Here is a 60948-nt window from a genome sequence, read left to right on the forward strand (position 1 = left end):
CTTTCTCTGATTTCCAGTTACCATTTGGAGGGATCATTTCTAGTTCTGCTGCCCAGCTGTGGCCTTGAAATTTTCCCCTTGGTCATTTACTCTTTTTCAGAATTCTCATGTTTTTTTCTTGCTTAGATTTCTTTTGCATTTTGTTGGAGAGCATCCTGAGAGAATGTTTTTCTGAAAGGAATAGCTGGGATGTCCATTTATAGTTGTTTTACACCTGATCGGTATTTATTTTGTTCTTACACGAGTTTAGTACATTATTATGGACAGGTTGGACTGCAAGTTTAGAATTTTATGTCTTTCAGGACTTTGGGGAAATGCTCTGCTGTTGTCCAGTTTCTGCAGTTGCCGATGGCAGGTCACGAGCCCAGGCTGTTGTGTTCCTTGGCATCTGCTTTTCTGCTTTGAAAGAGTTTAGAATCTCTTCCTCCTGCCTGGAGTCCCAATTTTCAGGGACTGTGTCTGAGAGTGGGTCTTTCCCCCCTCCCCGTCTCTCTTCCCGGTAGGTGGCGGGTCCTGCTCACCTGGAGCCTGATCTGTTCCCTCAGCATGAGGGACATTATTCCATCGCTTGTGTAATTGACACATTTTCTGCCTCTCCCCCATCATTCTTCGTAAATGGACCCAGGGCTTTGATTGATCTTGCACGTCTGACATCGTTCCCTTACATATTTCCTGTCTTCTTGATGTACATTCTGAGGGATTTCCTGCACTTAATTTAAAGTTTTTTTCTATAGCATTTTTATTTCAGCAACAGCACTTTGAGGGGCTCTTTCTCATTCTCTCATTGCTCCGGTTTGAGCCCAGTCTGTTCTGTTCCTAGGAACACTGTCTTCCTGCTGCCCCTGAATCTTCCAGCCGCGCCTTCCTGGTCCTTGGCTTTGCTGCCTGCGGCCCCTGTGTCCTTACCTGCGTGTTTGGCTCTTTTTTTTTTTTTTTTTTTTTTGATAGAGGCATGCTTTATTTATTTGTTTGCTGGTTTGTTTGTTTGTTTTGTTTATACATGCACTGGGTACAGTCAGAAGCGCGGGAGGGTGAGAGAATTCACCAGAGCCAGAGCGGGGAGCAGAGCAGGCAGAAGGACCGAAGTACACTGCTGAGGGGAGCAGCGGGCGGCAGGAGAGGTCTGCGCGCCATGTGGGACCCTCCTCCAGTGGCCGGGGAGCAGCCGGGGATCGAACCGGCGCCGCAGAGGCCGCGGGCAGCTTCGCAACCCAGCGCTCAACCGCTGCGCCACCGGGGAGGCCCCGTGTTTGGCTCTTGAAGGGAGTTGCAGGTGATGAGTGTTCGTGGCTGCTGAGGCAGCCCTGGGCAGATTCATCCTGTGTGGGTGTCAGTGTGGTCACTGGGTCCCCTCAAATGAAAACTCATACATACCTTTAGTGCTTGGGCATGTTCATTATTTATATAATTGATACCTTTCCTCCATTTTATTATTCCCCCCCCCCCCCGCCTGAACTGCCTCGGCACTTCTAGCATTCCCCGGAGACCTCTCCCCTGAGTGGGATCCCCAGAGTGGGAGTGCTCCTGGTGTCCCAGCACGCTGGCTGGTCGGGCCTGCACTGGGGGCTAGACCAGGGACAGTTAACCAGGGGACCCCTCAGGCAGGCCCTTATGCCCTGCCCCCCCATGTAAGGAACGTACAGCATCATCAGACTAGGAGCTAGGACTCAGGGTTGGGGGTACAAGGACTGACATGGAGTCAGGGGCTGCATGATTCCGAAGCCCAGGTGAAGGTATGTGAGGGAGAGGGACATGGCGGCTTGAGGGGCTCAGGATGGAAGAAGGGACAAGACTGGAGGGCAAAGGGCGAGGAAGGCAATGAAGCTGGCTGAGGGGCCACCAGAAAGAGAGGTCTGGGGGCAGGATGGGGGACAGCTGGGCAGGGCAGAGGGGAGGGTATGTGGTGGGAGGTGGAAACGCAGGCCTGGGCACTGTGAGGGGGGCTGGGGCACAGCGGGACCCCCCTCCTCCAGGGACAGGGTGGGAAGGAGGAGCAGAGGTGGAGCACCACCCCATGGGGGCTGGGGAGGAAGGAGGGCACAGAGGTGAGTCATTGGCTTGTTTATTCACCCCCTTGTTCACTCATTCATCATCCACCGACTCATTCATTCACTCACTCGCTCGCTCACCCACGCATTCTTCACATAACTGAGTGTCCCCGTGTCTTCGTCTGGGCTGGGCGCCAAGGGGCACTCGAGGTGGACGGGGTGATGCTCCTCACCACACAGCCCCTCTCTTCATGACACTGGCCCTTGAGACGTGCTGTGTTTATAGTGACCAGCAGCCACCCACACCGCTGTCCCCAGTGGAGGTCACGGTCCCCGTTACTGTGAGCTCATCTGTTCCCGACACTGCGTCCTGGCTTGGAGCATGGCCTTAGCCATGACCCAGACTTGGGTGTGACCTCGGCTCTGCTGGGTGACCTCAGGCGAGTTGCTGAGCCTCTCCAAGCCTCAATTTTGCCTGGTGCAAAGCTGGGTCAGTAACACTTGTCACCTGACTTGTAAGCCTTGGGGGCATTGGCATCATGGGGCGAGGACCCCACCTCACTGCCAGGAGTCTTGCTGTGTCCTCCCAGTTCACGGCTGAGAAAACCGGAGTTTGGCGGCCTCCCTCAGCGCCACCGAGGCACCCAGATTCCCTGGTGTTGGGTGGAAACCTCAGGTGGGGCCTTGGGCCGGCTGAACTGGACAGAGCCTCGGGGCTGCCCAGCTTCCCCTGGCCTGTGACCTGCACCCAGCTTCCCGGGAACAGAGGCGGGGCCGTGGCTTTCCCGGGGGGTTAGGTGAGCATCCCAGACTTGCAGCAGGCAGGGGCAGGCTCTGTCCGCCCACCTCGGGCGCCCTGAAGGGAGGAGACTGCTGCCTTTCAGAGGAGCGGCACGAAGGGAAAGAGCGTGGTTCAACCCCCCGGGGTCGGCGTGCTGGCCGCTGGCTCCAGGGGCGTGGGGGGTGTGCGGGGTCCGGCTGGGGTGGGGAGCTGTGCGCAGGACTCCAGGCCGCGAGCTTAGCTGGCTGACAGCGACGGCCATTTGACAGCCCAGCAGCTGCGTGGAGAAGCTGGTTACTGAACAAACTCGGACTCTGGAAAGAAAATGGATTTTGTGTCATTCAAGCTCATCTGGAATTAAAATCACTCTCTGCTGTCCTGGCCCTTTGGCTGGGCTGCCCCTACAGCTCCTTCCGGATGCTGGGGTGCCTGGGGGCCACTGCCATGGGGGACTCTCGTCTGTACAGGGCCCTCCACCTGCCTGTGAGGCAGCCACCCCGAATCCCATTCTGTCCACTTTTTACAGCAGAGCCAGCTCAGAAGGGCCCTCGCTGGGCTCAATGCTCTGCTGCTGCCAACTTCGCATTTCAATAATTTTACTTTTCTGTTTTTTTTAAAGACTTATTTTTATTTATACATACAAGAACTGGGGTGCAGGCCAGAGGTGTGGGGGGTGAGAGGATTCCCCAGAGACAGAGTAGGGAGCAGAACAGGCGGATCTACTGAAATACACTGCTGAGGGGATCAGCGGGGAGACAGGGACACGAGCGGGGGAAGCAGATGTGTTGGTTGTCCTCTCCCCCGCATCTGCCTGTCTTGTTCTCGAAACCTCTGGGCACAGAACCCCATGGTTTGAGATGCCCCCAGTTCCGCAAGACCCAGGGGAGTACAAGGGTGGGCGCTGCATCCAGCACAGTGGGGACAGTGCAGAGGAGACCTCACTCCAGCCAGACCTGCCAGGAAGGTGGGAGGCCGCCAGGACGTTCTAAGAGACACGTGGCCCAGGGCCCACTCTGGTCCTTCCAGGCTCGTGGCTCTGTGTTGGCCATCCCCTGGCCCTATAGGGGATGGTGCAGGCAGAGAGCCAGGACCAGCCGTGCCCCGCCCCCAGCCCCATGCCACGGGTGTGTGTGACGGCCAAGGAGTGGAGTAAGAACCTGGAGGGGTATAGTGGGTACAGACTACAGCCGATGTGGTTTCCAGGATTCCATGGGTTTCACCAAGACTCGTGCGGGCCTCTCAACCCACTGGGTTCCCAGATCTAAGCTCCTGAAAGTGGGGCACATTGTACCTGCAGGAGGATTCTGGGGCACCTTCTCTTCTTGGGCTCTGCCCTGATAGCCTGTGCTGCTGCTGTGGGGGCCAGCTTTGCTCTGATGGTGCATTCTGACCTGGGACCTGGACAGAGGGTTCCACAGACCAGGGTGGGTGGGGGGGTGGGGGCCCTCCTTGTAGCTTAAGACCAGCTTTCCTTTCCTGTGACTTCAAAGGGGACCAGGCCTCACAGCTCTGGTTTGTGGCTCAGACTCACTGGGGCCTTGAGGGGTGCAGAAATGGCATTGCCCTGGGGACCTCATTTTCCTTTTTCTGGAGAACAGGATGAGCTTGCTGGTTACCCAGACCTCGTGTCCATGTGACCCTCACAAAGCCATTTATGGCCGGCCAGGCTGAGAGGCTGGGTTTCTAGATTAATCCACACGAGAAGCTGTTCAGACAGCTCCACCAACATGCAAACCCGGCCCCTTTGGGGGTTGGACGATGAGGATCACCTCCACCCACCCCTGCTGCCTCCAGGGATGGGCTGCTGGGAGGGATGAGCCGGGGGAGACATCCTGAGTCTTCACCTGGGGCCAGGGCGGCCTCCACGCAGGACGGAGGACTCCACTCCCAAGAAACAACTTCCGGTTTATTGACTTTGCAGCTGTATCAGTCCACCAGATGGTGACTGATTTAAACATATCATTTTATTAAAACAAACTAAGATGTAATGAATTAAAATCTGCATGAATCTGAAGATCAAGTGAGAGATTCTGCAGAAATTCACATTGTGCAGGAGCTGCTGGGAGGTACTGCTCCCGAGACCCCAGCAGCCTCGCTTTCCTTCCTCTGCCGGGGGTCCCCAGGGCGAGATGGGGGGCTGGTCACCATCACTGGCCCTTGCCCCTCACACTGGATGCTGGACTTTGCAGAGCACAGGGACATCTTTACTCCAGCGCCTGTGGTGTCTGCTCGAATCCCCGTCACGGTATTTCACAGCACAGACGTGAAGCCATCGCCTGGAGGGTCGCCCTCGCCCGGGTGAGGCCAACATGTCTCCTCTGGTGCTCCTCTCAGGCCATGCCCTCGGGGGTGCTGCACGGCTAGGGGCGGCCTTGGCTGCTTTAGGGAAGGCGCGACTTGCTTTCCTGTGGACCTGATGGGGACGAAGACTGATTTCATCGGAGCCATAGACCTGAGAGGTGCCCCTCTGACCTGTGTCCGAGGACATCGCCCAAGGGCATCGCCCCGTGTGCAGGGGATGGTGGAGGATGCTTGCGGCTTCCCTGCCGAAGGCCTGTTCTGCCTCACTTCTCTGTCTGTCCCAGGGCTCTTGTGGTCTTTTGGAAGGAGTCCTGTGTCCAGCCAGGGCTGGAGCTGGCCTGGTCTATGTCGCTCTGACCCTTGGCCCACCTTGTTCACACTTGCTTCAGGGGCTGGAAGGAGAAGGCGGTGGCTGGGCTGGCTCCCGAAGAAGGCGGCCCTCGGACCCTCGCTCCCCCTCTGGGGAGGAGTATGTGGTGGGGGTTGTTGCTCGGGCTCTGGTTACAAGCGGGGAAAGGACCCTCATCCTGCCTGGGGACCTGGCTTTATTCTTCCTTCCGCCTCAATGTGGCAGATGGCAGATGCACGCCTCGATGCTCCCCCCACCCACCTTGTCCACCGACTTTTCCAATGAAAAGCAGACAATGGCAGCAGGGTCCTGGCTGGGCCAGGCTGGCGCTGGAGGCAGGAGGGCTGTTCCCAAGTCTCTGGTTGTCAGACACAAAGCGTGGCCACCCCCGTAATGGGAGGAGAGTCAGCTCCTTACTGTTAGGATAAGTGGCAGCTGTTAATAACCCAGACCCTGAAGTGAGAACTATGCAGGAGCCAACACTGAGTGCCCCGGGCAAGCTGGCCACGGTGACCGGTGCCAGCTCATGGCGACTCTCATTATGCACTCCCTCGTGGGCCAGATGTGGCTGGCTCCAGAGGGCACCATTTGCTACCTGGCAGCCCTGGAGTCTGAGGGCTAAACCTCAGGGTCATCACCTGCTAGACCCTGAGCCCCTTCCTGGACCAGACCTGGTGTCCAGACTCTGCGGCTTCTCTCCCCTTCAAGCCCTAACGACCTGGGGGGCGCCCCTGCATCCATGTGGTCTTGCTGGGGAGTAGCCTGCACTCAGAGAGCCTCAGTGCTTACCAGTCACATGGCTATGAGGCAGAGGGTGTGCACGAGGACCTGGTCCGTCTGACCCCGGAGCCCTGGCTCCGCTCCACCCGGCTGCCGGGGGCTCCAGGGACGGAGCGTTGCATGAAGATCTAGCTGAGGTCACAAGACAGGCTCCATGCATAGGCCACTGCGTGACCCTCCACCCGCAAGGGGCCTGGGCGCGGAGGCTGTGTGCCCCCCGAGAGCTGCTGAGAAGGACTGGGCACCGCATCGCGGGCAGCGCGGGCACCTCTCCGGGGAGTGGGTCTCTGCATGGCCGGGCCTGGCCTTCAGCCTTTGGATTCCTGCTGAGTTGAAAAATCACATCTGGGCTTCTCCCCTGGTTTCCAAAACAGACAACACCTCAGCAAGCTGATTTTCCACCATTAACTCATAACACTGTCATCCTTCCAGTGAAGGTGGCCTATTAGCATTTCCCTGCTCACCGAGAAACCCACTGCTCCCCACCACACACGGAGGACCTGGGCGGCCAGGGCTCCTGGCTCTGCGTTGCTTCCTGGGTTCATTGGTCAAATGCCCTGGCCCAGGGCCCGAGGCCCCAGGCCTGCGCTCAGGGAGCCTGGAGCCTGTGGGGAGATGTAGAAGGATTTTGGGGGAGCTCCACAACCAGGACGAGATTGATTGATTGACTGGTTAATTCACTCAATGAATATTTATTGGGCGTCTAATAGGTGCATGAAATTGATATTTAAATTTTCATGTGTCGCATTTGTGTATTGGATTAGAGGTGAAAAGTGCCTTGTGACGTGTTCTGTAAAACCCAACAAGCCTGGGACCCTGCTCACTTCTAGGCTGACATCGTCATCCACAAAAAGTAGGAGGAGGCCGTGGGCTTGTCCCGGTGATGTCACGCTTCTGGGTGACAGCTGGGGCCTGCTCTGGGTTTCTCCAGTCTGTGACACATCAGAACCGCCTGGGTAGGTTTTCTAAAGGATGCAGTTCACCCTCTGGCCCCACACCTCCCGATCCTGGTTTGACGGGTTTGAAGTGGGTACAGTCCGGGCCCACGGACCGAGAGGGAGAGCCGGACCCTTTCTCAGGCAGCTCTTTGCCGCTGAAACAACACCAGTTTCAAAAAAATCAGAGAGACAGGTTTATTTATTGCCAGAATCACTTTTTTTTTCTTAAAGGAGCAGGCCAGAGGGGTGTGTGTGTGTTGGGGGGGTGGGGGTGGGATGAGAGGATTCACCAGAGACAGAGCGGGGAGCAGAACAGGTGGATCCACTGAAATCCACTGCTGAGGGGAGCAGCGGGGAGACAGGAGAGGTCTGTGCGCCATGTGGATCAGCTCCCTGGCCTGCCCAGGATTGAACTTGTGCTGAAGAGGCTGCAGGTTGCTTCATAGTGCTGAGACTTAACCCCTGCGTCATCAGGGAGGCCCCAGAATCATTTTTAATAGAATCAGGCACTGAAATCAAATTACTACGATTTCCCTTCCAACCACCTCCAGAACATACATTTGCATAAACTCAGTGTCCATGCAGAGAACTCTCCAATAGAGAAAGCCGGACAGGGAGGGGTTCCGAGCCCCACGATGGTTCAGCCAGTTCATGTAGCGTCACTGGAGACGCCTGGACCTATGATGGGGCAGCAGGGCTTCACCCTGACTGGGGCCGTCCCAGTGCCAAGCCAGGCTGCCTCCCACCCCAGGGGGCCTGGGAGCAGCCAGGGAGGCTTAGTATCAGCTCCAAGCTGTAGGGAAGGAAACCAGGGTTCAGTCATGAAGGCAGTGGCCCCACAGCCATGGACAGGTCCCCTCCCGGGTCAGTTCCAGAACAAGGGCACATCTGCCAATCTAATGACGTCATTCAGGAAGCCTCGATTTTGATGACTGTTGAGCTCACTCGATGGGATTCAGTTCGGTCGCCAGGATCTGGAGTGGTGACAGGTGCGAGTGGGGCACCCAAATCACCTTCAATGTTACCAGCACTTCTGGGAGTAGTGGGGAACGAGGGGATGGGTCACCCACAAAAATAGAGGACACCTGTTAAACTTATATTTCAGAAAAACTGTGAATCTGTCTCAGAACATCCCTTCCCCCTGTAAAGACTCCACTTCCCGAGGCCTCTCCCCCGGGGGCAGGGGTGGGGGGTGGTCGGGGTGCCTGGTGTCTTTTGCGCATCTTGGGCGAGCTCTCGCTCCACTGTCAGAATCTGAGGCCTTGAAATGATTCAAATCGACTTCACCTTGAAGCTGAAATCAACAAGAACATGTGTCCTTCCAAGCCTGATGTGGTGGGTGATATGGGGGGACACATTTCAATTTCGAGAGGGATGATAATCCTGCAAATATTTGGGGAGCCTCCTTCTGTCTGTGGGGAGGGAGACTAGAGGCTGTGGAGTGCATCTCACGCTCTGACAGACGCCGTCCAAGCACTCGTGCATGCGATGGTTATTTGCTGAATGCCTGCTGTGCCGGGCTCTGTGCCAGCTGTGGGGTAGAGACAGCCGAGGTTGGTGCTGTCCTGGAGGCCCCAGCGGGCGACGAGCCTCTCGGGGAAGGCGGCCCTGGCGAGGGCTGGTGCCATAACGCAGGTGCCGCGGGCCATCTGGAGGAAATGATTCAGCCATGGCGTGTGGCTCTGAGCCCACGTCGTCCTGGAAGACTCCTCTCCCCCCAGGAAGAGGTTAAGAAAGGGGCTGGGATCCCTGCCCTGTCCTGACCACTTCCTGGCTGGGTGGCCTTGGGCAAGTTTCTCAACCTCTCAGAAGTCCAGCCTCTTTGAGAAAGCAGGGTCATTGTCACCCCACCCCGAGGGCATCGTGGGATAAAGTGAGCACACAATGACCCAGCGCTTGGCCCGCGCTGGCAGGCTGCGCACACGGTGGCTGGCACCGTTACTGTTCAGGGTTGTTTATGCCCTCGGCACGCGGGGCTGGAGGCGAGAGGGTCCACATGAGCACCGGGACGTGCTGCTGCTCATCCTGGAGGGCGGCCCTTGCTGCTGGCACGTTCCTCTCCAGCCCGCTGCCCGGCCCGGGGCTCACGGCGCGCTCAGGCATTGCCATGGCGCTCTCCCCTCAGAGGGCCGTGCTGCGGATCACATGAATCGCTTCAAATATTGCTCTTATCTCAGGGCTCCCCGCAGAGTGTGCATGCTGTAAATATTAGCTGTTATCATTCTTATCTTTTAAAAATCACCCGGGGCTCCGAGAGCAGACATGCCCCTTACTCGCGGGACAAGGCGCGCTCTCTCTTCCGGGGCCCGGAGCGCGGTACTTTGGGCCTGTGGGGTCTCCCCTGGCCCTGTGCCCACTGCTCTCCCAGGCCCATCCAGGCCACGCAGCCCCTCCAGTGCTCCCTGCTGCCTCCCTCACTGACTCCGGGCCCCGCGCAGTGTGATCCCCGCCTCCTCTGGCGCCAGCCAGGGGCAAATCTGTCCCGCAGTCGCCGCTGATGTGTTGGGTTGGCCAAGGCCCCGTCCCAGGGGCACCTTATTTTATTGTCGAAGTAAAGACTGGACGTTGTTTTCTGTTTTAAAAGTTCAAACAGCAGGAAAACGGGCTAGGCTCCCGCGTCCCTGCCGGGCTTCTGTGCCTGCACCACCCGCTGTCCCGCGGGGAGCAGCTTTTGCACAACCTGCCTACGAGCCCATAGACACCTGCCACATGCTGTGTGTGTGTGTGTGTGTGTGTGAAACTTTATAAAGGATGGTGGGAGAATACATATAACAAAATTTGCCATCCGGACAATTTTTTTAAAGATGTATTTATTTGTGCACACAAGAGCTGGGGTATAGGCCAGAGGTGTGGGGGGCGGTGGTGAGAGGATCCATCAGAGACAGAGTGGGGAACAGAACAGGCAGATTGGCTGAAGTACACTGCTGAGGGGAGCAGCGGGCGAGTCAGGAGAGGTCTGCTATGCCCTGTGGGTCACCTCCCTGCCTGGGGATCAAACTTGTGCTGCCGTGGCTGCGGACAGCTTCATAGGTTGTGTCCTAACCCCTTGCGCCACCAGGGAGGCCCCTGGACAAATTTTTTTTTAAAGTTTTTATTTTAATTTTTTTTAAGATTTATTAATTTATTTATGTAAGTACTGGGTACAGTCAGAAGCGTGGAGGGTGAGAGAATTCACCAGAGTGGGGAGCAGAACAGGCAGACTGATGAAGTGCACTGCTGAGGGGAGCAGCGGATGGCAGGAGAGGTCTGCACGCCATGTAGGACCCTCGCCCGGCGGCCGGGGATCGAACCAGCGCTGCAGAGGCTGCGGGCAGCTTCGCAACCCAGCGCTCAACCACTGCGCCACTGGGGAGGCCCCCCTGGACAATTTTTAATGCACAGACGAGTGTACTGAGTAGATACACATCTTCCCTGCTGGGCGTAAACCCAGACTTTGTCCCCATCAAACATCTCACGCCCCCCTCCAGCCCCTGGGACCCCCCTCTACTTCTGTCTCTGTGAACTTGATTTTTGTTCGTTTTTGGAGACAGGCCTGTTCCCTGGGCACTGTGTCCTGCGGGCCTGACCCTCGGGCAGGCGTCAGAAGGGCCTTCCCTTGTTTCAAGGCTGCGTCGGGCTGGCATATGGCTGTGGCACTTCCTGCTGACACTTGTTCTAAGGGCACGCCCGGAGGCCTCGCAGCCCAGCTCCTGCTCTCAGATCCTTAGGGGACGCTGAGGTGGAATGGGGGTCACGTGGTAATTCTATTATTACTATTCGGAGGAACCTCCACGCTGCTTTCCACAGCAGCCGTGCATCTTGCAGGCCCACCGGGTAGGGACGGGGTGCCCTTCCTCCGCATTCTTGTCAACACTTGCTGTTTTCTGTTTCTGTTTATTTTGGATGCTGCCCCTCCTGCTGGGTGTGAGCTGGAACTCAGCGTGGCTTTGACGGGCACTTCCTAATGTGCTGTTTTATGTCCGCTTTAGAACATATGAGAATTAATATTTTCAAACACACTCAAAAATAGAATAATGCAGTGAGCCCCATCGGCCACCGCGTGAGGTTTTTGCCCCATGTGCTTTCTCCCTCTCCCGAGGGACTTTACGGCAAGGCCAGGACCGTGTCCCCAAGCAGCCTACTTAGCCCAGCAGGCCCTTCTGGGACCCTGCAGAAACCAGTCACTGTGGCCTTGAAAGTTTCCCGGGTCTCAGCCGACATTCGGCTCATGTCAAACCTCCTGATGATTTAACCCGTTCGTCGCTCACACCTCAGAGCCTCAGCCTGCGCTGGGCAGGGGGCTCGTGGCTGCACCCCTTCCTGAAGGGCAGGTGGCCCCCAGGGGGTCCCTCGAGTCAGTGTCCAGGCTGCCCCTGACTGGCTGCGTGCTCTTGGCAAGTGACTCACCTGGCTGGGCCTCGGCTGCTCACCTGCACCCTGAGATCTTCAGCGCACCCCCCGACCCATGGAGCAGGCGTGGAGGGACAGCAGGGAAGCCCGAGGACGCGGTAGGGGCTCGAGAGACCAGTGGCTGTGGTTACACTTGCTCCAATGGAGGGTGGCTCAGTTCAGGGGTGCAGGAGGCTCGACAGGCTTCCGGTCAGGTCACGGCTCCCACCTCCAGGGCCTGACCAGGCAGCTGAGCTCCGGGGCAGGTCACCCAGCTCCTCTCTGTGCCTTAGTTCCCTCACTTATAAGTGGGAATAATAATAAACCTGCCAAGTTCCCAGGGCTCTTGTAGGATTTACCTCAACCCGACTGCAGTCCTGTCTCCCGGGCCCCGGCAAGCAGAGAGCTGGGCTCCCCAAGACGGAGGTTAGAGGTCACTGTGCTGGTGCCACTGCGCCCCGCCACAGCCCACGGCTTGGCCCGGGGCCGGCATGGACGTGTGAGCCAGGTGGAAGGACTTGTGTTCTGAAGGCAAGTCAGGTTTCACCAGATAAGGTTTGTCTCCTTAGCTGCTCCACCACGTCCTCAGAAACACAGAATTCCTGCGACGGGCAGCCCCCGGGCTCCGAGGAAACGGACTCAGACTCGCCTCTCCCACCTCCAGGGTGCGAGAGCGTCCGGGCTGGGGGGGCTGAAATTATGTGCCCAACAGCTGCTGTGGGGGTGGCTCCTTCTGCTACAGGCATTTTGGGGGGCTGCTCACTGCCCATAAGCCAACACTCAAGAGACAAGAGTTGGTTTACTGAGAAGCCGGCAAACCTGAGGGCCTGTGGACTGTTGTCGGAAAGGCCTCTCCCGTACTGGGGGGCAGCAGGGACCACTATGGGGAGGACCCAGAAGGGGAGCGGCTGATGGGCCTGCGGGATTCCAGAGAAACGGGCAGGGATTCCGGGACCTGCAGTCACGTCCGTTGCCTTCCCAGCGCGGTCCTGGCGGGTCCGTCCTGCGCGGGGGGCGTCTTCTCACCGTGGCGACGAGGCTGCGGCTTGGCCTTGTCTTACTTCTCCTCCGTCTTGGTCTCAGCTGGTTTTGCCTGGTTTTCTGGTTTTGTCAGCAAGAAAAGATGAGCAGGAGCAGAGCCAGGAGGAGCAGGGCAAGGGTGAGGGGCTTGTGGCTCACGGCTGCTGACATGTCCCTGACTCATTTCCTCAGTTGTAAAATGGGCTGGTGGCCAGGCCGGCGCCCTGCACCCAGCACCCTGTCCGCTGAGTCCCCGGAGGCCCCTTGGCTGCGGGTCTCGGGGCCAGTCACCTGGTGGTGGCCCGGGAGGGGGCCTTGGACAGGAAAGGGCTGAGATGTGGGGTCCGTGGGCTCCTGCTGGGCAGGTGAGGGCAGGTGGGGGCATATTTCAAGGCCAGGGTGGGCTCGACTTACTGGAAGATCCTCTGAGGGCAGAACGAGACAGGTTTCCCAGGGAATTTGGAAACTCCCTTAGGACCTGGTCTGGGCCACACATCTGCCGGGAAAACAGCCCCTCAGAGACCTGCGCTCGAGGGCGCTTCTCACTGGGACCTCCACTCTTCCTGCCTCAGAGTCGCAGCTGCCCTTGTAGAAAATGGGGAGGAGTCAGAGCTGCCTGCCAGGGCGCGGGGAGGGGCTGGGTTCCTGCAAGTGAAACGCCTCATGTGGTAAAATCTCCGCTTGTGCCCCTCACCTCCCAGCGGCTGGAGCTGGCATTCCCGGGCCCGGTGCGGGAGCCAAGATGGCGGCACCCACTGGGAGATCCCCTTAGCTGCGGCGGGAGGTAGCTGGCCCTCCTCTCACCATGCTGCAGCAGGTGCTGGTTGTTGCTCTGAAAGTGGGGTCCCTCTCTGTGCAGAGTGTCTACTGTCCATCTGCAGGTCGCCTGCTGGGAGCGGGGAGGCCTTGTGCTTCATCTGGGCTGCGGTCACCTCAGTACCCATTCTGCGCCCAGGAGGTTTAGAAGCTCTTCCTGTGACCAGGCCAGACCCAGGCTGCTCTGTGTCCCAAGAGCCACACTCACCATGGAGATGACCTTCCTGTCTCCCTTCCCCGACATCTGGGTCAGCTGGCCTGAGCTGACAGAGGGTCTGGGGGCAGTTTCTTGGCGGCCAGGGCAGGACCCAGCTCCGGGCTGGTGCCCTGTGAGTCAGGTTAGTCCCGTGATGCTCCCCTCCTTGGAAACGCAGCCGGTGGGACTTTCCAGCCCCAGGCTGGCTCCCGAGTTACCATGTCACCCACAAATCAAAGGGAATATGTGGGATTCTCCTTTTCTTCTCTGGGGACACGTGAAGAGGCATCAGGGACAAAGGCAGACGCAGTTCACACCGCGGCCTGCTTCTCCCTCCATGGCTGACAATCACCGCCTTCCCCGAGCCTCTGGTTTCTCACTGGCAGGGAGAAACGGTATTGAGGATGACCCTGAGTGAACCCGTGAGGAAGCTTCCCGCCGTACCACAGGGGAACCCAGGACGCGTGAGGCCCCCTCTGAACAGCTGACCTTGGCGACTAGACCTCTGCATGGCAGCGGGGAGAAGCAGGAGAGGAAAGGCCAGGGTAGGCGGGAAAGCCCCACAGACACAGGCATAGCTGTGAGCACAAGGCCGAGTGAGGAGCAGGAAGAGGGAGGTGGGCGGAGGTCAGGCCTGCCACTGAGGTCAGCCTGAGCCAGTTCAGAGTACAGAGACCATCAGCAGGCCAGTCTTCAAGTTCCCGCTCCTCTCCTTTCTCGCCTTTGGCCTTGAGGTGGTCATTCCCTGCCGTGCCCTGGCTATGAAGCGTTGGCATTTCTAACAGCGGCCTGCAGGGCAGAAGCAGGGGCACAGTGAGGGTGGGAAGGTGGGGTACTGCCAGTGCCCAGGAGGTTGGGTTTTGTCCACTGGCCCCTCACTTTCAGTGCCTGAGGCCTTCCAGGGTGGAGTCTCTCTGGGGTAGGTAAGTACCCACAGACAGAGCAAGGGGATGAAGAGGTAGCCTATAGCTTGCTGGCCACGCCATGCACCCTCAGCCTGTCTGTCCAGAGGGGAGGCACCTTTTTCTAAGAGGCCCCGGGCACGACTCCTCACTGAGCTGTGTGCTCATGGAGCAGCCCTTCCCAGGGAGTGCTTTTCTACATCTGCACAAACAATGGCCAGGTCTGGGCCAGCAGTGGCCAGAGACACAAGCCTCTTCCCTCTTGGCCGCTGCTGAGCTGCACGGTGCTCATCTGGGCTGTGAGATGCTCCGTCCTCCTCTGTCATGTAGGTGTGCAGAGGGAAGAAGGTGCGTCACCATCCAGCAAACATAAATCTCGAAAAATAAATTCTCTTTTCTGATGATGAAAGTAATACATTTATTGTAGACAATTATGGAACACAAGGAAATGTAAAGGAAATGAAAATCACACAAAGTCCTGTACCCAGAGACACTCCACCATGCTAGGAAGTAGGTGTTTCTTTCAATGTTTTCCCTCTACAGAGTTGTGCGTTGGAATCCTACTGCGTTTGATTTTGTGTTGTGCTTGTAGAGTTAACATCACAAATGTTCTCTCATGTACTTAAACCTTCTTCCAAGTCTTGTTTTAGGGACTGTGTGGTATTTATTCTGGCCTCGAACCTGCTGTCATCCATTCAGCCGGCCTGGGGGGTCTGAGCCACACACCATTTGAAGCAGCGGTGTTGGCTGTTTGTATTTGTCTGACTATTTCTCTTATGGTAACACCCATAAGTGGGGATACTGCGTTCAAGGGCATGTAGGCAGCCATAGTTGGCCCTCAATAACCCCCACCTCTTGGTATTTCTATGCCTGTGTAATTCTCTGCCCTTGCGTGTGGGCTGAGACCCAGTGGCCTGCTTCTAATGAAGCAGGGGGAGAGAGAGGACATCACTTTCCAGACAGGAGACCCGAGAACTGAGTTCCATCTCGCTCATGCCTCCTGCTGATTGCTATGAGCAGAGCAGGCAACCATGGGTAAGCAGCCCTGCGGTGAGGCCCACCCGTCAGGGAGCTGATGGACATCTGGCCAGCTAGGTAGGACCCCAGAGCAGGCCCAGTGTTTGGTGAGGAAATGACCTTCCAACCACCCTGCAAGGGATCTTGGATGAGGATTCTATCACAGATGACACTGTGACTTTGGCTGACATTGGATTTGGCCTCAGGTGAGACCTGGAGGCAGAAGCATCCAAGCCATGACTGGACAACTGAAAAGCAAGAGCAAGATGGTTTTCAGCTGCTACATTTAGGGCAAATAGTTTGCAGTGATAGAAAGTGTATATAAAGGGTAGCACATCCGTTTGGTGTTTATTGCCATTGTGCCTTCCGGAAAGTTTACCCCGTTTCCACTGCCTCCCCGGCAAAGGGGAAGCGGACAGATTAATTTTCATCAGGGGCACTGCTGATGGCCAGGGGCTCTGACTGTACCCCTTGTTGCCTCTGTCTCCAGGGAAGCCAGCCAGGGAGCCGCACATGCTCTGGCTCCCTGAGACTCAGCCTGCACCCAGGGCGTCAGCTCCGGGTACGCCCCCTGCCATCCTAGTGGAGACTCTGCCGGGCCTGTCAGGGTGAGGAGGTCGGTGTCAAGCTGGGCGTCGACTCCGGGACATCTGAGCACACCCAGTGGGTCGTCTGTCAGTCCTTGCGGCCCATGACTTTTAATTCCAAGAGAACACACTTTGGTTGTTCGGATTGAACGACGTGCTCACATTTTGAATTGCTTTCTGAGTCCAGTGTATTTCTTGCACTCTAAATCATTTTGGGATTTAATGGATTCACAGGAAATTCCATGGCCCTCCGGAAACAAACTGTCCCCTTGGTGATGAGCAGAGCTGAGGGGAGGCCCAGCCGCAGCCTCGTTCCTGTCCTTACTCCCCCTCCTCTGCGGTGACATCCCACGGCTTCCCTGCCTCCCAGCCCGCTCCAGGAAGGTGAGATCTGGGGAGCTGGTGTGCCCCCCAGGGGCCTCACGAGTGCCTCAGGGCGCAGTCCCTTCCTCTGGAGAGCCCTGCTGCCTCTCCTGGGCTGGGTTGTGGGAGGATTAATGTCCCTCCACAAGGCTCTAATGGATCCATAATTGGTTTGCTTCATTAGGGTCTGCTGCCTGGGGAAGTTAATTGTGCACTTGGAGATGCGATAAATGCAGCTCAGCTGTGGGGCTCAGAGGTCGGAAGTTCTCTGTGTAGACATCAGGGCTGTTCGTCGAGTCCAACCCAGCCTTAGACGCCAGGAACTTGGCCATGGGAAGCAAATTAATATTGTTTATACTCTTCCTTCACCAGTATGTCTGAGGTCTTAAGGAAATGGTTCTTAATCTTTTCTGGGTCATGGACCCCACTGAGAATTTAAAAGCTGTACGTGTCCATGTAGCCCCACTGTACCCTGCTCCTGGCTGGGAGGGGGTGGTGCTGTGGCATCCCAGAGCCTGTTCATGGCTCCCAGGGACGTGCAGGGCTGACCACCCCCCTGTGGGACATCTTCAAGACGACCCCTTTGTCCACTCCCTCTTTCTCCACTCCCCATTTTACTTAACAGGTAACTGTGGAGCACCTGCTGCCTGCCAGAGAGATCTCTTTCTTCTCCCATGTTTGGAACCAGCCCTGAAGCAAGAGGAGATTAGAAGAGTCTTTCGAGGAAATAACAACTGCAGCTGTACTTACTCAAGTGTTTATGTTCTCCCCCCTAGGAGAATCCAGGCAGTGAAGGAAGGGAGCAGATACTAATGGACTTTTTCATCCCTTCCAACGGTCATGCGTGTGGCTATGTGAGAGCAGACACTGATGGGTCAGGAGTTCACTCTCCGTGAGGCAGAGATCAGGGGACAGTGAGGTCATTTTAAAGTATCTTCTTTCTGTCCTGAAGCAATGTATGCATTTATGTATTTACTTCCCTCTAAATTCTAAGTCTCCAAATTCCGCCAGCCCATGAGAGTGTGAGAATAGCCCCCTGTGCTGGCCTGGAAGACAGGACCTCCAGCTTTCTCCAGCTGCACCAAAGGGATAAGCGAGAACAGTTCCTGACGACAGTTCTTCCAGGTTCAAGCTTTGCAAAACCAAGAGTCCTGACCAATGAAATTCTTGTAAAAGCTCAGTCTGTCGTGTCTCGGGAGGCTGTCTAACATCACCTTCCATTGACAATGTGGAACTTTAATGTAGAACTTGAACAAGAATGAGGGAATGAGTTAGAAGTAGAAGATCACCCCGGGAGAGGCAGAGAGAGGCAAGAAACCCCACTTCTGACCCCAATGGGGGTCAATAATTGTGCCAAATGAATCCCACCAATATTTAAGGAAAAGTTATACCAATTCCACAAACTTTCCAGAGAATTGGAGAGCATGCTTCCCAATCCAGTCTATGGGGCCAGTACTACCATTATGACACTGCTCCAAGAAAGATATGACAAGAAAACCACAGGCAATATTCTTCATACATGCAAAAACCATGAACAATATTTTATCAGATTGATTTCAAGTATGGATTAAAAAGATAATACATTATGACCTATAGTGGCTTATGCCAGGAATGCAAAGTTTTTAAAGTCAAAATCTATCATTGCAATTCACCCTACTAAGAAGTGAAATAAAACACAATCTTCTCAATGAAATAAATTGAGCATAACTCAAGATCCTATATCTACTCCTGATTAAAACTCCCAGAAGCTGAGAAAAAGAAGAAAACTTTCTCCCCCGATACACTTCTCTATTGAAAACCAACCGCTAAAATCGTACCTAATGTGGAAGAAAAATGCTTTCCTTTCAAATTCAAGAAACCAAAGCTGCTCACACTCACGCCTTCCATTCAACATTGTGGCCAGTTAAATAGTCAGTGTGAGGCCATGTAATATGGCAAGAAAAAGAATAAATGGCATGCTGCTTGGAAAAAAGAAGTGAAACTTTATTCTTAACATGCTTGAGTCTGTAGAAAATCTTAAGGAGTCTACCGAAAAATGACTAGAACTAACAGTTGAGTTTTGCAAGGTTACACATCACAAGACCAATATATAAGACAATTACAAAATCAATCTATAAAAATTTTACTTTTATTTATTAGAAATGAACACAAAGATATTGAAATTTAAAAGTTTCCTTCTACAATGGGATAAAAGTAAGAAATACTGAGGGAGGTCTTCCCTGGTGGCGCAAGGGGTTAAGCATCGCACTATGAAGCAATCTGAAACCTCTGAAGCATGAATTCAATCCTGGATGGCCAGGGAGCAACCCACATGGTGTAGCAGACCTCTCCTGTCTCCCCGCTGCTCCCCTCAGCAGTGTATTTCAGTGGATCTGCCTGTTCTGTTCCCCACTCTGTCTCTGGTGAATCCTTTCACCACCCTCATCTCTGGCCTGTACCCCAGCTCTTGTGTGCATAAATAAACAAATCTTAAAAAAAAAAAAAAAGAAATAGTGAGGGATTGCATTAATTATCTATTGATGTTGTAACAAGTTACCGCAAATGCAGTGCCTTAAGCAACACAAATTTGTTGTCCTGCAGTTATGGAAGTCAGAAGTTCAGAGCTGGTCTCAGTGGGCTGAAATCAAGGTCTGAGCAGGCCTGCATTTCTCCTGGAAGTGATGGGGGTCACCCATTGCTCTGCTTTTCTGGCTGCCCAACTGCTTGGTTGATAAACGCCCATAATTCTGACCTCTGCTCCCTTCAGCATGTTTCCATCTCTGCCTCCAATGGTCCAGCTTCCCCCTCATAAAGATCCTAGTGATTGGGTTGGGCCTATGTGGATAATCCACCTCAATCTCCCCATTGCAAAAATCACACCTGCACAGCCCCATTTACCTGCCAGGGACATCTTCACGGCTTCAGGGGTCAGGACATGGACATCTTTGGGGACTACAATTTTGCCGACCAAAGTCTGCTCTGTGACTCCCAAATATCCCCACCCATTCTCCACCCAGTTTCCATTCATCCCAACACCCCACCTCATTCATCACAAGACCCACTCACGGGCCCCAAAATCTCATCTTGTCTTGTCCGTCTTACTTCTGAGAGGTGTTCATAACGTTTTCTTTCAACACTTCTGTTATGTTTTCATTCCTGCTAGTCCATTTTTAAATTCCAAGAGCCTTTCGTTGTTGTTGTTTTTAAGTGTTCCCCTTCCCCTTTCTAAATTCTCTGCTCTTGCTTACGGATGAAATCCTTTCTCTTATTAAAAATTTCAAATCTTTCCTTGCTTAGTCTCTTCCCCCAAGTTGCTTTCCCCTCTTTGTTTTGGTCTTTGCCTTCTGCACTGAAGGTTTTGCTCAGATGTCTGGCAGCCCTGGGTCGTCTGCTTGTGATTAAGAGTTGGGGAATAAAAGCTGACTGGACGCTCTGAGCACCTGGGTGTGGCTTGTCCACGGCCGACGGATCTGGCCGGCCACTTTCTTTGGAAATCTCCAGATGTCCGGATCTTTAGGTCTTGGTTTTTGGGCACATTCAGTTTCCAGCTGATGGCTCCCCTGATCTGCTGGCCCGTGTGGGTCTGGTGCTCAGTGATCTTAGAACTGTGATGGGGTTTGCGAGGGGAGGGGTCGCAGCATCAGGCCTACTTACGTGCTCTCCAGGCCCCGTGCCTGGCCCCCCACGCAGGGATCACCTGCTTTCTTCCAGGGCAAGGGCAGGACAGAGCCTTAACTGGGGGGAGCGGAGGATGGGATGGGGGAGTCGAAGAGCCCTTGAAATGACCTTTTAATGAATTCTCCAGTTTTTAGCTCCATTTTCCTTTCTACTTCCAAAGGCAGCTGTTGCCACCACTTCAGAAGCCTTTTGAGGGTCCTGGTGGGTAATTTTTTTTTTTGTCTTTTCCCTGGGGGGGCTCTGGACCCAGACCTTTTGGACCTGCTCAGTTACTTACTAGTCCTCCACCTGTTTCACGTCCTCTAAGATTTTATAATTTTGTGTCAGTTTTCTAGTTTTTTCCGTTTTCTTTTGGTCCTTAAGTGTTTCTGCATTTAAAGAGTGAGGAAAAATAGGTGTAGTATGTGTATTTAGTTTTTTTTTTTTTAAAAACATTTATTTATTTATACAAGCACTGGGTACAGTCAGAAGTGCGGGAGGGTGAGAGAATTCACCGAGCCAGAGTGGGAAGCAGAGCAGGCAGACAGATGAAGTACACTGCTGAGGGGAGCAGCGGGCGGCAGGAGAGGTCTGCGCGCCATGTGGGACCCTCCTCCTGTGGCCAGGGAGCAGCTGGGGATCGAACCGGCGCTGCAGAGGCTGCGGGCAGCTTCACAACCGCTGCACCACCGGCAGGGCCGAGGAGGGGAGGCAGGGGTGGGAAGTAGGGGTCCTTGAGAGCTCAGGAGAGGCAGGTAGTAAGATCAGCGGAACGTGGGGAGGGAGCCGGGGGTCCCTGGGTTCTGATGCAGTTTTTCTGGGGGGCACTAGGCACAGCTGACGTTGCTCCCAGCTGCCTGGCAGAGAGGAGAAGTTATGGTTCTCATTCCCCAGGGCCTCCACTCACTCCTGGTCTTCAGCACCATGGGGCGACCGGAAAGAGGGAGCCCACCTTCCTGCTTCCCCCACAACGAAGTCTTCTCTGGAGGGGAGTCTGGGTGCTGTCACCCAGCCCGAGTGCTGCCATCCACAGCCAGAGAGATGCGCTCCTGCTGGTGGCCGTGTGCAGCCTCCGTGGGCCTGACGTGCTGTGTGTGCACAGGTGGAGCCTCCACGCACCTGTGCACCCTGAGAAGTGGCCAGGTCGCTCTCAGACACCAGAGACATGAGGCAGGAGCCTACTTATCTTTTTGCTTAAAGTTTGAGTCTCCTTGAGGCTCCTTGACACAGTTTATCTCCAGATGGCCCAGCCTGAACAGGCAGAGGAGACTAATCTTGAGCTGAGCCCCAGGCTGGCTGGAGCCAGGAGATGTGGCTGCGGAGGAGAGACCGACCCAGGGGCTCACCAAGGAAATCCAAGGACGGCAGACGTGGAGGCCGGCAGGAGCCGGGAGGACAGCTTCGGCAGGTGGTGGTCTTAGGTGGCACTGTCGTTAGCTTCAAAGGTCTAGGGTCCTCCTTGGGGTCAATGCAGGGAAACTTGGAGTTGCCTGTACAGGGTGGGTGACCTTGGACACAGGTGGCACCCCGTTCCTGCAGCTGAAGGACACCTGGGTGGGTGTTAGGGGAACCACAAGAGTGGAATTGATGGTCTGGACTGGACCAGTATCTTTACCTGCAGATGAGTGGGTCCCAGGATGAGGACAGCCTCTGGCCATGACCTTGCAGATGACCATGTCCACATAAAGAACATCTTCAGCAGGTGGGACCCTGTCCAAGCAGAAATAGCCTTAAGCAGTGACCTTGAAGGTGGCCATGATTGGTGGCCGTGGCCATGATTGGTGGCCGTGGCCATAGAGAACATCTTCTCCTGAAGGGCTGGGACAGGTGGGACAGGCTTGTGTGAACATGAGCAGATTGCAGAACCTGATGGGATGGTCCTTGACAGCCACCTCTGAACCCCTTTGTCAAAGCTGGTCCCAGAACCCTGCCCCAGGTGGCATCTGCCTGCAGAAGAGCAGGAAGAAACAGGCTAGATGAGCATCCTGTCACATTGACAGTAGCGGCGCCCTGGGGAGACAGGTTCTTCTTGGGGAGCTCCCCAGTGAGGCAGGAAGCAGGCCGGGGCCGGAAGGAGCAAGAGGGGAGAGAGGGAGAAATTCTTGCCCGGTGCTTTCCCAGAAAATGGCTTGTGGGGAATTTCTCTGCGGAATCAGCCTGTTTACTTAGCTCAGAGAAGTGGATGGGGCTGTGGCCGCCTCTGGGCCAGCGGTAATCCGGCAGCTTTTCCTAATTATCTGCTAGTAATTATCTGCTAAGACGTTGGTAAACAGCAGCCTGTTTAGCCATCCTTGAAGAATTAAATCATTATATTTATTGCTCTATCCACTTGCTATTAACCTCCTAAGTGGCTCTTCCACCTCGGAAGTGGCATTCACTTGATGAGCTCCCAGCGCACAGCAGAGTCGGGGGGCCGAGGGGTGGGCGCAGAGGCTGCCACGGGGCCGCTTTGGGTCATGCCTCCGAGCCTGGCATCCTCCACAACAGGACCCACTTCTCAGGGAAGGAGACACCCTAGGAGGAGGGTGTCTTCACAATCAGGGTGCCCAGCCTGAGGGGTCTGGAGGGTTCTGGGGAGACAGAGGCAGCAGGCTGAGTCTGGGGCATGCGGCTGGGGAGGCCTGGGTCATGGTCCTTGGTCCAGGAAGGGGATGCGAGTCTCTTCCACATGGGGTGTGCAGCGAGCTGGGTGGCAAGCAGAGAGGTCTGAGCATGTGCGTAACTTGCACCCAGGGCCCAGCAGGCAGGAGAGCAGGGGGTTCCCACTTTGGAATCATTACCTTCACGGCGAGGACAGGGACAGGGTTGGGCCAGGTCAGATGAAGATCAAGAACATGGGGTCGATGAGGACCTGCCCTGACTTTCCCTCTGGGATGCACTTTTTCCTGATGTTCCCGGGATAGCCTTGAGCCGTGACCCTGAGGATGAGCCCACAGCGGACTCTGACAAGCCTGTGGCCCCGGGACAGGCCACGAGGCCTCTGGTCCCAGGCTCTTGGTAGGGATGGAGAGCTCCCTGCAGGGCCCAGTGTGAGAAGCCACAGCTGTCACCGTGTCTTCGGTGACCCGGTGTTTGCCGGCCTGGACCCAAGGTGGGGGTTTGGGGTGGGCCTTGGCCGCCCCAGGGGATTTGGAGGGAATTAAGGTGGGGATGCCTTGAACTCTGAGATGCTTCTGGGGTGTAGCGGGACCATACTCTCTGGGATCGGGGGAGGCTACGCAGATGGGGTACAGCCAGCTCCAGGGCTCGTGGGGGTGGCCCCTTCCCTGAGGGGCTTCCCTGTCACACGGCAGGTGTGGGCAGGTGCCAGGGGCCCCAGGCAGGTTCAGCAGGGAGCTCACCCCTGCGTGCCAGGCTCTGCGCCAGCAGGAGGCACACAGCGGTCAGGAGCCTGACACCCGCCCGCACTCCTGCGAGGCCGGAGGGGAGGACACAAGTCTTGAGTCGTGACCAGGACCAGGCAGGACATGGGGTGTGGTTGGGCCTCCGGGCTGGGCTGCTCTTCTGAGATCAGCTGCTCAGACTGTTCCAGAGCTCATCCCCAAGGCCATTATGCAGGAGGAGAAATTAGTGAAGCCAAGGAGCAGAAGTGATGCAAATCCACTCCGGAGGAGGCCGTTAGATGGGCCAGTCTGGAAATCCTGTTGCAATCGACAGGAAATCCTGCAGGAAATCCTGTTGTCCTCATCTTTTTAGCAACCAAGAAGCCTCACACGAAAGGACATGCAGGGCCCAGGAGCGGCCAGCAGAGAGGTCTGAGCATGTGCGAAACTTGCACCCAGGGCCCAGCAGGCAGGAGAGCAGGGGGTTCCCACTTTGGAATCATTACCTTCACGGCGAGGTTTAGGGGATGGGGTTGTGCTAGGAGATTGGGGTCTGGGTGTTGCTTTACTTTAGAGGAGTTTTGTGTCAACTATGGGAGGGAGATGAAAACAAAAATGCCTTCTCCTAAGTCTCTGGGGGCTGTGCACCCTGGGGCCCCCTAATCACTCTGCAGGGTGTTCTGTAGGGAGCAGGAGGGGGTCCTGAAGCTCCAGCACCATGGAGGACTCAGGGGGCATAACACCTGTTGGGGAGCCAGGAGCGGGCCCTGAAAGGACTGCAGCCCCTGCAGTGCCCCCAGGCTCCAGCCCCACCTTGGGCATGAGGACTCTGAGCTCCCTTGGGCCCCACGTCTGGGGCAGCAGTTCAGACCAGTGTTTCCAGAGCAGCAAAGGAGCGTCATTTGCCACAGAGCAACGGAACTGTTAGGATGCACAGGTGCCTCGCCCCCTCCCAGGAGCCTCAGAGCCCAGCCTTGGCCACCCTAGCCTTACCCAGGGGCTCAGAGGCCATGAGACCATGAAGGGGGTGCTTTCTTCACCTGCTGCTTTCTGGAAAATCAAGCCAGGCCCTACCCTGCCTCATGTGACCATTCTGCAGTCAGAGGCCTCCCTGAGCTTCTGCTCCCAAGTGGCCCTCCTGGGCCAGTAGGGAAGCCACCAAGTGACGGAACTGGCCAGTCGGTCCCAGCCCGAGAGCTGCGGGCCAAGAGATGGGGTGTGAGGAGGGAGCTTGGCACCGAGCATGGTGAGTGCACGGGACAAATTTGACCCTGAAACAGCCATAACTCTAAGTGCCACATCTTCCGTGCAGCTGCCATTGCTGAGAAGCCCTCCCGGTGCCCGGTGCTGGGAGGATGTAGGGAGGTTGCCCAGTCTTCAAGGTCAGGGAAGTCTCAGCTGTGCCCGTGGCTTTGCTTGAGGCGTCCCAAGGGCCGTTCTACGTGAAGCCCCCACCTTGCTCAGTTAGTCTGAGCTGAGCTTCCGAGCCCCCGGTGCCTGGAACACCACCCCCTCCATGCAGCTCCCCGGAACTCCCTGCTCTTCCACCACCTGCGCCCGGGCTTCCAGCCTGGCTCGGGTGTTTATTTCTTGCTGCATGAAGCAATGATTTAATTCTTGCCTGGGAGATCATTCAGCCCAAGTTCCTGCTGAACTGAAACGTATTTCAGCCCCCACCAATTTCCATATAGATAAAAAAAAAAAAAAAAAAGGAAAAAAGAAAGAGAAAGAAAACAGCCTTAGCCAGTGTCTTCGCAAGCTGTGCATCCGAAACCTGTTCTTGAAGATGGATTGCTCCGTTAGGCTGCTAAGAGGTTTTTCTTGACTTGTCAACAGTTTTATCCCCCCACAAACATTCTTGCTATAAATTATTCATTGCCCAGTTAGTGGTTAAAAAAAATGCCTAGGGCTTCTGCGCTTTCTTCATTCTCCCTCTGCTTTTCAGATCCGAGCTGTTTTTTTCCTTCCGGCTGTTGGAAAAGGAGAAATCACTGGAAGTCCCTTGAGTTGGGGGTTCATCGCTGTAGCCTGATGAGAAAGCAGGGTTGAGTCTGGTGTGAGCTTGGCTGGGGTTTTGGGGTAAGGGCGGACCTGGGGTTATCAAATATTTGTTAATGCAGGAAAGGGGATGTGTCGGGGGGCTTCCTCCTCCTTCTTTTCAATTGGCAGGAATTCCTGGGTTTTCGAATTTGCAGCGAGGAGACTTGACTCTTCCCCAGCCATTTCAGAATCCACAGACCTGGCTCTCCTGGGCTCCTCCCCGGGGAGGTCCTGCCTGAGAGTGCAGCCAGCTTGCTTTGTCTCTCTCCCTTGAGACCACCCTCTCCCTCTCATGTCCTGGCCACCCTCTTCTGTCTGCCTGCCCTGGGCCGTACCCCTGCCCCAGCCTCCTCTCCAGGGGGGTCTGCAGGCCTGCCATCTCTGCACCTGTTGACAGAGGTTCTGGGGCTTCAGAGCTGGGGGCTGGTGTAAGACACAAAAAGGTTCTCTACACTGGGTGGCTTAAGGTAATGCCTTGTCTTGCCGTCCTGGTCTGAAATCAAGCTGTGAGCAGGTCCATTCTCCTGCAGGACCCGGCAGACCATCCCTCTTTGCCTCTCAGATCTGGGGATGGCTGATGATCCCTGGCCTGCAGCTGTGGTCTCTGTTTCCCTCACAGTGTGGCAGCTTCCGTGTGGCTGCCTTGTCCCTTGTGGCCAGGAGTCAGATAGGTCGAAGGCCCACCCCACACCTGTTCCCAAATAAGGTCACCATTGCAGGTACCAAGGGATAGGCCTTCATCACAGTTTTGGGGGAGATTTGCCAGAACATTTCTGGGTGGACTCTAGCAGCCTCTGAGCCCTGTGAGGAATGTAGAGAGCAGTGGCTGGTCCACTGAGCTGCCTCTGTCTGCCATGTCCTACCTTGGGTACTGGATCGTTTCCCCCAACCCTACCCGCTACCGTGGGGGAAAGGTTAATGATTTTATTTCCAAATATTTTGTGATTGGAATTGCTGCTGAAGAAGTGGCCAAGAGTTTTGGCTTTCAGAGAAGATTTGCAGATGCTGCATTTATAAATGTTACTGGACAATGGGCTGGCTACCCAGTGCGTAGATCAGATTATGATGTCAGACATTTAAAAGATATATCAGCTTTATTGCAAATTAAATAGCAAGGAGATAGGAGATAAACTCAAATCTACCTCCCCAATGAAGAAGGGGAATGAGGTTGTATAGGTTTTGGGGCCAGAGTTGAGATCAAAGGAGTTAAATTTTATTGGCTGAGGGGCATGTTAGGGGCAAAGAAACGCAGACTAGTGTAGGGTAAGTAAATTCTATCAGGCTTTTCTGCCCTCCCGCCATTAGGATAGATGACGGTATCTTGAGGTCCTGAATACATGCCTGATGGCGGCACCTGGAGTAGGGTGTGGGTGTAGGTAGATGGGATTCACCTGGGCTCATACCGCGCTCATAAGGGCGGTGTCACGGGGACACCAGAAGAACCACGAGAGCAGAGAAGCAGAGAGAACGAGAGCGAGAGAGCGAAAGAGAAGCAGAGACCACCAGAGAAGGCCGGAGAGCCCAGACAGAGTGAAGACTTGTTGGGGGCTGGGAGACCTGCCAGCCTCCCGGCCCCCCAGCACCCCTGCCTGCCGTGTACCCGGTAAATCCCAATAAAAGCCTGAAAAGCCACCGAGGGCTCCAGGACTCCTCCTTTACCCGGTCCGGTCTGCTGGGATCCTAGGAAACCTGCACAGGGCCATCCTGCCCTTACAACGAGGCTGGCTTATTGGCTAGTTACAGGACAGGACGATACTCCAGCAGACAGGAAAGGGTAGGAGGATGAACAGGAACTTGAGTTCCTGATGGTGGGCCCCTTGCCTCTGGGTAGCCCCTCCTGCGCAGTTGTGTCTGGCCTCGTTGCTCAGCTCAAGGTTAGTCTACAAACGGTCAGGCTCTGCTCTGTCTGTAAAGGCAAGTCTCAGAGAAAAGTTTACATAAGTAATTTTTTCTCTCTTTTGTGCTCCTAGGGCCCGAAGAGGTTGACTGTTGAACCTTGGCTTCCTAAGCACCAGGGAGTCCGCATTCTGTCAAGGTCAGTCCTGCTCGTCACTGGTCTGTGACTGCAGCTGTGACGGCAGACACACCCAGACGGCAGACCAAAGACGCAGGCCCTTGGCAGGCCCAGAACACCTCGCAGGGCCCTCTGTGGGCTTCTTTCCCAGATCTCTGTTGTGCTGTCTGCTTCCTTTGGAAATACACCCAGCCCAGTAGATGCCACTAATCACCTGCTGATTGCTTTTATTGTTTGCAAAAATGCTCTTGGGCGTAAAATGCTCCACTGCCTGATCCAACTGAATTCAGGCAGGATTAGGCCTAGAGGCCAGGCTTTGAGGTTTGTGTGGAGCCCAGAAGAGATTTTCTTGGCTGTCTCTTTCCCTGATTCTTGCTGGTAAATGAGCTAGTTTTGGTTTAGCTGTTGCTCTTAATTAAGAGGAGCTGTTGTTTTCCAGCACGCCTTAGGCTTGAGCTTCCCCAAATTCTCTTTAAATAGAGTTCTTTTGGGGAGAACTTCAAAGCTCTCCATTCTCATGACCTGACTCCCTCCTGCACAAACTTTGAGCTGCAACTCTGGGTGTCTCTGCCATACTCAGCTGCCCCTTTCTTGGGCCTTCGGACGGGACCAGGGGGTTGGGGCCTCAGTCATTTTGGTCTCTTGCGGTACAGCCTCTGTCCAGTGGGTCGTGGCTGGAGGGAGGTGACTGGACTCTTGCCCGCACTCCACAAGAATTTGGACCTTTGACATTGGACTTGGAGGGGTTGAGAAATGTCCTCTTGGGAGAGATAAGATAAGCCTTGACCTGGAGCTGGGGGTGAGGAAACTGACTCCCTGGAAGCTGAGCAGGGCTGGGAGGGAGAGGTGGTCTCCGCATGCCTGACTCTTGCTGTTTTTACTGAGTTTAGTGAATTTTCTTGAATAAATGCTTCTTCATTTTTCATTTTTCATATATCTTCAGCACAGTTCTCAGAGACTTGAAATGTTGCTGTTGGGTTGTTAATAGTTTTTTCCAGCCTTGCTTGTTTTCCTGGGGAGTGGCCCGGCCCCAGTGTCATGGCACGTGACAGGATTTGACGAGTCATATTCTGATTTTCTGTTGTAACTTATTTTCTGAGCTCCATTGCAAGACTGTTATAGTCTTCAAATCTATTTACTTTCAATTTTCAGACTTTTAGCTTTCTAGTTTAGCTTTTATTAAGAGTTTGTAGTTTGGACAATGATTTGTATAATTACTTCTTTGTAATTTGGAGAAGTTATATTTTTAGACACATAAGTACCTGATATATTTCTGCAAATGCTCTACCAATAATCCAAGGCACAAAGTAATCCAATAATCTGTGCCCTGGGGCACAAAATTCGGCATCTATCTATTAATTTAATTTATTATATTGTTTTGAGCCTCTTGGTCTATGAATAGATGGTATTCCAGCAGACAGAAATGGGTTAGAAGGAGGGCCTCCCCTGGTGGCACAGCGCTGGGCTGCGAAGCTGCCTGTAGCCTCTGCAGCACTAGATCCATCCCCGGCCTCTGGGCGGGGGTCCCACGTGGGCGCGACAGACCTCTCCTGCTGCACCCGCTGCTCCCCTCAGCAATGTATTTCGTCAGTCTGCCTGTTCTGTTCCCCGCTCTGACTCTGGTGAATTCTCTCACCCTCCCGCGCTTCTGACTGTGCCCAGTGCTTGTATAAATAAATAAATAAATCTTAAAAAAAAAAAAAAAGAGAAAAGAAAAAAAAATTAAAAAAAAATAAATAAATCTTAAAAAAAAAAAAAAAGAATGGGTCAGAAGGTACAGAGACTCTGTGAAGTGATTTTAGCGAGCTCCTCTGAGTGCAAGGGAAATCCTCCTGATGCATTTCCCCAGATGCTTACCCAGGAGGCACTGAGCGCAGATTCACAAAGTGGTTGGCTTAGAAGGAACCTTGGAGGTTTCTCACTTCCATGCTTTATAAACAAGCTGACAACTTGCTCAGGGTCACACAGCGAACCAGCACCATGCTGGAACTGAGCACAGGTCCTTGGGCTCTGCCAAGGGCCTGGGGTCTCCATTTTCTCCCTGTTTCTGGTGTATGGTTTTGTTTTTTGTTTCAGTTTTAATTGTTATATCTTAGAAATGGCAGAGAGGCCCTTCTTATGAAGAATTGGGCTGACATGTTCATTTGTAGGTACATTTTGTTTTGCAAAGCTTCCTTGACAGCCTCGTCTCATTCAAGCGCCGCAGACAAGGGAATTTTAAGGCAGGACTGGTGTTCCACGAGGGGAGCAAGTTTCAGGGACTTCACCTCACGTCAGCGCTGGGTCTTGCCCTCCCCCTGTCCAGGCCTCACCCTCATTTGCGGGCCTTGGAGGCCAGTCTCAGCCTGGCTCAACTCCAGCGCACTCTTTCACCTCCCGGCTCCTCTGGGAACTGTAATCCCTGCGGGCGTTTTCCCCTTCCGGGACAGTGCCCAGGACAGCGGCTGGGCTTCCCCAGGTGATAAACCTGGGGGCTTAGTCTACAGAAATGTCATTCCCCTGCCTGCACCTGCCCCACAGGCTGTGACTGGGCGTGCGAGCTGAAAGCACTTTCCTGGTCCCTTCCGGACAATCTCAGCTCCTCCACTGCTCCTTGCGCTTTGTCATGGGGGCACAGAAGCAGCCGCATGGGCCCTGATCTGCTCCGTCCTGCTCAGCGCCTGTCCTGCTCTCACTGGGAGGTCCAGGCGTGCCTAAATTGGCTGTGGGGAGTTCAGAGGCTCCTAACTGCCACTCCCCAAATAAATGGCCTCAAATAACAGTTGCTTTGTGGGGTCGCATGGGTTTTCTATTTCTGTATATCAAATTACCCCCAGATTTAGTGACTCAGCAGGAACAATACACATTTACTAACTGAAATGGTTTCTGAGGGTCAGTGGCTTGGGAGTGGCTTAGCCTTGTGGTTCTGGCCTGGGGCCTCGCGACGGGGAGGCCTGTGCTCTGAAGGTTTGCCTGCGAATGGAGGACTGACCTCCAGGGTGGCCTCCACGGGCCCCTCCGCAAAGCTGCTTGCGTGTCCTTACAGCATGGTGGCCGCTTCCCCGGGGCAAGTGATGCAGGGGCCAGTCAGAATTGAGCATATCCTTCTGACCTGGGCCTGGAGGTCATGCCTGGGAGGAGCCTGTGGCCACTCTGACCTCACTTCCACCTCCAAGGAGAGGTGCAGAAGGGTGGCATGCTTGGAGGGGTCCCGTCCCCCTGGACCCCTTCATCTGCTGACCTGCATCCTATGCACCTCCTTTATCAGATAATACCTGGCTGCCAACAGCAAGTGTTTCCCTAAGTTCTGTGAGCTCTCCTGGCAAATGATCAACTGGGAGGAGGGAGTCACTGGAACCCCGATTTATAGCTGGTAGGTCAGATGTACAGGTGACAACTTGGGGCTTATGATTAGGGTCTAAGCGGGGCTGTCTTGTGGGCCTGACCCTCACCTGTGGGTCTACACTGACCTGTGAGCGTCAGAACTGGATGGAGTTCCAGGATGCTGGCCGGCGTGGCAGGAGCTTTCTGGCGTGTGGGTCTCCACGCCTCTGGTGTCAGAAGTGCTGTGTCAGGAGAAGGAAGGCGTGTTTTCCTAATACCACTCCCCACCTGGCAGCCGGGTGGGGGGCACACCCTGTCAGCAAGCACAGGAAGCCCTCCCAGGTGTCCGGTTGGAAACCTCTGTCCTGTCCTGCAGCTGAGGCGGCTTCCTGGCAGCCACCCCGCAGGTGCACCCCTGGATCCATGAGGGAGGATGTCCTGGGGCTGGCTCTGGCTCTGCTGGTGTTGCAACCTGTAATTCTCTGGAGCTCAGCCGTGCTTCCTGTGGGAGGCCCCCAGCCCCCCAGTCCTGGCCCCCATCCACCCCCACCCTGAGAGCAGACAGGCGAAGGGGGGCTGGCGGCATGGCTTCCCTCTGGGAGGCAGCAGGGACCTGCCTGGCTCTGGGCCCAGAGTCTGCTCCTCCCTGCACCTGGTGGAGGTCCCACAGGAAGTGGGACACGCAGTCCGGGCAGCGCCGCCTTGTGCTTCCTCTGGGCTCTTCCCAAAGTGCCGTGGATGAGGCCTGACGACCCCACCCCAGGTTCCCGGGTCAGCTGGCCGCATTCTGCTGTGACCCTGGACAGTCCCCCGTCATGTGGCGCACAGGGGTCTATACCAGGAGCGCTGCCCCCAGCTTCACTTACTGAGCCCCCTGGCCGGGACACACAGACAGACCCCTTCCCCGTCCCCTGTGGGCTAGATGAAAAGTAACCAGTGTCCTTCAGAGAAAGAGCCTCTGAGAAAACAGTTGGTCAGGACCCGCCCTTCCCTGTCGGGCCCTGGCTCCATCTGGCCACAGAAGGCCAGGGTCTGCAGACCCCTAGTTGCCCCAAATCCCCTGCAGGGGGCCACGGTGGGGCCACTGTCTGCTCCTGCCCCCTGTGTGGCCACACCTCTTCTGTCCAAGCTCAGCGTGACGGTGAACAGGAGACACTAGATTTCTTCCCGACCTATGTCCCACCCATGTCACCCCCCCAGGCAAGCTCGAGTCAGGGAGGGCCACACGGCCCTAGCAGGAAGCACGGAGTCTGCTCAGTGGCTGCTTTCTGGGGGGTGACCCTGGGTGGTGGTGTGGTCGGGGCCCTGTCCTCACCATGCTCTCAGGCGGGCGAAAAGGACGAGGATGCTTGCTGCTTCCTGGGCATGTGCAGGGTGGGGCATGGGGGCTCCGAGATAAAGGGTCCAGGGCTAAGGGGGAGCTCTTGGGACGGGGAGGTCTGCAGGAGTGCGGGAGTGGGGTTCCCTGCAGTGGGAGCAGCACCTGGAGATTCACAGGCAAAGGCTGGTGCTGGACTTTGGGTGCAGGTGAGGCCAGATGGTACTGGGGCCAGATGGCTTTGAGGCCAGCGGGGCATGAGGGTGGCATGGCAGAGGGACTGTGGGGCCCCAGGGGATTTGGGTAGGGCAGTGCAGTGGCCTGACACCTGACGCAGGAGTCTCCCGGTGGCAGAGGTAGCAGGCGGGGGTGATGTGGCCAGAGGGAAGCCAGGCCAGGGAGGGGCGAGGCTTGAGAGACGCTGGTGCCATCAGAGCAGCAAGTCCCGAGCACCCAGTGCTCCTACCCACAGGCACACCCACCCCCGGCAGGCGCACAGGAGGGTGCTGGCGAGGTGTGCGGTGGAGGGAGCAGCCCACCTACTGGGCGCTTCGCCCGTGTGGGTCTTCTCTGGTCTGAGCACGGGCTTACTCTAGCTCGCTTCCCCCATCTTGCAGCGGCGCGCGCGAGGTTTAGGGAGCACTCGTGTTGCCTGGCGGTGGCTGGTGATGCCGAGCAGGGCCTGCAGCGGGCGGTCTGGGCCGGGGCCACCACGCCACGGGGCTGGCGTTTGGGCCTCCGCTTTCTAGCACACTCCAAGCTGCACACCCGACAAAGCTGCTCCTTGTTCTCCTAAGCCAGTGCAGACACCTCTCAGAGCCCCTCTCCCCTGCGTGTGGCAGGCCCCGAGGCCCCGGGTATGGAGCGGGATTATGCACAATCCTTGCTTGCGAGGCTCAGCTCTCCCCTGCAAGACCCCTTCCTCCGGGCCCCCCTCCCTCCGGCCCGGCTCTCCCGCCCTCCCTGTTCCTTCCGCTCCGTTGCCCCCCTCCCCTCTTCCTTTGTTTTAATCTCATAAACACCAGGTAGTCATCCTCCCATGAAAAAGCTGGAGCCCTGACAGCAACACCCCTGCGTTCCCCTGGGCACCCAAAGTCGCAGGTGTCCGTCCACCTGTGGTTTTTGTTCCCTTGTTTTTCACGTTGTCACATCTAAATGCATAGTTTAAATTTTTGGTCATTTTTAACCTTAAAAAAGGCATGATGCTGCTTAATTTTTTAAAAGGCTTTTTTTTGAAGGGCAGTTTTATATTTATAGAAAATTCGAGAAGATAGTAGCCGTACAAACTTTTTGGACTTTTTTTTTCCCTCAAAATGACATTGCTATTTTGGGAAGCAGCTTGGCACGTCTCCTAACGCTGAACCATCACAAACCCTCCATCCCAGCGCCTCTTCCCTGGACCTGCTCCAGAACACTCAGGCAGCGCTATTCCTGGTATCAAAATGGTGGGAACAGCCCACTTTCAACTGAAATGGAGAAATGGGTAAATAAATCGTGGATTTACACACGGGGATGTCGGAGCTCAGAACTGAGTAGCAGCGGGGGGCAAAAATAGGGAGGATTCTTAGCAATGGATTTGAATTAAACTAGAAGGAAGTCGGGGATTTCCCACCTCGTTGGCCTGGAGCGGACCTCAAAAGTGCGTTGCGAGTTAGGGGCAGGCTCGGCCCAAGGCAGAAGCTTTTGAGACCAGAACAGGCGTTCAACAGAACAGGCGATCTCGGTACCGAACCAGCCTCAGATGCTCCTTTGGGGCGCGGGGACTCACCCAGTGGCGTCAAAGTGACCAGAAAGTGGGGGTTGAGGGAGAGGAAGGGCAGCCCTGTGGAAAGTCATCATGCATCAGTGTTAAAACCTGGAAAACCAGTGTGTTGTGGGGGTGTTTGTGGGGGGGCTCTACCATGGCTGAAGAGAGAGGACCCCACTTCCAGGGAGAGGCCTGGAGAGAAAGACCTGTAACTGGCCGCACCTGCGCAGTGCTTGCCAGCACGGGGCCAGGGTGAGGAACTTTCCCAAATGCTGCCTCAGCTTCTGCAGTTCCTCAAGCCCAGCCGGTTTCCAGGCTCACCTAGCACTCTTGTATTTTTCTAATCTAATCTTTATTTTAAAAACAGTACATGCTTATAAAAGAAAAAGTTAAGAATGCATAAAAAAAGGAACAAAAATCAGCCCACCTCACCATGCATGGGTAAGTTTTGGATTATTTCTTTTGGTTGTACAGCCTTTTTCATATACCAGCCATCATACCTGGCCCATTATTTCCCCATGTCTTGGATCCAAATGCATTTTACTTTGTGCAGCCATCACTTTGAGTGAACATATATGGTTCATTGAGTGGAATCTGTCTAACAGTCCATCCACCCAGCATCCATCCGTCCACCATCCATACTGCACCTCCACTTCATAGAATAAATTCTATATTGGCTTCGTAGATATATAATTAAATACATATTCTATGTCAAATGTATGCTATTTAAATCTATGTTACACATATAACATATATTTACATGTTATAGCTAGTACATATTTAGACATATGTTGTGTATGATAATACCAGTGGCTATTCTCCAATGCCTGGCTATTTGGCTATTTCTAGATTTTCGCTATTATAAGTAATCCTGCCAGAAATACCTTGGTACAAAAAGCTTCTTCAGTAGTAGCTTCTTCAATAATTTTTAGTAATTTTCTTTCAATAATTTTGTACCAAATACCTTGGTACAAAAAGCTTCTGCAGTAGCTTCTTCAATAATTTTCAGTATGCAAATTATTTCCTTAGGAGAGATTCCCAGAAGTGGAATTATTCGATCAAAGGGTTTGAATATATTTGAGGTTTCTAATCCCTCCTGCCATATTGCTGTCCAAACACACGCAGCATTTGCCGTCCCGCAGACAGCCTGGGGCCTCACGCACTGATGGCGCCTTCACCAGACGGGGTTGGTCCAGTTGCTAACTAGCTCTGCCAGTTTCTGAGGGTCAGTTCATGGTGATCAGAGGTCTCCTAAAAAGGACCCCAGAGGGCCCTGGGAAAGCTGGAAGCTTCCGCGTGAATTACTGACCACTTACCTGCTACCTTACCTGGGAGTCAGTCCGCAGGGCAAGGTGATCAAATGGACTTCTGAGCAGAGCCAAACTGAAAGGATCCAGCTGGGCATCTCTTTGGTTGAGTTTTGCTACAACCAAGGGGTGTAACAGAAGGAGGAGAGACTTGGAGGGGGCCAGGCAAGAGAGAGTGGCAATGCTGACCGCCCAACGTCTATTTCACTCCTATCGTCCCACTAACAGAACTGCAGTCCTGCTCTCAGAGGCTGACTCCTACCCTAACCTGGGAGATGAATCAAGATTAGACTATAAAGAAGGCATAATAACATCATTCCCACGGCCAGTCATTGGTCCAAGCTTTGGTCAATAAAATGCAAGCGAAAGTTGGTTAGATAGGACAGACTTAATGGATGTGGTCCCTTAGCACTTTGCTCCATTCTTTTTCCCACTTGGGATGCAAATGGAATGTCGGAAGTACAGCAGCCACCTTGTGACTATGAGTTGATGAGCATGAGGACAAATGCCAACACACCAAGAACAGCTAAAAAGGAGAGAGCCTGCGTATGTGATCAATCTTGGGTTGCTTATTTTAAACTTCTTATTAAGCAGAAAAATTGCCTGATATTTATTTTGCCATATCTTGGTTAACTTTCCTTTTACTTGATTTGGATGCATGCCTAGCCTGCCATATGTTGGCATTCAGTATTAGTCAGTATAAATAATGCTAGCGGCTATAGCGATGAAGGCTCAGAGGCTAAACACAAATGACATTGTATTTCCCACTCCTATCACATTACAGTCTGCTATTAATTTGGCCATGTTCCTTGAAGCAGTGACGCGGGACTCTAGGATCCTTCCATCTGTGACATCACATTTTCCAGCACTTGATCTATGGAGTGTCGTGTAAAGGGGAGAACAGACCTCCTTGCAGACGATTTTTATGGTCATTCCTATCAAAAGTGTGAGTGACTTGCTGACATCTCTTTGGCCAGGAACCAGTCGGAGGGCCTTAACTTACTTCAAGACAGACAGGAGATATAGTGTTTCTGGAGCTCTAAAGGAAGAAAAGGGGCTAGTGGGTTACAAAAATGTTTCTACGACACACTGACCAAAGGAGACGCATCCCAAAGGACATGTCACATTACAGTTTGTCAGAGGCCCAACCTGGAAGTGTGCACTGCCCACTGTAACGACCCCGTCTGAAGATTGATAGGTTGGCCCCACCATCCAACAACCTGGTCCTCGCTGCAACCCTAGCCCCAGCCCTAACCCCAATTTTAATCCTATTCCTAGCCCTGTGAGCCCTAAATCTAACCCTACTCTTACCCAACCCTTGCCAATGCCCAATCTCTGCTTTTCTCATTTTTAATCCTGTAAAAAATGAAGTTGACATTTCCCAGGAGTGTATTTAGAAGAACATAAATTTGGGTGCTCTGAAGAGGTGGACACTCCTTGGTTCGCAATGGACTTGTCAGGCCCTGGGTCAAAAGTTCTTCTCTTTGATGCTTCTTGTATAAGTTCACTCGGTAACAGTGACGACTCTAAGTCTGAGCGAGACTCCAGCTTCCCTTAGGACCCAGGCAGTGATGAATCTGGGGCCTCACCCTCAAGGACCTGCCACTTGGCCAGCACACGCATCCACATCTGAGGGGGAGCCCAGGAGAGGGGCCCATGTGGAGGCACAGCGGAGCTCCTGGGCTTCCTGGAGGAGGTGGCATCTACCAGAGCCTAGAAGGATGAGCAGGAAGGAGCTGTCCTGGTGGTGAAGGTGGCAGAATGTGCAGCGCTCAATGAAAATGAAAATATGGGACACTTGTTCAAAACACAGGAGAAAAACATGTGGAAATGTTCTAGATATAATGCTTTTTGTTTCTTCCACACTCTCTTGACTTAGCATGGACTTTTAAATTTGCTACTTGATGATGTTCGAATAAAGAAAAATTAAAATTTAATTTACTAGGCTGCTTGTCACCATTCATCTTTATATTGTGTAAGGCCAGTTTTCAAGGGCACTTGAAGGGCGCTAGCGTGTGTGCAGAATTGCTGAAACACAGTCGCCTTCAGAGCTCTTGTGTGCGTGTGGAGATCATTCCGAAAAGTGGAAACGCTTCACTGTTCTTGTTTTGCTTCTTGATGAAATCACATTATGCAGAAGCTCTGCCCTTGTCTGATGAATGAGGAAGGAGGGGAGGAAGCTATGGTTACCCTGGCTTTCCCTTTCCGTCTCTGTCATCATTTTCAGCCTCTGCGGTTGGCCAGTGAGGGGTGGACATGGGTGGCGAGGACCAGAGAGGGCGCCGGCCCCACCTGGCTCCAGGGCGCGTGTGTGTGTGTGTGTGTGTGTGTGTGTGCAGGGCCAGCTGGGAGTCGTCGCGCCTGCAGATCTCACAGGCTCACCTGGTTCAGCCTCGAGTCCCACATACTCTGTGGGTTCCCCGGGGTTCCCAGCACACAGACACATATGTGGCATGTCCCTTCCCTTCTCAAGCGTAGCACCATGGTCCGGTGGGATTTCACGTTCACCTACATTCAAAGGTAAAATTAAGAATTTTAAGATAGAAACAGCAGAATCTTGAACGAGTCCCGGAGCCCTTCTGAGCATGGAGACAGGTGCAAGGTGCATGTGCTACAGGTGCCGCGACCGGGAGGTGTGGGTGGGTGTGGGTGGAGGGTGGGCACCTGGTGCACAGACCTGTGACTGTTGTCCCGTCCGACATCACTACAAAATGCAAGTTCAAAAATGAAATTGTTGACCACTTCAAGATGGCAGTGGAGAGCATTGGGTCAAGTGTCCCACCCTTGTGAGCTCGGGTCCTTCGGAGCTGGTGGCCTTAAGCGAGGTGGTGGCCAGGAGATGGGGGGCTGGGCAGGGAAGAGCTTCCAGGTACAGGGAAGAGGCCATGCAAAGGCCTAGCGCCTTCCCAGGCTGCTTCCCTTCTGTAATTTATGGGGGGGTGCGTCCTGAACACCTTCTCCTCCCCATTGCTTGTCTTGTCCCCACCCACTTTCCACCACCATCATCAGTGTCCCACATCTCCAAGGGCCTCCAGAACTGCACCTCTGGCCTGGATGACCAGTCAAGGCTTCGATGCTGGCAAATGTGGGTCTTTGAAAATGGGGGTGGCCTGCACAGGGTCCCCTGCCTCGTGGCTGCGCCCTACCTGTGGTCTGAGGAAGATGCGGCAGATGTGGACTTAGGAGAAGCCAGAGAGAGTGGGGGGGGGGGGTCTCTTCCTTTGACACCAAGTGGGAAGCCCAGCACAGCCCCTCATGCCCGCGCACAGCTTCCACTTCCCCACAGCCCCCAAGGCTCCCTCCACCCTGCAGCCACGCCCCCATTTTCAAAGACCCACATTTGCCAGCATCTAAGCCTTGACTGGTCATCCTGGGCTGCTGGCCCAGCGCCCCCAGGGTTAGTCCCCACCCGCTTGTCCGGCTCCTTTTCCCCTGGTCTCTTTCTTACTCTGACCCGGGAGAGTGGTCAGGAGCCTCGTCAGGTGGGCTGCGGGCCGTGGGTGGGCCCCACAGGTGAGAAGGTGTGTCTGGGCCGCGGGGAAGCCCAGTTACTTAAGTTCATGACCGCTGGGCCCTGACATCCTGTGCAGGGACCAGAAGTGGCTTCTGCTGGCAGCTGGCCAGGCCCAAGCGGGTCTGGTGAGGTGCACGCAAAACACCGGAAAGTCTGAGGGTCCAACCCTGAGGGTCACATGGGGGAGACACGGGGGACAGGGCTCCCTTCTGGCGGCCTCTTCAGTCTCGGTCTGCACTGCCTGTAACTAGCATCTGCAGTTCCCTTGGGTGGGGGTAGGGGAGCCGGGCAGTGCAGAGGTTCCAGAAGGCTTGGAGCACTTCTTGCCACTTCTGATCCAAGAAGATCTATTTCTGGCAGTTTAATTTTGGCTGCTCTGCCCCGGCGTGGGAAGGAAGGCAGGAAGGGCATTTAGGTGGCCGGGTGGGGGCGGAGAGGGGTGGGCAGGAACTGTGGCCCCAGACTTCACAAATCACGCTGTGAAGTTAGGACCAGGCTGCCCTTGGCAGCTAAGGTGCTGACCGCCCCCACCCACTGCCAGGTGGGCGGGCCAGGAGGGCAGGGGTCTGGCTTAGCAGCGGCCAGATCCAGCGGGAAGGGCAGCCTTTCCTGGCAGGAAGGAACTGAGGGGCATTTGCAGAATAATATCTCCTTCTGGGTAACTGGGGCCTCCGCATAAGAATGGGGGTGGGCCTGGAGTCGGAGAGGCTTGTGCCAATAGCACCCCCGACCAGGGCCACACGAGGATTTTGGAAATAGGCCTCTGCACATGGCAGCTGGTGGGCCTGGGTTGCTCACATCTGTCTCTTCCTCCCATTACGTAGGCACATCAGGGGGAAGAAGGCTGCATGGCCTGGTGAGCTCTCTGGGGGCTCCAGCCAGGGTGGAGGCCAGCAGGAGAGAATCTGGGTGGGCATCATCTCTAACAGTTGGGCAGCGCAGGAGCTGCAACCTTGAGCCTCCTGATGCTTCAGGGGACAGGGCGGACTTCCGGGTCTGGGGCTGCCGGGCTGGGGTTTGACTGCTCCTCCTGGGCGTCAGTCCCGGGACACATTATAAAACGCGTGAAAGTGGGGATCACAAAGCAGTTTGCTATTGTTTATTTGCCGGACAGGGCAGAGGCGGGTCCCTGCGCTGGAAAGTGAGCTGCCAGTGACCCAGAGTGATGCCACTTTCCTTTGTTCTTGGGGTCACACATGGGCTAGTGTGGAATTTTGCAGGCCATTGGGGCCCCTCCTGAGATCTTTGTGAACCCCAGAGGGAAACTGGACCTGAATGTTGACCAGCAGAGGTCGGGTTGAGTTTGGTTGTTCCACCAGCTGCAAAGCTGGCAAACCTGTGACATTGCCTATATTGGACTGTTTTGACCTAAAAAATAGCCACTTCACATGGCTCACCCACTAGTTATTGGACTAGGGTGCTGCCTATCTCCCTTTCAGCAGAAGGGAGGGCTCTGGATTGCTCTGAAAATCTGCCCGGACTCCTGGTACTCCTGGTACTGTGGGGTCGAGTGAGAAGGCCGGGCTCCGGGACCTCACGGCCTGGGCTCCAGGAGGGACCTGCTTTCTGCTGGGGGCCTTTGCGCCATTTCTTTGCCTGCTGGACCTTGTGTGAGGGGCTGAGCAGGAGGGACTCCAGGGGTGTGGGGTCAGAGTTCGAGGACCAGGATTGCATTGGGCCTGGAACACAAGGGAGGAAGCAGCTGAGGGAGAGTTTGGGCAGGCAGAGCCCAAAGATGGGGAGGCAGCCATGGGGGGCCTCCAGCCGAGCGTATGGTCTATAACCGGGGCTGGTGATAGAAACAGGACATGCAGTGTCTACTCTGAGTTTTTGTCACGGAGTGCTGGAGTCCGCTCCCCCAGCTTGCTCGCCTCCAAGTAGGCCGTGGCTGCATCTGTCCTGGGGCTCGGGAAGAAGAGCGCGCTGGCTGGGGGTGCTGTCCTCGGGGGAAGGAGGAAGACGCCACGGTCCTGAAGTGGGGCGCTGCCAGTTCCGCCAAAGCCCATCGGCCAAAGCCAAGCCGTTTGGCCAAGGCCAATGTGGATGGGGCAGGAGAGTGCAGATGTGCCATGGGGGTGCGAGGGGGAGCCCGGGATCCCCGAACAATAACCCATCTCACTGCCATGTTCAAGACCATGACAGTCAGCGGGTCCCCTGACTGCCCAGTGCCCAGCGCGTCTCTGTAAAGGTCAGGTACACACTTGCCACCTAGTCCCCCACAGGAGCTCCTGTGCCCTGAATTTCTAGCAACGGAAACAGCCCCTCCTGGGGCGCATCTTCTATGGGCCACGCACATATGTGCCCATCCTCAGCCAGTCCCGCCAGGCCGGCATCTCCATCTTCCTGTGGAGGAAACAGACATTGAGGGCTGGGCTGGCCCACCCTGGCCTGGGTGCCATTTTCAAGGCAGGTCATTCTTGCCCTTGGAGGCTTGGGACGGCGGGTACAGGAGAATCCAGCTTCAAGGGGTGTAAAGTGGCATGGAGGGGAAAGAGAGGGCCCTGGCAGTCCCACATGTGAGGCCAGAGCCCGTGCCCGCTGGGTCTGGCTGTGCACGATCCTCTTCCACGAGGCGGGATGAAGCTCATTCTCAGTCCCGAGCAGGGTCCGCTAACACGGGGGTTATTTGGGGTTCTTCACGGTGAGCCGTATGGTGCTGCAGACATCCCCGGCCACTGAGAAGATGACAGAGGCTCCACTGCTGGTCCTGGGCCCGCTGCCGTGAGCTCAGTGCTGCCTCTGACCCCGTGGCCTTGGAGACCCTCGAGAAGGTGTTGGGCTCTTAATGCCATGATGCCTTTGGGAGGACCCCCACTGTTCCCAGGCACAGAGGGCTGGCACGGGTGGCTTTGTGTCCCCAGCACTTCCCGTAGCCCCCCGAGTTTCTGGGCGGTCTGTTATGGGGTCACCCCCCACAATGACCTTGGCAAACCATGTCCCAGGGGCTCAGAGCAAGGGCATTTGTATTCATGAACAAACCGATGAGCCCACGTCTGTGGGCTGTGAAAGGGCCTTCATCAGGCTAATAAAATGCAGAAATCAGTATTTCGCGGGGCCCAGAGTGTCGGGAATGAGGAGCTGTTTGTTTCAGGTTTGCCTCCAAAATTGGATAAATTAACGTAATGAATTCTTGCAGCTCATTTGCATACATTGCTAATTTCATTTTAGAGGGAATCACTGCAAAGAGGCGCTTGTCTGGGTTTGACCTATTTTCCGAGCTGTTTGTGTCTGTGAAGTTTGCACATTTCTCCAAATGAAGCTGTTGACGCTGCGCTTTGGAACAAATAGTGTCCTCAGCCAGCAGAGGTGCCGCGGCCAGAGTGGGTACGGGGTGGCGTGTGGGCTTTGGCACACTCCAAGCTTCTGGCGACATCTGACTCCACCAGGACCTTGGGACCTTGGGAGGGAGCTTGACCTCCTAGAAATTCCATCCTTCATCCTTTCCAAGGCCACACCCACATGCGAGAGACTTGAATCGGGAGCCCTCTCGATCGGCACAGACTGGGAGAGCTCTGGGTGTGTCTGGCCACCCCCCTCCCCAGTCTGGGGCCCTCCGTCTGTGCCCATCCACCTTTTGTCTTTGTTGGAGCAGGTGCCTGACGCAGCAGGGAGAGGCAGGGCTGCACGCACCGTCTGCACGCTCCGTTGACCTGCATCCAGGCCCTGGCCACAGGCTGTGCGCATGGAGCTTGGCCCGGCTCTGACAGCAGCCCAGCCGCCGGGCCCAGGGGCCGCCTCCAGGTGGGAGGAACCAGGGCTGTGACTGCTCCCAAGGTACCCCATCTGCCCCCATTCACCATCGCTGCTGAGCCTCGGGGTAGGGGGCTGTCTCCCTGTGGCAGATTCTTGCTCTGAGGAGGGTGCTCTAACCTCCTTCTTCGGACCAAGACCCAGGAAATACCCACCTCTGGGAGACTGGCTCTCCACACACTCATTTCACTCGATATCACATTTCACTCGATGAGACTCTGGAAGCCTGGAGTGTGAGAGCGCGTCACCAACTCCTGCTCGCACATGCTCAGGGGCGGAGTGTGGCACCGTCAACAGTTCTTTCCACATCAGGTCTGCCGCTCACCTGCCTGCATCCCATGTGTACATTCTGGAACATTCTGGGCAGGGGCCTTAGCCAAACACAGAATTACTCCTTGCTCTTTGCAGGTGTGTTTTTAGCTGGCATGAAAAATGGGAATTTGTAGAAATGTGTCTTCTGTTTTGTCAACTGCAAAGTTATCTCAGTGTTAAATGTTCCCAAGGCAGGAAAGGCAGGAAGACGATCTCGCCCAAACTCTCGCCTTTTAAAGGCCTGGTTAGGGGTGTGCGTCTGGCCTGGCCCCGTGCAGCCCTCTGCAGCTTCCCGGGAAGGCTGGCAGGAGGCTGGGATGCAGTGTCCTGGGTGCAGCCTCGACCACCACATGACTAACAAGAACCCAAATCCCTCCCAGCTTCCCTTCTCTCAGCTATCTAGTGGGGAGAAGATGGCTCTCATCACAGGACTGAGGAGTAAATGTGAGTGCACTTCCAGAGTTCCAGGCACATCCTTAGCATTTCATTCCCGTCAGGCACCGGAGTGTTGCTGAAGGTGGCCCCGGCAATCTCCCAAATCCTCTCCCTTCATGGTCCGCCCTTCCTCGCTGGCGGGGATGGGATGGAGGGATGGACGCTCTGGCCTGAGGGCTGCACCTCCTGCAAGTTGCCCCCAGGTCCCTCCCTGGGGAAGGAGGAAGGTCAGGAGGGCCAGCACCCCACAGGGTGGCTCCTGCCAGTCAGACAGATATGGTTCTAGGGTAGTGGAGGGTCAGAAGGACAAGATGGGGGAGGTGGGGGCACTTTGGGGGGCCTCCAGCCCAAGAGCTGCAGGGAGACAGGCAGCTCTTGGGCTGCCTATCACAGAGACAAGACTCAGGACAGAATGTCACTGTTTCCACTGTTTTATCAGGCTGGTAAACAAGAGATAAATCTGACTCTGGACCCAAACACCTGCTGTCATAAATTTCCTTGGTCCATACTGCTGTTGTTTTTTCCTTTCTCAAATTTCCCCCTAGTCTGTGCATTCCTGAGTTATTTCTTTGCAGCTTATCAAATTATCCTGTTGAAGTAGAAATTACAGACCTTGAGAGCAGACTGGGTCAGACTGGAGCTGTGGACACACAGCCTCAGGGAAGTGCTCCCTGAGAAGTTGCTCCCCGAGGAGTGCTGCCCTGGGAGGTGCTCCCCCAGGAGATGCTCCCCAATAAGTGCTCCCCCAGAAGGTGCTCCATCAGGAGGTTGTTCCCTAGGAGGTGGTCCCCCAGGAGGTGCTCCCCAGTGAGCTGCTTCTCACTGGTGCTCACAGCTGGGAACAAGAGGATCACGCTGGTCTCCAACTCCCCCCTAAGACCTGCACAGACCCCTGCCCTGGTGCCTCGGGGAGCTTCTCTTTGTTTAAGGAGGCCTCTCTGGAGCTCTATTTCTTGCTCTATCACTTTGCAATAATTTTTCCTTTAACCTGCACCTCAGTTCCTCATTCTCTGAGTCTTGAGTTACTCAAGGGCCTGACACTCCCTTTCCAGTTGCACCGATAACCAGCCCGGTTGTGCCGGTTATTGGTGCCAGTCCTGGAACTGAGGTGCCAGGCGGGGGGAGCACTGCCCTCCTCCGTTGCCAATGCCCCCTGGGGCTGACACCTGCCCAGTGGCAAGGCTGTGTCAGGAGCCCCTCTGCGGGCAGTGGCTCCTTGAGACCTGGAGCTGAAGCCCAGAAGCCCAGGAGGAGCCTGGTCACTGACCGCTCGGCTGTGGGGTGAGGGCCCCGGCTGCAGACGGCAGACGTGCCTGTGGATGGGGAGAGCACTGCTGAGGGGCCCACCGGGCAACCTGGGCTCATTTGTGTGCCCCCTGAAGACTGGCTTCTCTGTGTCTTTGCACCCCAAATCTTGTGGCAAGAAGTGAGGGTTGGGTGATGTGGATGAAAATGGGCTCAAAAAGGCCAGATGTCCCTGCAGCAAGGGCGTGCCTGCGGCAAGAGGAGCGGGAGGGAGGAGGACCCCACCACTCCAGCGGCCTGACCAGAGGCTGTGTGCCCAGGACACCCCCAGAAACCTCATCGCCAGGAGGCTTCGGGCTGGAATTCCTGAAGGAAACCAGAGATTGTTCTATAAAAATATCCTTTCAAGAAGAGCAGCTGTTTTCGCTTTGCTCCCTAGAGGCGGCTCCCGACCTGGGGAGACAAGTGTGCATGGCCCTAGGGGACACCGGGGGGCTGGCGCTGTGGGTCTGGTCAGGCGCCAGGGGCGAGGGCATCCTCAGCTGGAGTGTGGGCGCCGGGACCCCCGCTGTGGGCAGCGATCCATGGGCAGTGACGCGGGGTCTCCGTCCCCATCATGTGTCTCTCACCTCCCTCCTGCCCTCTTCTCCCTCCTCTGCCCTGCCCTGCCCTCTCCTTCCTCCTCCCTCTCGGCTGATGCCCACGTGGCCAAGGCGCCGAGTGTCCCGCAGCTGAGGTGTGGCTCCCGGTTCTGTTACTTCTTAGCCGTGGGGCTGGTCAAGCGACCTATGCTTGGCCTCAGGGCTTTCATCTGTCAACTGGGGTGACGGTTGCCTGGAAATCCTTGGTTCACCCCCGGCAGCCCTGTGGGATGGACCCAGGGCCCCTCTGGGAAGAAGAGGGAGGCCCCTCTCCTGCTCCCCACGGGCCTGCTGCCGCGCCCCTCGAGGCCCCCGCGGCCCCTGAGCCTCGGAGCCGGGCTGAGGTGCTCCCGGCAGCTTTTCTGTGTTTTCCAAAAGCTCCTCCTGGGCTGTTCTGCACTCACGGTCAGAAAGACAAAAAGAAGGTAAATGTCTTTCAGAAAAAAATAGCTTCTGCTGAGCACTTTTGCGTCCGATCCTACGCGGGACCGCAGAGACCCAGGACGGGCTCTCCGGGGTTCGCCGCCACTCCCAGGAGGGAGCCCCTGGCAGAGGGGCCTGGGCGCGGGGCAGCGCGAACTTTAATCAGCATCACCCAGCAGTGAGGGGCGCTCATTTGAAAGCACCAGGATTCTCCGGAGAACTCCATGAAGCCGGCTTAGTCCCTTTATCCATTTTCTGTGCAGCCCGGTTAGAGCATCTCCGATGTTTCCATTTCCATTTTGCTGAAATTATTTTCATAGAGATCAATTCTTTCACGTTCAGATGCTCACAGTGGAGGTTTGCTTCATAAATCAGGGTTGTTTTTTTTTTTTATTCCATCTCAAACTTGACTAATTGCAGCTTCTGCCGTGTCGAGGCCTGCGGTTTCCCTCACGGAGGGTGGTTTTCCCGGGCTGTGCTATCACGCGTGTCATTTCTGAGTGAATCCCTGCGGGGAGAGTGAGCGATTTTATGCGAGCCGGAGATGGGGGCGCAGGGCCCCGGGGAGGGCAGGAGGGGAGCAGGGTGCGGAGGGCGGGAGCCGCCGGCCTGGCGGGTGGAGCGAGTTAACCTCTGTGCGCGTGTCGCAGTCGGACCGGGGGAACAGTGCCACACGCTGCTGGATCAGTGCACTCGACGTGGGGACATTTTTTAATATTTGGAAAGCTAAGAAGAAAGTCCTATTGTTGTAATAAAACAAAGAAAGTGCAGCTCAGAAATCTGCCCCCGCTGCCGAGAGCTGCCGACGCGAGCGCCTCTCCCGGGAGGACGAGGGTGGCGGCCACAAGCCTGGGACGGGGATGGGCTCCTAGCCAGTCCTCGCGCCTGGATCAGCCCAGACCTGACGCTCGCTGAGCAGTTTTGCTGCCCATCCTCAGGCACACCCGGGCAGCGCTGGGCGGCCGCTCCTGTCAGGTCCCAGGGCGGGCTGGCTGCCCAGATGACACCAGAGCCAAATCAGAGGCAAATCTAAGCGACACGTCCCTGCTGGTCTGAGGGAAATCGCTTAGCCAGGACCAGCGAGGCAAAGTCAAGCCACCTGCTGGCTGCCGTCCCCTGTGCCTCTCTGACGGGGCGACAGGTATGGTCCTGGCAGAAGCCTGGTCATGCTGGGGTGCTGGGGGTGGGGGCTGGATGAGGGGTCGTGGGTCTCTTTGGGATTGTCAAGGGGCCGTCACAGCAGGGGCCTGGGGATGCATCCCTGAGCTGCTGTGCAGCTCCTGCCACCCCGCGGGGCTCAGCACACAGGCTTTGGGGTCAGGGGCTAAAACCCAGCTCGGCTATTCTCTGGCTGGGAGAGCCTGGGCCAGTCTCATCTGCTCTGTGCCTCCGTTTCCTCGTGTGGAAAGCAGCTGCCATGCCGAGGGTGGTTGTAAAGAGACCGGCGGGCGCAGAGGGCCCTCGGCAGCGCCGGCTGCGGCGGGGCCTGGGATTCTCATCAGCCCCGATTGCAGGCGGCAGTGAGACACCTGCCCTGTCTGAGCCTTGCTCCCGGGCTACTGCATTCAAGAAATGTGACCGTGGAGATGGCTGGCACAGTCTGTGTGGCGGATTCCTTGCTGGGGCTGCAGGCTACACGGAAGGACGGAGCGACAGGAGCACAGTGACTGCAGGGGCATCACGTCATGAGAGTCCTAGTCCCCTACTCATTCCGAGGCGGACTAAGTGGGTCAGCCCCTCTCTCCGAGCCTCAGTTTCCTCATCTGGGTTAGAAACACTTTTCACTGGGCCTTGTGGAAACTCAGTGGATGTGGACTTAGGTGAAGAAGGGCTTTGTAAAAATTCACCTGGAGGGACCTCCCTGGTGGTGCAGTGGGTTGAGTGCAGCACTGTGAAGCTGTCTGCAGCCTCGGTAGCGCGGGTTCGATTCCCGGCCCGCCAGGGAGCAACCCACATGGTGGGGCAGACCTCTCCTGTCTCCCCGCTGCTCCCCTCAGCAATGTTTTTGGTCTGTCTGCCTGTTCTGCTCCCCGCTCTGTCTCTGGTGAATTCTCTCACCCTCCCGCACCTCTGACTGTACCCCAGTTCTTGTATAAATAAAGAAATCTTAAAAAAATTAAAAAAAGACTATAAAAATTCACCTGCAGTTGGAGTAGAAGGGCCAGGGGTATAGCGATGACTCCCATGGGCCATGGCGCAGGCTCTTGCTATTTTGTTCATTCCCTATTCTTAGCCTGTTCGTTTTTCTCCTCGCTTGTGCCTCACACCTCAATATGGCTGCCCCGCCCAGCCTCTGGTTTGTGTTCTAGTTGGAAGAATAAGAAAGAAGAAGGAGAAGGGAGGCCCGGCCGGGGACCTCTGGCTCACATCTTGTTGGCTAGAATGCAGTAGCCCGGGAGCAAGGCTCAGACAGGGCAGGTACCTCACTGCCGCCTGCAATCGGGGCTGATGAGAATCCCAGGCCCCACCGCAGCCAGCACTGCCGAGGGCCCTCTGCGCCCGCCGGTCTCTTTACAACCACCCTCGGCGTGGCAGCTGCTTTCCACACGAGGAAACGGAGGCACAGAGCAGATGAGACTGGCCCAGGCTCTCCCAGCTTGGGAAATGGACTGTAGCCCCTGACTCTGTAGCACAGGAAGGCAAGCGGGGAAGGCAGGGGGACCTCTCGGGTACAAACCCACTGGTCTGCCCTGGGGCCTGGAAGGATGTAGGTGAATGCTCACCTGTGCCGGGAAGAGAGTGCTTTGTCCTTATTAGCTGAGTCAGCAAAGGAAGGAGATCAGACAAGGGAAGGATTAAGATCGTGCAGGGCAAATCGGGCCTCCGTGAAAGGTTTTCCTTCTAGTCCCTCCCTTGGCCTCCACTGCTCAGGTTGGGGTTGCCCTGTGTCCCCATTTGGGACAAAGCTCCCACTGAAGTCGCCAGGGTGGGGGCCATCTTGGGCCCCTCCCTCCTGCCTGGCTGCTCCTTAGACTGTGAGCTTTGTGCTGCGCAGAGAGACTTGGCCCTGGCCCCGTTTCACAACAACTGGAGAGTGTGTTGGGCAGAGTGAGGGTGTGCTGGCTCAGTCCCGGCAGTCGGACTCTCGGTAACCCGCACGCTGTTGTCCTGCCCTGACCCAATCCCTGATTTCACTGCTTGGCCCTGGAGGTTCAGCTTGGCCTGCTGACTTTTCCGGAAAGAAATGGTTCTGTTCTGCACGGCTTGATTTTCAGTATAGTTTAAAAAATGTGTTCATCCAGATAGAATGCAGAATCCGTGATACTCTATTAATTAGAACAGTCTGGGTGTTTACTGCAAGCGCATTTCCTTTGGGCTCCTCATTGTTTACTGACACGGTGGATGGTGTGTGCGTGATAAGGAAGGAAAATCATTACCTTCACATCCAACCGCAGGCTCATAGCCAGCAGCTCACTTCTGACCTATCTCAGCAGCTACGGAACGTGAACCTCAAACTGGGGACAACCAGCTCCCCCCAGCTCCCCCCACCTCCCCAGCTTTAATGGAGACAAATCTTAAGTCCTTTGGGAGCCGGTGTGGGGAGTGGACTGTTCTGGGAACAACCTCGAGGACTAATCAACTGACCTGCAGGTCTCCAGGTGGGAACGACTATGATCCAGTGCTGAGCATGGATGGGGCGACACTGCAGATCAATAGGCATCCCAGTGAGCAGCAGCTGATGACACCTGTAATTTACTCTTGGGTGAAATGGGGGAAGGGAGTTGAATAGCAGCCCCTTGGAAAGTGGGGATGGAACAGGTCTTCTTGTCCACGCCCACTGGCTTTGTGGGTCTTGCTGAGAAATCACATGGTCGGGCTGCCGGGTGTCAGCACGGTGGGTGGAAGGGATGGGAGAGCTGGGCTTGGGTGGCTGACTTGTTGGTGCTTGGACCAGGGGTGTCATCAATCTTGAAATATTCGGAAAATTGTCTGGATTTTGTGGGGGGAGGAGACAAGCCACGTTTGTGGACTAGAAAGGCTGATAAATAAAAACCTGGCTCCTGGAAGTTCTTGGGAAATCCTCTGTGGTTTCACATCTCCCATTATATCATACCAAACTCTGACATGAGCTCTTCCTGTGTTTTCCCGGAGCTGGGACTTTCCATGGATAAACCTCGGGCCTCGATCCTCATCAACACTATGAGGAAGGAAGAACGGCTTTGTGCTCGTGTTGAAGATGCAGCATCTCCTATAGGCTCTGCTTCTCTGGAGACACCCCTAGGGTCTGCCACACACCCCGTTCATACTATCTGGTCCTCTCGAGTCTCATATGAAGTCCACTGTCTCTGATTCTTTAACCTGTTTCAGTTTCTCTAGATTAAGCAGAAACTTAAAACAGGAGACTTTTCTGGCTGCTTCCTCTTCTACCATGGACACTTCTGGGCTAGGGATCTTCAGGTGGTTGGAGCACACCGCAGAGTGACCTGGACCACAGGGACCTGCTGTGGGCCCCTTCTTGCTCTAGGCCCCGCTTGAAGCTGGCAGCCTTCCACCTCAGCCCCCAAATGGGCCACCAACCTGTTTTATATTTGGAAACTTGTCTGGCACGAAAGGGGCAAAGTCTCCAGTTAATTTGCAGGGGCAGGAGGAGGAAGAAGGAAATGAAGGCCTGGGAAAGGGCCTTCTTCTTGGAGAGGGTCTGTGTTCCAGTTCTACCCCGACCTCCTGTTGGCATGAGCTGATGCCAATGTAGCTTCTTGGGTTTCTAACCTTGCATGAGCTCCTCTGCTTACCTTGGTGCCTTGTGGGCCTTCATGTGGCCATTGCAGGGAGGTTTGAAGCGACTGAGTTCCTCTTTCTCATTTCTCTAGGTAGGTGAAGAAGTGGATAGTAACAGAGAGTAGCCAGATGGCCACTGGGCTTTCTCCCTGAGTCTGGAAGCTCAACCCAAGAATGGATGCCTGTTTCAACCCAGCCTGAGCTGACCACAGCCCAACACATAAGGTTGAGTGTCCCTCCGTGGCCAGGTCTGTGGCTTGGGCAGCTCACGCACAGTCTCTTAGCCACTTCCAGTCCTCATCTGAGGCTCCAGAATGCCTAGTAGCTGAGTCCAAAAATGATGGTCACAACTTGTCACTACTTTCAAAGCACAATTAACTCAGAAACCTCTGATCACCACTTCTCCAATGGTGCCAAAGCCTGACTATGGCAGGCAGTGTTTCTTACCTTGGCCAACCGGGGCCCTGATGACTTGGTACACCTGGAGATCTGGTCAAAATGCAGGTTCTGATTGGGCAGATCTGGATGAGGCCCAGGGCTCTGTATTTCCAACAATTCCCCAGGTGGAGCTGATGCTGCTGATCTCCAGACCAGGCCTTGGGTAAGAAAAATCTGGAGACGCCAGGCTCCTTGGTTGAATATTGACATCCAGAATATTACTTTTAAGTGAAAAACCAGATTCCAGAAAAGTGTATAAGAAGGCCTGTTTATGATTTGACAAAATGATGTTTTTGTATATGAATACATAAGAAAGATCAGAAAGGATACACACAAGTATAAACTGTGGTTTCTCTGGGGAGGAAATAATGGTGAGTGGTGGGAGGAGAAAAGAGAAGCTCTGGTTTTAATTTTATTTATTTTTGTTTGAATTCCAAACAAAGAATTAATACAGATGATTGTATTAATATTAATAGAATATTACTTCTGTGATTTAAAAAACTACATAGAAAGAAGCAAACAAAGGCTCTGGTGTTATTCCGGCCTTATGTCTGCTCCTTGTTTTCGTTAGCTATTGTTGTGTAACAAATTATCCCCAAACCCAGGGGCATAAAACCACCCATATTTTTACCTCAGCGTTTCTTTTTTTTTTTTTTGAGACTTAAAAAAAAAAAAAAAAAGATTTATTTATTTATTTATTTATACAAGAACCGGGGCACAGGCCAGATGCGTGGGAGGGTGAGAGGATTCACAGAGACAGAGCGGGGAACAGAACAGGCAGAAGGACCGAAACACACGGCTGAGGGGAGCAGCGGGCACGACAGGAGAGGTCTGCCACAACATGTGGGACACTCGCCCGCCAGCCGGAATCCAACCGGCGCTGCAGAGGCTGCGGACAGCCTCACAGCGCAGTGCTCAACCACCTGCGCCACCAGGGGAGGCCCTACCTCGGCATTTCTATGGGTCACGAATCTGGGTGTCTTCACTGGATGCTCTGGCTCAGGGTCTCGTGGAGGCTGGAATTCGGGTGTGGCCTCTTCTGAGGTCACATCCTCCAGGGCATTGCCTGGGGGTCCCTCATTTCCTCCCCCGGGAAGGCACAACATGGCAGCCATCTTCCCTCAGAGGAGTTAGCCAGTGGGAGGGGTGGGGGCACCAATGGGTGAAGTCAGAGTTATTTTGTAGCTGAATCTCTGAAGTGAGCTCCTGTCAGGCTCACTGTAGTCTATTCATTTGCGAAGTGTCATTAAGGGGGTAACAGGGGGAGGGGACCAGCCCAGAGGACAGTGTCCAGGTGGCCTCCTCCAATCCCGGTCTCTCTGGTCGCTGTTCACCAGCTGTGACATGGGTCACGTCAGTGCTCCAGGCGCCAGGGACTGGCCTGGGAAAGGGGCTGCAGCACCTGCGTCGTGGGTTATCGGGGCACCACGTGATGACGTGTGCGACAGCCAGGCCTGGGCTCCAACCCCCAGCCGTCGGAGAATCTTGGATCATTTTTCATAATTGTCTACACGTTAGAAATCTATCCATGCGGGCGTGCTTCGCCAGAAGCTCACTTTCAGGGAACTCTCTAGATAAAATGATGTTATGTCAAGGAGCTTGGTGTAAAGGGCTCTCCACGATGAGTCTGCCAACGCGCTGAGGAGGCAGGATCACGTGCGGTGTTAATAATTGCAGTGTGGGCATGGAGGTGCCATAGATTATAGAACACTTGGAGAAAATGGGACCTTTTGCAGTGGGTCTCAGTCATTAGCAAAATTTCGCATTCAAAATTAGGCGGAAAAGGTAATTAGTGTCAAGGCGTGATTGCAGCCGTGTCGTTAAGGTGATGGATGTCGGTGTGGGCGCAAGTTAATGACTTATGGAATTTTCACTCGGGAGACAATTGGAGCAATTTGGTGGTCAGCAGACAGTCTGAGAATCAATCACCATGATAGTCAATAATTTATCATTTCTATTTAAAGTCTGGAATCTGCATCCGCTTAAACAGAAGTGAGCCCTGATGGAGACAGTGGGTGTCCAGCAGGGCGCTGAGCCTGTCAATTTCAGAGGCACCGGTTGTCCTCCTAGCACAGAGCAGAGTCTGCAGCAGAGTTGCTCGAAGGATCTGCTTCCCTTTCCATCTTGGGGCTGAAACAGTCCTACTGGCTGCAGGGAAATCAGGATCTAGCTGGCAACAAGGTCTGGCCTTACAAGCTCATTGCTAGTGATTAGAAAAACAGCTTGTCCCCTTCAGTTACATCATCAGTCACTGGGATGTGGAGAGGGATTGGCTTCCAAGCACCTGGAGGAACTGACTCAGAGAGCCTGCACTCTGGAGGAGCCCCAGGGAACAAGCCAGGGAATGAAAGACAGAGCCCAAGTTCTGACCTTGGCTGTGACCTTGGTAATAACGGTCATGGTGACAGCAACGTCTAGTAGCTATTAGGGGGCTCGCTGTGTGCCTGGAGGGACCTTGTAAGCACTTAGCACTTACATGTTATTTCAATTTGGTCTCTACAGGTGGAGGCTTAGAGAGGCTGAGTGAGTTGCTCAAGGTCACACAGCAAAAAATTATGGGGCTGATCTTCAAACCTGAATCCCTGTGTCCTAAGCACCGAATTACATTGAGCTTCTGGATGCAGGAAATTGATGCCAAATTCTCATTACCGCAGCCCTCTCATCTATGAAATATGAATAATAGTGTGCTCCACATATACTTTCAGGAATAGGTTACTGGGTAAGCTGCTATGGGGGTGCCTGAAGTTGGAGGGTCACTGTGATCTGGGTAATGATGTGCCCGTGGTGACATGGCCAGCCTGGGTCCTGTCGCGTTGGACTGGACACCCTGCTCCACCCCTTCCTTCTCAAATCCCTGAGCCGCAGAGCGCCTGACAGTCCCTCATGTCCACACTCCATTTCCTTGTCACATCCCACGTGGTCTATAGGCGGTGCGGGACTAATTTCTCACAGCGTCCTGTCTGAGTCCTGCTTCCCAAACCTCCATGTGCCCATTTCTTTTAGGATGAACCACTGCTTTCCCAGAGGCCCCTGCCCCTGCATAATGCCTCTCCAATCTCTCTCCAGAATGTTCTCTTCTGTGCCTGCCCCTGCCTGCTCAGACCCTTCCTGTTCCTCCACCTCCGGGGCTACCTTTCCGTCATCATCAGCACAGTCACTGCCGTGTTCATGACAACAGGCTTCAGGGACCCCATGAGCACCCCCACCCATCAGCTCTCAGGCAGCTTTCCTGCCCCTGCTCCATCCCTGTTTCCAAGCAGGAATCCTTGTTCTTCTTCCCATTCTGAAGATGGGGCTACTTGGACGCTGAGTCCAACTCACATGCAGGAGGTGCCGGTGAGACAGCTGAGGTCAGAGGCAGAGTCTGGTGGGGAGAGGTGAGCTCGCTGCGGTGGACCTCCCAGCTCCACGCAGTGACCACGTGGTCCAGATGGAATCATTTCCCAGGTCTTCTCTGCCATGTCCTCGTAGCTGGTCTCACATCACCTGTCAGGCTCTGCATTCACATTTGGGGTTCAGAGAGTTTCCTTTCTGGGACTGTCAGGAAAGAGAACCCCTGAAATGACCCGTGCAGGTCTAAGGGCAGGGCTTCCAGCCTGGGAAGCACCCTTGGAAATCCATGACCCAGAGAGGCCACGAGCTGCTGGAGGGTGAGACCTGGGTGACCCCCTACTCCCTCCCCCACCCCCGCGAGGTCTGAGATCAGCTTCAGCCTTCTCACCTCCCCATGGTGTGGCACTGGTGTTACCCCTTTATTACAGATGGGAAGACTGACTCCCACAGAAGTTAAATAATTTCCCCAGGGTCACTTGGCTACTACATGGTGGGGTCAGATTCCAGCACCAGGAACTGGAGGCCAGACCCAGGCATTCAACTGGGCCACTTCTGTGGCCTCCACTTTAGAAAGTGAATCCAGCTGCTATGGACCCGGGAATGATGCAGGGCCAGGGAGGGCCCCAGGGTCGGCCCTGGTGTTACTTGTGTTTTTACTACATTTATAGTGGTTCTGCCCTGCAAAAGGGCTGTATTTTAATGTGTTCAAATCCGACAGTCTCTTCCCTTCCTGCTTCTGGTTAAATTCTTTCCACGTCCAGGTCATGCAGACCTTCACTCATGTTTTCCTTGAGTACCTACAGGGTTTCAGCTTTTATACTGAAATGTGTGCTCGTTTTGGATTTTACCCCAGTGTGTGGTATGTGCCCCGAGCTTGACTTTTTCCATATGTTTATCCAATTATCTCAGCGCCACTTATTAAAAAAAAAATCATCTTTCTGCACAGATCGGTAAAGCTGCCTTTCTCATGCAATAACTTTCCAGATACAGTTGGGTCTATTTCTGGATTTTCTTTGGGCCCTATGGGTCTCTGTTTATTCATGTGCCAATCCCAGACTCCTAATTATAGGCTGTATGGTATGTGTGAGTGCGGCAACCCTGCTCCCAAATAGCTCTTCTTTTTCTGGGTTCTTCTGACTAGATTTCCTTTTTTTTTTTTTTTTTTTGTTTTTAAGTATAAACTTTTTAATCAAATTGCCTAGCTCTGGGAAAAGAAAAAAAAATAAAACAAACTTGGTGATATTTTTAAAATTGTAAGTGCATGAAATCTGTAAATTAGAACTGACATATTTATGATAATGGATCTCTTTAGACAAGAACATGGTATGTCTCTGCTTCCAAAATAAAATTTTGAGGGGAAAAAAATAAGTTAAAATGGATACATACCAAGTGATTACTACTGAAAACCACACACAATTCTCTGTGGTTAATGGATGCAAACATTTGTAGTAAACAGACAAAAATCAGAACGTGAAGGACTCACGCCATTTCAGGGCAGTGGACAGTTGGGAGGGGGTTGGGTAGGTGGGGCATTAGCTAGTTGTGGGGTGTTAGCTAGTTTTAAGTCAGTTGTGGTGATGTGGCGGGAGCGGGGTAGAGATCAGAAGCAAAATGGCAAATGTTTGATCTTGGTTTGGTGGGGCAGAGTCTGGTATACATTTTTCTATACGTTCCTGTATGTTTGAAATTTTTCATAATTAAAAACAAAAAAGAAAAAGAAAAAAGATGGCTGTTTCCACTGCTTCAGGGTACTCCCCAGAAAATAACACATTTCAGTTCCTTTTATGTGGTTCCGGGGGTCTGTGGGCCAGGCCTCTATGGGGGAAGTCTCTTTCTGTGGGAAGGGATTCTATTAAAGAATATAGCTGTCTTGGCTTCTGCAGTGGGAAGGCTTCTTCTCTTTAAATGGGCATCCTTAGCATTTCGGAAGCAGACCTGCCATGGTGTGAAATTTGGAGTTTAATGAAATCTTCCCACAGTCGCCTGATAGGAAGACTCTCACAGTATTAAAAACCTGCTTCTCAATATGCTGTAAACATCTCATTTTCTTACTCTACACCCATCCACAAGATTTAAAATCCCCAGGGAGAAAAAAAAAAACAAACCACCAAAAATGCTTCCACAGGCAAGAGGGAATCATCTCTCCTCCTGACTCTACAATGGTCTGAAAAGAACCTTATTTAGAACAGCTGACAGGAAATTGTATTTTCATAAACTGATTTATTGTGCAGTCCTAATGCCTCCCGTTTCAATAGGACCTAAGAAAACTGTTACAAAATTGAGTTACTGAACTGCTTCATTCAGAACAATTTTCCTCTGTGAGGAAAAGTTTTCATTACCAAAGTGGCCGGCTCAAGGCGATGGTGGTGTTCGCGTCCACCGCCAGGCCGCGAGCACACTTCGGGAGGCCGCCTGCTCTGCCAGCATCCGCATTCCGGTGAGCTGTGTTTGTTTTCTGAAGCGTGCTTAATGTGGGCCCGGCCATTGGACACATTCCTTCATTTCTATTCTCGGCAGTGGGCTTGCATATATTACCATTACCTCCTCGGGCCCACACAAGATTTCCAGAGAAACCAGTGCTGCGTTAACACCCTGTTTTATGTGAGGAGAAGCAGTGATGGGCAATTAGCCCTGGCAGCCGCACTTCATTGCCACCGCCGGGAGGGGACTGGACCCAGCAGAGCCCCCTGGGCCTCAGGGGATCCTTCCCCACGCCTCTACTCCTGGAGGAGAGTCCCACTGGCCTCCTTTAAAAAAAAAAACAACAAAAAAAGACTTCAATGACAAGTGGAATAGTTAATTCTGACAAAGAACTGCTAGCAAATGTGAGGTGACCCTTTGCGGAAAACGCTGTCAAGCTGAGGGTCCCGATAAAAGCTTGAGAAAACCCACAGGGTCTCCACGAAAGACCATCCTGATATCAACTTACGAGAGTCCCTTTTCCTGATCCGGTGAAGGGGATGGAAGCAGTGTTCTCAGTGGGAAAATTTACCAGAGAAATTTCCTGAGGAAAAGATTTGACCTTGATGATCGAGTTTTTAACTGAAAACATGAACAGGAAGAGGGAGGGATTTGAAAGGAAAGGAAACTGGCTTCTCGTTTTATTCTTGGTCTTTCCACTGGACTGAATTTCACGAGCTCCATTTTGTCCTGTGGGAGTCGGCTGAGGGGAGTGGAGGCCCGTGTTTTTGGAGAGTGAAGGGGAATGGTCCCTAAGAGGAACATGCTGACTGTGGCTCAGGAGGGCAAATTGGGCCCCCACCCTCCTTGCCCCAAACCTTCTCATTCTGCATCCTATTGTTATTCATTGATGCACCATTTCCCAGGGATCCAGGCTGCAGCTGTAGGGTTATCTCCACTCTTCCTATTGGCTGTCACCCAGCACTCAGTGGCCAACTCATGTGCTTCTACCTCAAAAGGCCTGTTCTATGTGTCCCTCGCCGACTGTTGGCCCTGGATGGCAGCGGCTTCCTGCGAAGCTTTCTGACTTGCAGTCTTTGCCTCTGTTGTCTTATAAAATGCTTAGTTTGAGCTTCCTGAAGAACAGCTGTTATTCTGTGACTCCCCTGGCCAGAAACATTCAAATATCCCCTACTGTTTGCAGCATAAAGTCCAACCTTCAAATTTGCTCTCAGCTCTGACTCCTTCCCAGTTCTTTTTCATGCCTGTCTGGATGGCCAGGCTCTGGGCAGCAACACTGTGCTCTCTGGCTCTGTGAGTCCTGGAAGACCTTTGCCAACTCAGGACATTCACCTGTGCCATTTTCTTTACCTGGAACCCAGGTCCCTCTCTTTTCTCATGGCTGGCTCTTCAGCTTTCAGATTTTGATCACTGTCTCAGAGGAAATTTAGTTGGTATGTTATAGGACAGCCCCAATATTGAACGGGTTGCCTGGCTGTGGGTCCTCACCCGCGCGCTTAAAAGGGACTTATGAATACTCGACTACAGGCACACACAAAAGGTTCATAAAAGGTTTATTTACAAGGGAAAAGGAAAGAAGGAAAATGTACAACTCAGGGAGAAAATAGGGAAATAAAGTCTTTAATGCGTCCTACCCGATCCGCTGACCTGGAAACCCAAAGGCACTCTCTGAGCTGGCCGGATGCTGCGAGCTGGCGGGGAGCCAACATGGGGGACCCCCCCACCCAAAGCCCACGGGTCTGCCTTTATATCAACCTGGCTGCTTAACCCCACCCTCAGGTCCCAGCCACCTTCCCTTGGGTGGGGATGGGATTTGGAGTTCCCAGTGTCTTTGGCTTTGGCCTGGGGTGGGGGTGGAGTCCACGAAGCCTGTATGGGATTAGCTTTAGGACAGCATTTTCCCCCTAACAGGTAATGCTGTTATTAAACAACCTCCTTCTTTGCAATGATAACATGTTTATTTATTTACTAGTTTGTTTACTTATTCATTATCTATTTCCTCAGTAAATTATAAGCTCTATGGGGCAGAATATGTGTCTTTTTTATTCACCCACAATATTTAGTGTTTAGCATAGCAAATAGCAGATAGCAAGCAGGCTGGCAAGATTTATGGGATAAATGAACAATTTGTTTTTAGGATAAATTACTAGAAGTAGAATCATTGCAACAAATGGACTGTGCCTTTTTAAAAGGTTTTGGCTGCATATTTCCAAACTGCATTTCAGGGAAGTTTACATATTTAAACTCCACTAGAGGTGAGAGCTACCGCTGATCTCAACACATCCTGGCGAGTGTGTTACGTAAAAAATATTTGTCTGCTTGAAGGTGAAAGTAGTTTGATTACTAACAGGTGGAGCAGTTTGCTCATAGTTTCTGTTTCCCATGACTTTTATTTATTCATCGTCCTTTGTTTTTTGTTTTTTTTTTTTTCAGTTCTCTATGTCTGTTTCTGTGAGAATCGTTCCTCTTTTTACTGGTGAGTTCCCCCAACGTTAGCACTTTCCACAGACACCTAGCAGGGGTTCATTACTCTTCTCTGTTTTTAAATGGGGTTTGATTATGGACGTGACTGCTAAGCCCATTTGGCAACAGTAAGGCACACCCCCCACCCCGGATCAGTAGTTTGACATGATTAATCATGTTTTACATGTCTCCTCTGGTCCTGGCTGTTGTGCACACACAGGCACTGGCTCCCTGGGGAAAGTTGAAGGCTCAAGAAACAGTGGCATTTTCTGCGTTTGTTTTATTTTCCCCAGAAGGATGTCCTTTTTTTGGGAGGGGCGATAGAGTGAGTCCTTAAGTGTCAGGGAATGTGCTGGTGCCAAAGCAGATGTTTGTGGAAAATGCCTTTTGGCCCACGGTGCCAGGTGGAGGCAGGTGTCTCCTTGCAGAGGCCTTGCAATGGTCGCAGCTGAGGCCACAGGTGTGCAAAAGTTTTCTTGCTGGTTCCCAATCTGGGGCGCTCGTGTGAATGGTGACCCCTTGGGTGAAGCATCGCGGGGTTGGTACTTGGCTTACTTGTTCCCTTGGCAAATATTCAGGAAATTGGGAGCTGCCAGCACCACCAACAGGCAAAGCCCTGGCTGTGTCCCGGGCTGTTTTTCAGTGGGAGGGACAGATCATTAAGAAGTGAGGCCAGAACAATCTGGGGTGAGGATAATATGGGGCGTGCTTCAGAGGAAGTGATGGAGACAGAAGCCTGGCTCAGACAGCGCTTCCGGAGCAGCAGAGAGACCCGCTGGCAGCCATGTCTGCTGGCTGAAGAACCACGAGGCTGCCACCTGGCCCTGGGGAAGGAACTGGTCATTGCCTACCCATTCTCTCGCTTTCTCAAGATCCCCAAGTTTACTTGGACACTGGGCTGCCTTGAATTGAAACTGACCCTATGATGATGTTCCGGCCAATGACATTTCAGCAGCTGAGCCCCCTGGGGCCGAGCTGCCAGTGCACGGGGCCTTTCTCAGGCGTGTCCAGAATAACAAAGTGACCCAGAGTCACCGACTTTTAGCTGTGGGGTCAGCGGTGTGCTCAAGATAATTCATGAGGGGGAATGGTTCGATTTTCAGGAAATTATGAGAGCTGATTATTAAAAACAGCCGTCCTCAAAAATTAAATGATCTCATAATTAAATGAATTATATTAAAAACAAAGGCAATAAATACTCAGCAATCTTCACTTCCCACGGCCCTGACGGTGAGCTGTGCTTTGGGGGTGTCTCTGCCTCCACAGTGTGTCTGTGAGGTGAAGATGCTGCGGACGAGGGACCCTGAGCCCCTTCCCAGGTCGGCTCTGGCGGCGTCATGCGGGGGTGTGGGACAACTGGTGGTGCAAACGCTGCAAATCAGGGATCCCCCCCCCACCGACTCTCACCCCAGAGTTCCCTGTCCACACTCCGTTGTGAGGGACAGGATGCAGAAGGGTCCTCTGGCCCAATGGGTGTCATCACCCCAGAGGGAACATCTCTCCCGCTCTGGTCCCCAGCCCAGACCGGCGGGAGACTGTCCTCTCCAATCTGGACCTTGGGGCCGCCTGGCCTCTGGGCTCCCTTCTGGCCCTAGGGGCTACGGGGGCCAGCTTCCTTTTAAGGTGCCCCTGGGGGTCAGGCGCCGCAGACTTCTGTCTCACAAGGCTGATTAGTGCCTGCCCAGGTGGCACTGGGGCGGTGATCTCCAGCTCCAGGTAAACTCTGAAGGAGTCCAGGAAAAGAAAATGTGCTGGATCTGATCAGATAGAGTGAAAAAGGGAAATCTCAGCAGCTTTAGAGCGAACCAGTTACTCACTTTCAAACCATACTGTCTGGACATTTTTTGCTGCCCCCCACCCCCCACCCCTCATGCATTGTGGCCCCAGTTTGTTTAACTAGAAGGTGAAATGAGACCTGAGAAAAAGGGGTTAAATCTGCTGCTGCGGCTGCTGCTGCAGGAGTGATTCTTCATTCTGCCTTTGATGCTGCAGACCATTAAAATGTAACATTACGTGCATCACGGTCCATTTCCTGGCTGTGTGGAAGGGGCAGCGGGTCTGGGCTGAGGTCTGGGCTGCCGCACTTTGCTCGCTGTGCTCCAATTCCCTGGAGCCGTAGATCCCGCGGGGTGGGAGGAGAAGGCTGGGCGTGCGGGAGTC

At 54.2% G+C, this 60948-nt stretch overlaps 1 long non-coding RNA gene across 1 annotated transcript; it reads left to right on the top strand.

Annotated features, from left to right (window-relative positions):
- The first annotated feature begins 27198 nt into the window (after positions 1-27198).
- LOC129145045 (uncharacterized) lies at positions 27199-58793 on the top strand. Its single transcript, XR_008550052.1, has 3 exons — positions 27199-27279; positions 27376-27440; positions 58759-58793. It is a non-coding gene; the product is annotated as an uncharacterized LOC129145045 (long non-coding RNA).
- The last annotated feature ends 2155 nt before the right edge of the window (positions 58794-60948 follow it).

This window comes from Talpa occidentalis, unplaced genomic scaffold (assembly GCF_014898055.3).
Source record: "Talpa occidentalis isolate TD23 unplaced genomic scaffold, MPIMG_talOcc4v2.1 talOcc4.8, whole genome shotgun sequence".
Lineage (NCBI taxonomy): Eukaryota > Metazoa > Chordata > Mammalia > Eulipotyphla > Talpidae > Talpa > Talpa occidentalis.